Genomic DNA, 52,205 nt, shown 5'->3' on the forward strand with positions numbered 1-52,205 from the left:
GAACTCGTTTTTACTGACATACATAACATATTCTCCGCTCGACAAAACAATGGAACAACAACAAATCAGTTATAGCTTTCCAATCAAGAGCAAAACCTCTTACACTATATATGTAGAAACGTCTGAATATAAACAAATGATCCCACAAATCAGCTAAAATACCTCTCTGTGTGCACTATTCGCTTTTGTATTTAGCTTTTAGCTGTTTGTTGGTAAAAGCAAATTGCGCATGCTGAGTGTAAAAATATAAATAAATTATAAACATGAAAATCAGCTTTTATATCATTTCACAGATTAAATTTCAGATTTGAAGAACATGGCTGGAAAACAAATAATTAGGAATGTCATAAAACGACACAAATGCCAACCATGCGCAGACCAGAAGAAAAAGATAGTTGCGACAGCTTGGTGTACAGAATGCCAGGTGGGTTTGTGTAGTAACTGTCACAAACACCACGATTCACTGAAACTAACGCGGTATCACCACGTCATCAGCATGAGAGCATTTCAAGCAAAGATAACTACTGGACAATTAACACAAAAGATGGAGAAAATGCAAATTAAGGAACATCAGCAGAAACAGGTACTTATTTTTTTTTATATCAAACCGGCAGGATTTTATTGTTCAAGCTCTAAATCCTTGCCTACTATAAATAACGACAAGCCAAATGATATTTCAGCATGTTTAAAGTATTAATCAGATAGAAAGTTCCTAAATTGTTGCTTACTCCTTTAGACTCTTAAAATCGTGCTCTCCCACTTTGCTATGCATATCAAATATTTTTATCATTTACCTTTATTAAATTGTGTGTACAATATTCGATATTTGTGCAATCATATCATAGGAATGCATGGGTTTATTATTAATACCTTAGCTGTGTTTGGAAAAAAAACTTTCGAAATAATAGGACCTTAATTCTCTTCACCTCGCACTTCATTTTGCCATTTAATAATTTGAATCAAGCGTCATTGCCGAGTCTTATGTAGGTAAAATGCGCGTCTGGTGTACACAATTGTGTGAGCCTGGTCTCTTTGATGATTTTTTTACAATAACTTAGTCGATTCCACTGTTGTTGGTAGTTTCATTCCTGAGGATATCACCATCCCTGTAAAAAGCACTTCTGTGCTGCCATAAAATATCATTGGTATATAAAAAAAGAAGATGTGGTATGATTGCCAATGAGACATCTGTCCATAAGAGACCAAAATGACACAGACATTAACAACTATAGGTCACCATACGGCCTTCAACAATGAGCAAAGCCCATACCGCATAGTCAGCTATAAAATGCCCCGATAAGACAATGTAAAACAATTCAAACGAGAAAACTAACGGCCTTATTTATATAAAGAAAATGATCACATGTATGATTTAATAAGGTTCTACCCTAGGAGTAGATTTTCATAGGTGTATTTGGCAAAACTGTTCGGAGTTTTGGCTCATCAATGCTCTCGAACTTCATACTTTATTTGGCCTGTTTTAACTTTTTAAGTCGAGCGTCAGTAATGAGTCTTTTTAAACGAAATGTGCGTTTGGCGCACTCAACCATCTTTGGTGAATATTTTAAAATCTACTATTCTCTAATCTGATGATATTATTATTTAAACTTGAAAAGTTTAATGAAAACCAACCGACCAAAAAAAACAAGCTACATACAAACAAACAACAAACATACCCTCATAATGTCTTACCATATAAATATATAAAATTGCATACTATTTTTAACAAAGCATTATTTTTTTTATAATAGAAAATTAAAAAGAATAACACTCAACCAGAAGATCCAACAACAGAAAAAACTCCTTCTGAATCAGATCCGATTGATTTTAGTTCTAATGATATCGATATGAAAGCCAAGATGGATTCGGTAATATTTAAGTATTTTCGTACAATTGAAATTCTCAAGGGTGACAAAACATCTGTAATCAAAGATCTAAAAGTTCTAAGCAATGAACACGTGGTCATGATAGATGGCAACAATAACCGAATACTGAGTTCTGAAATCGAGGGTATTAAACAAAACGAATTTCGACTTCCAGGCAAACCATATTGCCTGGCAATAGCTCCCGATGACACAGCAGCAATCTCTCTATATGATAATGGAAAAGTGATAATGGTTGATATTTTCAAACGACAAATCTTCCGAGAGATTGTCATCACTTGTTTTGGTTTAGTGTTTACTCCGGAGCACCTTATTCTTAATTGCGGGAAAACTGGAATAAAGGCTATGGATATGAATGGCGACGTGTATGCAGTTATACCAGAAGTTCGAGGTGATGGTTATCTTTTCATTGGTCACGACGGTCATGTATATTGTAATTCATGTGGATCCAATCAGATTATAAGTTGTAACATACGCAGACGTTTAGTAAAAACTTTTACGACATTAAGTATCGAACACCCATTAGGAACAACAGTGGATGACGAAGGATTTGTTTATGAAGTTGGCGTTCAGTCTCCTAGCTCCAGTATTATAAGCCACGAAGGCAGCAAAGCTTCAGAGAGTATCCATATGATCAGTCCGACCGGAAGACATCACCGATTGGTGCTCACAAAACAAGATGGTGTCAATAATCCGTATGCAGTTTTTTACGATAATGAGAGAAAAAACTTACTCGTTGCCAACAATTTTGGAGAATCAGTGGTGATATACAGAAAAGAAGATGTGTTTCAGAAATGAAGTAGTGATATCTATAGATTTTGTTCAGATGACGCTTTTGTTTCTTGATATTTGCAAGTATAACCTATATTCTAAAATTCTACATTTATACTTATATTTTCGTACCGTGATCACACGACATGCCAGTGTATAATATTTCTTATTTAAGGATTACAACAATTAATTAAACAATATATCAATATGTATTTCAAATCGACATGCTCGAACATGCCTTTTCAATTAAATAGAAAATGACAATACAATCTTTAAAACTATTTATTGATTGAAAGCGAAAAAGAAGTAAACAGATTGAAAGATACGCTTTGTGCACCATTTGACAACACCACATTGCCAGATATGCATAGACTGACAAGTAGGACTTATATCGGATGGATATAGAGTAGATATCATGTCAGGGGACAACACTTGTCAGTCTTCAGGGATGTTGCATACACACTAGGTTAAGCTAAGCTATCAATAGTTATCTGTAACTGCCATCGCAGCTATTTTCACCGTAAACATCTTTATAAATTCTATCGCTTTGAATTTCAGAAGCCAACGGACAAGGTTTACTGCGAAATATAAAGTGAACCTAGTTTATGGTTACCGTTTTATCGGTTTTTTTTTAATGCTGTTGAACATGATTTGAAGCAGATTTTAGTAGAATAAAATCTTTTTAAAATACAAGGTTTTAAAAAAAAATACCCATTTAAAATTTCAAAATTGAGGGTTTTGAATTTCAATAAATGAATGATTTATATTTCTGAAAATCTAATGAAAGAATTTGTTGTCGTTTATCTTGAATATCGATAGGAATCATGTGAGGAAAATAAATACATGGTTGCAGTAGCCTACATATTTTCAGTCTTCGTAAATCAATTTTGAACACAGCAAAATGTGTTTGTCACCAATTTAAAGTGCCTAACCTAAAGGGGGTGGTACTATTTAATGATTTTTCTGGTTCCTGACAACTCTTCAGTACAAATTGAAGTTTTTGTTAATATTTTCCAAATTTGGCTTCAATTCCGGAGCACAGCTTAATATGTGTAATTCAAGGTTCTAACAATATCGTAGCTGATGATCAAATTGCAAACGCCCGAACATAGCCGAAAATCGCTTTTTAGTTAGTGTTTTCATGAAGGCCTTTGATAATCATAATCTCCATTACAAATTGAGTTTCTCATGAATTGATTTAACACTAGTGCAATTCTTCTTATTATACCCCCGCTTTAAAAAAGGGGGGGGTATACTGTTTTACCTCTGTCTGTCAGTCCGTCCGTCCGTCAGTCAGTCCGTCAGTCAGTCCGTCAGTCAGTCCGTCCCATGAAACTTTCGTCACATTTTTCTCAGGAACTACACATCCACCCTTTCTGTAATTTGGTATCGACATTTATATATGTCAGCCATACTGTGTGATGCATTTTCAGATTCATCACTTGACAACTTCCTGTTTACCGAACACTTGTCTGATTTTACACATGATAGCCAAGTTGAAAATTTTCGTCACATTTTTCTCAGGAACTACAATACAAGGATTTCTGAAATTTGGTTTCAGGACTTATATAAGTCAGCTATACCGTGTGATGCGTTTTCAGATTCATCACTTGACAACTTCCTGTTTACCGAACACTTGTATGATTTTACACATGATAGCCAAGTTGAAAATTTTCGTCACATTTTTTTCAGAAACTACCATACAAGGATTTCTGAAATTTGGGTTCAGGATTTATATAAGTCAGCTATACCGTGTGATGCGTTTTCAGATTCATCACTCGACTACTTCCTGTTTACCGAACACTTGTATGATTTTACACTATTAATATTATCCACTTGCGGCGGGGGTATCATCAGTGAGCAGTAGCTCGCAGTTTCACTTGTTGTTTTTCATTTTTTGCTTCAATTCAATAGCACGGCTCAATATGTGAAATTGAAGGTTTAAACAATATCAAAGCTAAACATGAAAATTGCAAACGCCAGCGCATTTTTAGTTGGAAAGGATTCTATGGATAGCCTTTTTGGTACCAACTTATTCCTCATATTACGGAATAGGACACAGTTGGATATGTTTACAAATCATACGAATAAACTGGTGTCTAAAAGAGAGGGACAACAGATACCAGATGGACAGTGGACCGTCAAACTCATAGATCAAAAATAGACTGACTACGCCATGGCTAAAAATGAAAAAGACAAACAGACAAATAATAGTACACATGACACAACATAGCGCACGAAAATATTCCTCTCGTGAGTTGAGGCATATACTAGTAGTCTCTGTTTACCTCAATCAATTCACAAGGTTTTAATGTGCAAATGTGGGTTGTTCTTCCTGTTTCAGGATGGTTGCTAAAAAACATTTTTTTTTACTATTATTTCTGTAAAATTGGAACATACGTGCGAGTAATATATCAAATGAAATATGCAAGCACGGTGCGACAGGAGAGAGTGAACGTGAGACTACGAAATGGGAAGTTGACAATAGGAAAACTGAAAACCTCATGTTTGTCACAGATCAATGTTTGAGTAAATTTTAAGTAAAATATTAAGAAAAGAAGCACGGTTCACAGCAGCTAATAAGATGTAAATACTCCGAGCTAAAATGTAGGTTGTATCGTTAGTGATACACAATTAGTAACCATCTTAAAACAATTCATATTTTGGTAGAACTAGAACGGTTTAATAAGATGACACAGTCGATATTTAATATTATAGATTGTGTATAAATTTCTAAATATTTGCAAATTGTGACGGTAGAACTTTTTAAGGGTCCACAAATGAGTGACACAGCTGGAGACCGCACTATTTCGTTCAAAACAAGCTGCTTGTTTCAGTTAATTCCAAGATAAGGAATAAATAAAGGCAACACTAGTATCCCGCTGTTCAAAACTCATAAATCCATGGACAAAAAACAAAATCGGGGTAATCACAGATACAAGGTTTGTAAAAAATTTTCAGTAAACGCTCGTTTTGTCCACAATTGAATCATCAGTGACGCTGAGAAAGACGGAATATTTATGGTCATGGTGTAGAAAAAGGTGAATAGGGACAGTAGAAGACTAATAATAACAGACATCAAAAATAAAAACGAAGAAAGGTACAAACAACAATTCAAACAAACATACAACAACAACAAAAACCACACTCAGGTGTAACATTAGGTTAAATTAAGGCAACAATAGTTTACCAATGTTTAAATCTCATAAATTGATTTAGACCTTTTAAGTCTACATTTGAAATTAATCTATACAGGTTATGAAAATAAGTACCCCATTACTGATTCCTTGAGTAAGTGGATTAGAAAAGCATACACTGCTTTAATGTCTTTTGAAAGAAAACGCTTGTTTAGAATTTTAGTCATGTAAATTCTTTCAGACATGTTGCAAGTAAAAAAGTAGATTCAGACCTACCTTTATTAGCTAAAACAAGTGTATGCAATATCATATTTTAATGAGTTTTATTGAAAAAATAACAAAAACAATGTCAAAGTATATATCATATATTCAAAATGTTGAGTATTATACTGCACCTGTAAAAGAGGAAATTTAAGTTATCTCCCTTTCTTCATAAAAGAAAGAATTCGTAAATAACGGACATAAACAAACACGTACCTAGATCTCGATATACATTTTTATCATAAATCAAATTAAAGACATTTCTAGCAATTGATGCCCTTCTTTTTTTGCTTATTTACATATAATGTACAAGACATGTCCTATACAATGATGTAGAATGATATGTTAAATATTAAAAAGAATAAATTATGATTGATGCCCAGTGTCCAGTTTATATTTTCTGTTCGTGATACATGTTTTCACATACGAACAAACTGTTGTAATCATTGAAGCGACTCATCCTCCTTAGTCACAGTACCATCTGTACCATGGATCATCTTCATGGAGGACAGTTGATGACTGTTTTCTTTGTTGGAACGTTTGGCAACTATATGAATTCATATACAAGTTATACGCATCTGTATGCTGTCCGGTACATCGTTTTAGTCACCAACTCGTATCTCAATCTACAAGGATAAAATGAATACATTTAACAAGTATGAATAGATGAACTGTGGTTGGGAAAGAACTTTTCATTTCACAGATATACATTATTTCTATACAAAAAGAGGGACGAAAGATACCAGAGGGACCCCACTTAAAACTAAGGCTGATCTCAGGTGCTCCGGAAGGGTAAGCATATCCTGCTCCACATGTGACACCCGTCAACTTAGTCGACAACCTCTGCTCTTGCTAGATATTAACGTTTCTTTCTGTCATTGTGTGTTATTGGAATTAAACAGATAAGTATGTTGCGAATGTAAAAAGTTCAAGCGCTGTGTTATAAAGGTGGCAACTAAATACAAGTTGACACCATTTGCGAGTATGGTCTTGAGGAAACGATGATAGTCCATCGAGAGGGGACGATAAATGGCTGACCCGTATTACGAGAGAGCCCTATCTCTTGTACGTTAAAGACACCCTTCTAGATTTTGAAAAAGAGCAGGCGAATGCCGCAGTACTCGCACCCGCAAAGTGGAAAGGGATTTATATAAGTTGCAAAACTTGTTTCCCAGTCAACTATAAATAAATATGTTTAAACTAAATACAAGTATATACATACAGAGACATGTTTCACTGTTTTTGACGTCGTTTTGCTAAATCAATAGAACAAGTATTGATTGATAGGAATTATTCATTGGTGGTTAATGTCTTGAACTAGTTTTCAGTAACCATTAATCATATGAGATTTGTGTATTCAGCCTTTTTGTCAGTTGTTTTTGTGTTATCTGTCAGTCTGATGAGTGAAGCTCCTTTCGACTGATTTTTGTTATTATGCTGTGCTGGTACCCCAAGGTCAGACAAGTTTAACAACGACACATTCTTTAGATTTAATTAAGGAGAAAGAAGTTTACCTGTTTTCAGATGAATTAGAGACACATATCAATGTTATACTAAAAAAATATGGAATTGCATGAATTTCTTATGAAGCGAGACCGTGTCTCAACAGGGTAAGGGTATCCTGCTTTGCATGCAAATTCATATAGTCACAATTTCACAATCAGTAACAAAGGCACAATCGGTTAAATTACAGATCAGGCGACTCTAATGGAATCTCAAAATTTAAGCGAAAACATGTCGCCAATGATTGAAACAACCAAAACAAGCTACCAAAATAATTAAGGTAAAGGAAACGAACAATGCAAAACAAGAAAAAAGATAACTAATAGAAATTGAATAAAAAGTTAATACGTAGTAGCCTCATCTTCTGACGCAGAATATAAATTCAATAAAAACTGTCATGATAACAGTTTCAAATAAACTCATCATAGATACCAGGATTTAAATTTATATTTGCGCCAGACGCGCTTTTCGTCTACAAAAGACTCACCACTGACGCTCGAATAAAAAAAGATCTAGGAATAGACCTGTTTATGTGTTTATGTGTATATTCACTCTCTACCGTTGACGAACTAGTGAATTACCTGGTTTTTACACAAGTTTTCCATCTCCATGTTCCACACTCCGTTGTATATTCTTCACGGACAAGTGTTTTATACGTCTGTTGATATGGCATATTATGTTTCTCATATTTGCAATTTCTAAAAGAAAAAATAAAGAAGACTTGTTTTTAAATTTTAAAGAAACAGCAGTACGAATATTGTGCATTTTTATGATTTGTAAAATGGAGTTAAAAAAACGATTGGAATTTTGTGTAATCATTTAGGAAGAAAAGGGAGTGTAATTTCAAGTGTAATGTAATTTCTAGGATTGCAATGTTAATGTATGCATCTACAAATAAAACATACATTTTTGTAAATTTTGTAAATACTTTGTCTAATCTTAAGATTTTCACAAACCTGACTATCAATACATGCATGTTCCATAAAGAAGAAAAAAATGCACGTAATAAAAAGTCATCAAAGATACCAGGTATAATTTATATGACAGAATGACGTTTATTACTTATGATTATAATGTTTCTTGTTTTTTTTTAATTAAAATAAATACATTTAAGATTCGTATTTAGGAAACTGAACAATTTGAGATATTTAGCACGTTATTTTTTTCTGAATAATAAAGAAATAAACTTTGTGCAGTTATGTAATGCAGGCGTATCAATAAGTAACTAAATCTTATAATCCCAAAGCATATACTGTTGGAATATTGGTATTCACTTTATAATAAGATAAAACCATATTTTATTAAAGTATAACCTCTTCATTTCATAAAACACACTATGATGGACAAATACAAAACGATTTTTAAACATCGAATTTATATAACTGAGCTTAATTGGTATAAACAAATGAAGTTTTTATTTTTCGTTAGCTGAAAACGACCAACTTCATGCCAAAACTTAAAAAGAAATAAGATATTTCAACTGAATCATGATGGGGAATTTATAACTTGTTGTTTTCATTTTTGTTATTATAAGACAGCAATACAAGAACATATTAAACCATTATAACCAGCGGTAACACAGATAGGCTTGAACTAGCCTTTTTTCAAATAGAACAGATATCAATGTAGTGAACATGCAATTCTTGGTGCACGTATCTCAGGTCAACGGTCAATAGTCTACGGCGCGCAGACTTATTTAAATGTAAAGCAAATTAATAAGAACATTGAAGGAATTTATGGACAGGATATTAATGAACGATAATTAATACATAATTGGATATCACTATATGGCCTTCAACATAATCAATACTTTCGCCCACGACTTCTACAGAAACTAAATTTTACCTAATTTCACATCTTCTTCCTCTATAACCCTTCGGACACCGACATTTGTCCTTTCTGCATTTGCCTCCGTTCATGCAAGGTTGTTCACATCGACCTACAATTATAAAACCAAGATTTAATACTATGTTGTAGTTTTATTACATGATATATCTAATGATAAGAGATAAAAATTACATAAAACATTTTGCATATGAACAAAAAACAAATGATACAAATGCATGAAGAAATTAATATATTCCCATAAATCTTTATATTCCTTATTTCAACCGACAGGAAAAGTGATTAATGGTCTTTGAAATATCTACTCATAATACCGTCTAATTTGGAAAAGAGAAAATGGAATTATTGTCAGAATATGAGCAATTTCAGCAACAAAATTGTTCAATACTTGTCTCTATGATGAGTTTATTCAGAATATTACCCCAAACTAAAGAAATATTTTGGCAGTTGTAGCTTAGAATCCATACACATGTAAAGTTAGTTTTTAAGTTTAATTCTACATAACATCTGAATCACATTGCCTGTAGAATAAGTTTTCATTAATAAAATGTTGTACTAAAAACTAACAAGAGCATCTTTCAGTGTCGTCAAGTTCTTATTTTATCTGTGTTGAGCGTCTGGCGTAATAAATAAGAAGCATATCATCTCTGTCATGTCTGTTGGGTGTCAATTTTACATCACATTTCTTTTTTGTCACAAAAAAAAGTAAAATTTACGGTTTCAAAATGTATCATATCAAAAGCTTTTAAGTTTGTATGAATCAGCAAAAATATATTACCACGTAGTTCAATCAGAACGCTTTAAGAAGGAAATGAGACACATTGTATCTGAATGATGAACAAATTACTTACCAATATGACACCATTTTCCTGAGTATCCTTGTTGACATTTGCATTTATTAGGACCATAGCAGGATCCTCCATTTTTACAGGTCCTCTTGCATTTGACTGTAAGCAAGTAATAAGAGTTATAAGGAATGATTATTAAATATCTATATAGAATGATCATACCAAAGGAACATTTGAAAGTAAAGTTGTTGAAAATGTGAACAGATATGATATCATACATAACTTACTGAATTAAATGAACGAAGATGTAATTTAACATACATAACTTACTGAATTAAATGAACGAAGATGTAATTTAACATACATAATTTTCTTATTGAAGTCAGAATATTAAAGTACTATGCTGATTAGAACCGTCATTTAGAACTTCCAAAGTCAAAATATTGGAGAGGAGAAGATTATTAGAATGTCTGGATATCGATTTAATCAAGATAAAACCATCTGTATGTATGATCCAAACCGGTTACGTTCAACTCTGCCTCAAGGAGTTCGAATTATCATTTTTTCAGTAAATGTAACACTATAGTTATCAAAGGTACCAGGATCAGGTAACACATCAAACGAGAATGTGTGCGACAAATCATGACAAGTCCTTGCCATTCCGAAGCACTAACTTGTGAGAAGCAGATTTAAATACAAATAAAATGTTAAGAAATCATTTTCTACATAAGAAAATGTCTGTACCAAGTCAGGAATATGACAGTTGTTACCCATTCGTTCGATATGTTTTAGCTTTAGATTTTTCCATTTGACAAGGGACTTTCCTTTTTGAATTTTCCTCGAAGAATTTTTGCGATTTAACTTTTGAGTTGGTTATTCTGTGAAACCAACACTTTCTGCCTTCCTAATTTTAGGATTTTAGCGCTCCCTATGAAGACAAAAATCAATATTTATAAACAAAACTTATTTCTTTCTTTTGGTAGCTTTCTCTTTTTTTTATACAGTAAAGTGCATAAGTACAAAATAAATTGGGAGCATGATGTGCTGTGTCAAGTTATACGGTATTTGTTCATTATATTTGAGACTCTTGTTGAATAAAATAATTCTGATAGAAAATTACTTACAATCTTCACATTTTTTACCAAAGTATCCTCGATTACATTTACATGTATCAGGCAAAATACAGGAACCATGCTTGCATTTTGGTCTGCATATAGCTATAAATAATAAATAATATATATATTTTTCTAAATTCTCGACTTAAAATGGTAGTTTTTCCAAAATGAAAATAATATTATATATATTTGCTACTCTTTTCTTGAACTTCAGAAACGCTAAAAACGTAATGGGACGATAATTTTGAAATTGAAAGCAAAAGATACATAAATACTTAAAAACCCAATGAGCAATATGATGCAGAGGGACTAATGTATTTGCTTCAAATTTTGTCTTTGTACAATTTGTAGTAAAGTGATAGTGATGAGCAATTGTTTTCCCATTTTGTAATAAGACAAAAATATTGTTTGATTAGGGAAAAGCAAAGCGGTGTTCAAATTCAAACTCTTAAGTTTTGAAACATAGCCGTAAATCATAAAAAAAATCATAAAAAAAATCTTTGGAATATTTGTTTTGGTTTATAGAAATTATGTTTGTAAGTCTTGATTAATTTAATTTATGTATATACTACGTCACTTTTCATCAGCATGTAGAAGTTTTTTGTAATTGCAATCTGTTTTAGTATACATACCTTTATGACATCTTCTTCCACGAAATCCCTGAGGACATGAACATTTGTTCTTAGAAACACATTTCCCTCCATTCTGACATCCTTTTCTACATACAGCTATAAACACAAAATCGTCACTAAATGATCATTTGAAAACGTAAATGTAGCAAAAAAAAAAACAAAAAAAAAACTTTTAAATAATAATCTGATAAGACTCAACAGCATTTAACGTCAGTCATTTTGTCCATGTGTGTCTACTTCGTTATAAGACTTAGGACATAGTTTCCTTTTGCTTGCTTTTCATCTATCTCATATAATTTGAAATAAAGGATACCTAGAAAGCATAGACTGCTTCATATCTTTCGTCTACAAATTGACCAGGATGGTCGTTTGCTAACTAAAGATTACCACTATATTGACGATTTCAGTTTTCCAATTGTAAACTTTGCATTTCTGAGTAGAAACATTTCAGCCGCGGCTGCATATGGAGTATTATCCATTTTGATACCATATTCTTGGAAATTGGTATCATATTATGATTTCTTCCATAAAGAGTTGCTGTAAACAAGGAAGCGATCGATTTTCTTTCTCCTACTCGAGTTCATATGAGTGTTTTGTCTTTTTTTTCTTTTGTCTGCTTTCCACCATGTCTTGTGGGACTTGTACTTAACGTCGATAGACTCCCTTTATATTTAGTTAGCCGACAAAAATATTTTCTCTGGAAGTCTGCCATCCGGTAATAAATTTCTTGTTGAAGATCGACGTACGGGATGTATAAATTCGCAAACACGTGTTTTCGGAATGGAGAGAATTAAATCCTATACCTTTTTTTAGGGATTGTGCCATGTTCTCAAAATAAAGATTTTGGAAATATTGTATACAGTTATTTTACAAATATAAATAATTTGACTTCTTTTCTACAGGTTGGTATGTTTAACTATCAATAGATATTTGAAAATAAGGGGGCGTGACTTCCTTGTGTTAAAATTACCATAGAAGACGAAATAAATTAAAAGCAAAAATGAGTATTTGCCATCAAAACTGTTTCACTTACGTTGAGAACAATCATTTCCAGTATATCCTCGTTTACATTTACACGTGTTGTGACGGATGCACTTTCCTCCATTATGGCATGTGATGTCACACGATGCTGTAATATATATGAAATAGACATTAAAGCAAAATTTTTGTATAAATATTTATTGCAAATGAATCAAGTGTAATTTAAAAGGTATGTAGTGTAACAAAGCTAATGTGTGATTAATATATAACACCATGCTGACGATTACTTTTAAAAATCGCCGAAAAAAGTATATATCCTTTACACATGTTACAGAATTATAAGTGACTTTTATAATTTTCAAAATGTATACACATCTAATGATCTTAATAAAACGTCAACGCTGTAAATAGGGTGATTGCATCATTTAACTGTCCTTGACTGAAGATGTCTGTTGTTCTTCGGCAACAAGTTATTTGTTTGTGCGTTTGTTTGTGACGAGTGTTAGTTCTTCTGTATGTTTGTGATGTATTTCTGTCACGCAGTATTGTCTTTTTAGCGATTTATTTCTTTAACATTTTCATATAAGCATGAGGTTTGAATAGCCACAAAACCAGGTTCAACCAACCATTTTTGTCTTAAAATGTCATATAACAAGTCAGGAAAATGGTAGTTATTATCAAATAGTTCATTTCTATGGATGTTAGTGTTTGTTTGTGTTGCACTTCAGTGTTTCTGTTGTTCCTTTGCTTTCTCTTATAGATGATGTGTTTCCCTCGGTTTTAGTTTGTAATCCGAATTTGTTTTCACTCAATCGATTTTTGACTTTTGAACACCGGTATACTACTGTTGCATTAATTTAACATAGTGCGAACACTTTTTGGTTAGAATGGACTATCAATGAAGATATATTTTTGTTTACTTGTAAATTGTCACGTTTTACTTACGAGTACAAAATGGTTCGGAGAACCCGGAGGGACAACTGCATATTCCAGGTTTTTCGCATTGGCCACCATTTAAACATGGTGGATTACAAATTGCTACAAATATGATATGTTATATATTAGTGTTAATACATGAAAAAAATGCAGTTATTAAGGTCAATTGTTACTAAAAGGCAAAAGGAAAAAGATACCAAAAAGATTTTCAAACTAAACCTGGGTTGATCTCAGGTGCTCTACCTTAATCGGGAATCATGATTAAATGCAAAACAAGTGCATTTTGATTACTATGGAATCAATGCTTTTTTTGTTTAGTCTTTTATTTGTTTTAAGTTTATAGTGGATTTTTTTTCTCTCAGGATAATAGATTATTCTTTTCAACTATCTCATTCTTATGTATTAATGTGTAGAACAAATAAGGAACAAACCAAATAAGAACTGTACTGTATGTCAAGTTGGTCGATCCAGTTGAAAGAGAGATGACGTAAGGATTTCTGAATGTAGAGGGTGTAACACTCATCATACGTGAGGCATGGGATTTAACCTGCACTAATTCAGAAATATGCCATTCGTTTGAAGAGTTTGAGCTTTTGCTTTTATCATTTGATTACGGACTTTCCGTTTTGCATTTTCCTAGGAGTTTGGTATTTTTGTTATTTTATCGTTTTTTCCAACAACAGTAAAATTTTACATAACTAACAGCCCTTGTTTTTATTGCCAGGCGAAATAAGGCAACGTGACAATTCCTCTTTCCCTACTCAGCCTTTCGGATATCCACAAATGAAAGGTCATTTTAATTTTATATTTTTCATAAAGATAAATTATCATAAAAACCACAAATACCAACCATTTTCACAGTATTGTCCATAGTATCCGGATGGACAGAAGCAGACACCTGGTGACAGACACTTTCCTCCATTTCTACAAATCTTCTCACATGCAGCTGCAAAATGAGTCAAACACAATGTTATTCGATACTGACGGTAGACAGGTTTTCAGAAGATAGAACAAATTATAATTCATTTATATAGTGGACACATAAATAATGCTTGTAAGGAAAATGAAATAAAATTATATGGCATTTTCATTGATTCCTTATTCCTTTACCTTACTGTCAAACAGAAAATTAAAAAGATAAGTACATACCTTTTTCACAGTTCTTTCCAATATATCCCGTCACACAATCACATGAACCATTAGTATTACAACTCCCTCCATTTAAACAAGACTGGAAACAATCTTCTGAAATCAAACAAAACAATAAAACTTAAAATAATATGGGGAGATGTAGGAAGTTTTTTCATGAGTTGCATGATTAAAAATATTTTTTAACTAGAAGATTACGACCTACCAATCAATTTGATCTTTGTTTAAAGATGAACATGTTAAGACAGCCGTAGGGTCTTGTAGACTTTAATTTGTAACAGTTTAATGTATAAATCATTGAGTTTAATGAAACAGAAAATTACAACTAAGTATCTTTCTGTAGCCCCGAACATGCTAAATTAATTATTTGCAAGTTCAAACTCTTTACATTGCTATTTATTGTTTCTTTTTTATTTCCGTTGCGTTCTTAAATCATTTAAAGACTGTAGGCGACATAATATAAATGAATATTTACCTTTACATTTATCAAGGTAGCAAAGTCTATTCTGAACAACTTGGGAATGATCGGGAAGACATTCTTCTACCTCGATTTCGTTGTTTCTGCAGTAACGTGACCTTGACTGTGTTCCAGTTCCACATGTAACTGTGCACGAAGACCATGACGACCAGTCAGCAGGTAAATCTGTTAACGAAAATAAATTCATATGTCTGAACAACGGATCTTTAAAACTATTTCAATTATATAACTGTTACAAACACTTTACCTCTGTAGAACACTGTACTCTATTAAAATCAGTTTCAACAGAATATAAAAAAATAGAATTTTGTAGCTTGACTAGCATTTATAAAGAAAAATTATTTTTACCTTGATAACAAGATATTCAAAATCACATACAAATTTAAAAAAGAAACAACAGTATAACCTTTAATTTTCGTTTTGTCTTTCAGAGCTTTGTCTTTCCTTTTTCTTTTCCTCCTAGTCTTATTATCATCGTCTCCGTCTTTGTTTGCCTGGTCCTTAATTGCCTTTTCCTGAAAGTATATATGCGAACAAATCAAGAAATATGTAATTTTTTTCTAACACTTTTGGTTATCCTATAACATCGATTCGTCCACCAAAAATGTAAGAAACTGTTCAACATAATTATATATATATATTTGTCGGATCTTTCCTATAAGATATTCCAGTACACCACTTTGATTCAAACCGATCTGAAATTGCATCACTAACGAAAGTTAACATTATATAGCCTATTTGGCAGAGTGGCGAAAAACTCTTTTTGTTGGCACGTTATAATAGAAGCATTTGTTTAAATCCTACTCGGCGAAGGACCAAATTTCCTACAGCAAATTTGCATATCTTTGGAAATGTAACATGGATGTTCGCTCGGAACAGTCGTGCTAAGTCCATTGTTGAAATGTGAATAAAAGAAAGTAGGGCAATTGCCAATGACAGCAACTCTATGATTAAAAAGTACATCTAGAGGGAAACATACAGACTGAATCTTCAACAATAGAGTTTTTTCTTTACTGTATAACAAGCTCTACATAGTCTTGTCCTCAGTCTTTACAAGTCATAAATAAATTAAACAGAAACTATAATCTGCTATCAATACCAAATTATCCAACATAACAAGAAAAGAAATAAAAAAAGAAGACACAATGACATAAGACAAGAGATGACGAGGTTCATTTTACAAAGTATCAAGTTAAAAATAGTTGTCTTGAGTACCCCCTTTTTTTAACAGAATGTGTCTCCTTGTCCTTTTACCAAGTTGCATTTTATAAATATGACCACCAATCTTAGATACATTTGTAGTACATTTTATATAGATTAAACCTGTATTATAAAAGACCATGTGTCTAATCAAATACCACCTTTTTGCTCTCCCTTAAGTTGTCTATTAAAACAGAGATTAACAACCACTTTTTTGCTCTCCCTTAAGGGGTCTATTAAAACAGGGTTAACTGTATATCCCTTTAATCGAATTATACCTGATTAAAGACACCATCTTTTGATTTGTTTTGGTTGTGACATTGCTTCTTTGCTGCCTCTGGATCTGGAATGATAAGTGCTTGCTCCAAATTACCCTAAAACAAAACAAAACATTCATTCCTTTAAACAATTATATCTTGCAACGAACAAATGAATGTACACCAATTGTACATGCAATTTAAGGCAAATTATATATCGCACCATTATACAAATTACGGTAGGCTCGTATATGTTGTCTGTTACTAGGCAAAATTCTGCACCTATCGAACTAAACTCATTTTCCGGTGGCAGTTCAACTTTGCGCCCTTCGATTGATTGTGCTCAATTTGCAGAGCCTATCAATAAGATTAATTTCGTATTTGTTTTCAACCAGTGTTCCCGCGCTAAGGGGGCCTCAGGGAAGATTAGTTTATTATAACAAACTGAGTTTACCCTCTTTAAATAAAGAATTTATTATTATTATTATTATTACTACATATACAATGAATATGATTCTTTGGGCGTTACATAAACAGCTATTATTATGTTTGGGTAGAAGATTATTCATTAGTAGGTAAGAAATGTATATAAATCTAATATTACATAAACATTTAAATTGAATATCATCTTTTCATCGCTGCTCTTCATTGCAGTGACGAAATGCTCCTTTTTTTTTTAAAGTTATTTGTCATGAAATAAAAATAGCTTTCAGAAATGATCGAAAACACGATTCAAACTTATATGAAAATACAATTCACTTTTAAAAACAAATGATTTTAAGTAATATTACCTCAAATGGTGTGCCATGCCTGGCAAAATATGGTCCTATCGCAAACATTAGGTTATTTCCTAATTTTGAATGTTTTGATCTGCTGAGATTTTGTTCAAACACACTATCACAGTCGAAATATAAAGTAATATGTCTCCTTTTTACACTAAAAGCTAATTGGTGCCATTTTCCATCAGCTATTGGAATGTCGAATAATGGCGATTTCTCACCCGGAAGATCATTTTGATCGGAATACTGGAAAAGTGTTTGGTCGCCATATTTTATAGCAAGTTTTTGATTACCCATGATATCACTAAGTGTCAATAAATATCCTGATAATCCTTTATTAATTTTTAAATAAAACAAAATGGAAAAATCTTTAGGAAAATCTAAATGAAATACTGATGAGAGAGGTGAGTATAAATTAGCTATTGTTGTAATGTTGTAAGCGGTATGCCGCTCTGAGTCAATTGTTACTCCTAGAGGTAGTTTATAAACTCCAAATATCTCCAAAAAATCTGTTATCCCTGTAAAATAAATGAATTAGTATTATTAAAACTGTATAAATACTGAATATATGCAATAATACAGAGCGCATTTTTCTGTCTCAAAATATTTTATATCCTTTAAACAAATAAAATTGAAAATGGAAATGGGGTATATGCCAAAGAGACAAACATCCCGAAGACTGATTTTTTTTTTGGTTCGGCTTTGTGCGAATATATCTGTTCAGCATTTTTAATCTTAAAGTAACGCTGCGCTATTATTATACCAATTATCTCTTCATATTTGTTAAATATAAATCAGGGTATTGAATTTATAAACACTTTGTGTAATGTTGAAAATGATTGTATTCAACTTTTAGTTATTTCACAACGAGGTTCTAGGTTTTATGGGCCAAACTTTATTTCCTGAAAAAGGAAGCCATTAATGTCAACATATAAATTAGTTCATTACTCACGAAATAAAATTTAATTGTGTATGCGATAAGCATGCGATAACCAAGGTTTATTTAATCAGTCGACAGGTTTTTTTTTCAGATTTCAGTTTGATTATAGATTTATGTATTTCATTGTTACATTGAGCATGAAGGTTATAGTCTGTCTTTAGATAATTTAATACCTGAACATGGAAAAGTATTGCACTGCCTTTTATCCACATTTGTACCATCACAAGAGCTCTCTTTCTTTGAACATGCTCGTTTTCGCTCTTGTTGTCCATTGTTACAGGATTTACTGCAGGATGACCACTCTGACCATTCATTCCATCCTAGAAGATTATAAATTTAGTCAATATAAAATAAGGCGATGTGATAGCATTAAGGATGAGACAACTATCCACTAAAGTTCAAATGATATGGATGTAACCAAAACCTAAAGGTAATTTTATGTCCTTCAACAATGAGCAAAACTCGTATCGTATATATATATATGTGACAGACAGTAACCAACGAAAAAAAAAACAGAATTGCAGACTCCTTATTTAGGACAGGCACATAAAAAATGTGGCGGAGTTTTAACATGTGTGTAGGCGCTGAAGTCCACTTAACATGGGACGGTGGTATAACATACACAACATAAGACTAAACTGTAAAATTCAATTGAAATGGCTAAACAGACTGGCATGAAGCATAACAACTCTTTAGTCAATTTAATGTTTTTAATGTTAACAAAAGGACAACATATGTGTAATGTGCACTAAGTATTTTGACGATTTCATTAGTTTTATTTCTATTTTTATATATTTTGAAGCGAAAAGCTTTACTTTAACTTTATCTATCTAGGTCTACCGAACTAAACACAATTTTATGAACTTTTTTAAGATGTACATAACATTGGTTCACAATCTATTGTATCACTAAGTTTAATGAACTAAAAATGTCAAAATAGAATGCACTTTAATCATGTAGTTCATATAAATAATAGTACATCATTTAAAAGAATTAACTTTGCATTGGTCTGAGTGTCATGCTAGGTTCATGCAAGGGTAGTTACATACGTATCGAATAAATGCGATGCCAGCTGAGCAGATATTTTCTTTTAAATCAACTGATGCATATTTTGATATTTAAAAGAAGTAACAGAAGAATTATGCTGACTTAATATTAATAAAATCCTCGTCCTTTGGTCTCAGACGCTGGTGGATATTTGTTTCATTGGTGATCGTATCACAACTCTTATGTGAGCACCTGATATCACCTGAGATCACCCCCAGTTTTTTAGTGGTGTTAATGCTGCTTAGTCTTTGGTTTTCTATGGTGTGTAATCTGTACTATTATTTGTCTGTTTGTCTTTTTATTTTTAGCCATATCGTTGTCAGTTTATTTTCAATCTATGAGTTTGACTGACCCTCTGGTATCTTTCGTCCCTCTTTTATGTTTTTACTTTGTCTTTCAAATAAATATGCAGTTAATATCATCACTTAAAGTTCATGTAAAAGAAAAAAGAAGAAAATGTACACCCTTATTCTTAAAAATGAGAAAAATTTAAATTATGTAAAGTTGTAAAATAATAGTTATTTCACGAAATGCGACTATCATAACTATGTATAAGTATATGTGTTCTTTAATAGCCACCATAACTTCTTATTTACCTAACCACAATCGCCTTCCATACCGAATGTCAATGGGGTGCTTTAATACGGGTGTCAATTCATGTTATTTAGGTACAATCTTAATCTGATAAAAATATATGAGATCTATCATGTCATGATGAATAATCAATTAATACATTACTCAGTGTAAGTTTAAATGTCTACTGTTTCTAATTAATTCATTACTCAGTGTAAGTTCAAATGTCTACTTTTTCTTTAACTTTTATAAGTCATTATGTCAGGACAATCATTGTTTTTAAGAGTTTATTTTGTAATTGTATAAATTATTTGACACGGATTTGGATAGACCATCACATTGTAGGATTATGACTCCGTCAAAAGTCACTGATGTCACTGATTGCAACATACGATTGTATGAATATGCCTTCGTCAATTATCTCATCATAAACATGCATGAAATATTTGTCACTGGACGTTAAGCAACCAACAATCAATCAATCGTCAATTGACACTTATGTGCCAGACATTGATTGATACCGTGACCACATTGTAGGATTAAGCCTTCGTCGATTGACATGGATCGGCACGTCATATTGTAGGATAAGGCCTATAAAGTTACGGACATCTTATGCATTTTTTAGAGTTGACTTTGCGCTTTAGTGAACTCTATATCAACAAATTTATGGTAATTGTTAGTCATTTCTTTATTCAATAATCCTATAAATATTTACATTCTGCATGAAAAACGTCGCAAAAGGTACATTTTGTATGAATTAAATATCAACGAGTTTAGAGTCCGCCATCTTGGGCTGTGGGCAACTTAAGTTACCCACAGCCGTTTAAGCACAGTGATATTGATTGACTTGAACATCTATCAGGATGATGCCTTGGAATTATTTCTTGATTTTCATGACTTGTTTTGCAAAGAAAAATTACAGAGGGATGTATTGTTTTTATGTTTCATTGCAGTAAAATTTAATATAAGAGAAACATGAGGTTTTAACTTATGTACTTTTCCGTCGCTACAATGTACCAAGGGATTAAGTTCATCAGTCAACACCATTTATACGGATTTTGATAGGAATGAGGTATAATTTCATGACATCTACCCACATACAAACATAGTATACATGTATATAATTTTGATGTATGTTTAACGTTCATTTCTCATTTATCTTTTGGTGTATCATATAACTTAGAAAACCCATATCATAACAACGTGCAGTTTTAAATACTTGAATTTTACCTAGAAATATGAATATGTTTTGTCTTTTGCATATGAAGTTTTATCCTATCTTTGTCATTCAACTATTTTCAATTTAAAGGTTGTTATCTTTTAACACAAAACAATCCCGAATTTAACTGCTGTAATTAAAAAAAAAAAAAAACAGAAAGGAAACGTCATTTGTTTTATTTTCTGACGTGTTTGATAAATTTGCTATCATTGAGAGCGACATATTGAATGCAGTTTTTTGTTAACTAAATAATTCTAAATTAACAAGTTGTTCTATGAGCTATTGCTTTATTATGATACCCACGCTTTAGATTTCACTATCCACGAAAATTATCAAAATACAACGCATGGTATAGGTTTTTTTTCCCCACATTTTGACACTTTTGATATTTACATTTTCTAAGATTCGTCATAGGTTTGACCCTATTAACGAAGACATACAGAATAAGAATAGAATACCATACCTCTATATAAAAAGTATTTCGTCATTTTCAAGGTACATTCTACATGTTCTATATAAAATATAATTTGTGAAGAAGATTATCTGTTTTAGCTTCGGGTTTTTACTACAATGTAATAGGTAAATTCATTACATGAGAAAAGATCGTACATTAGACTGAACAACTGTTTATCATCGTAAAGTAACAGACATAAAAGTCATATTTCTGTAGAGACTGTTTGCGTTTATGTCCCTTTTTGTGTTTCTTGTAACAAATGACGTGGCTCTGTACGTTACACCCCGTCATTGTGTTAATGTCATTTTTACTATTGTGTTACGTATTTGTTAGTTTTTATAGTGATTAAGATTATACACAATGTTGACTGCTATACCCCAATTTTTTACATTAATTACCTATTACGTCTGTTAGTTTTGTTCACACATAATTGTCAATATAATGGAATTGTATGCGACTGTCGTATAAGTGAGGGGTTTCGCTAACTATAAAACCATGTTTAATCCACCATTTTCTACAGAAGAAAATACCTATACCAAGTCAGGAATATGATAGTATGAAATTCAAAACAGTGTAGCTGTGGCCATTGATTGACACATTAAAATCATTCATTGACTGGGACAATTTAGGTGAACGTTTGTATGTAACGACCAATGCTCACTATGTACTTTTTAAAGAAACTTAAACTATGGGGTCACCAAAGGTTCTCAAAACCTAAATAAAGTAATTCGAAAAATTAATCAGAAATAACACGATATTTTGATTTATATCAATTATATAAATCAAAACACAAAGTTTATTCCTGATTAATTTTTCGAATTATTTTTTAATTAAAGGCGTTAAGAAACCTTTGGTGACCCCACAGTTTAAATGTCTATCGTAGGTACGTCATGAACAGTGGTTGTTACAGACAAACGTTCACGTAAATTGTCCCAGTCAATGGATGATTTTGATGGGTCAATCAATGGCCACAGCTACACTGTTTTGAATTTCATACTAGTTGTTATCCATTCGTTTAATGTGTTTGAGCTTATAATTTTGCCATTTGATTAAGGACTTTCCGTATTGAATTTTCCTCGGCGTTTGGTATGTTTGTGATTTTACTTTTTGAACTATTGAAGACTGGTCTATTTAAGTACAGTACACCTCCTCCCATAACCTTGATTGTGGATTTGATTGTATATTTCACTTTTACAATTAACCAATTACATAAAACATTAACTTAGATATGGCATTTCCTCTATATGTTGTTTATTCTTTACCCTAGACTACATTTGACTAATTTATTTTTTTTCTTATTTTCAATTCGTCACCGCCATCCTGTTTTATTTCATTAAATATTGACAAAACGGCTAAATCATTTAAAACTGAAATTTCTGTTTATCATTTTAATTAAATTTGTGCAAACAACCGTCTCGTCCTGATTTATTTACATGTTAAATTGCAGCAATTATTCCGAAATTTCATCGTTTTCATACATTTTATTTCACATAAAATTCAACGTGCAAGTGAAAATACTCTTCTAATAAATTACAATTATAGAACACTTGCGGAAAAAGTGCAGTGAAAATTAATACCCTTTAAAGAAAATTTCTTTAAAAATATTTTTTACGATGTAAAATATTGCTCGGGTAGAAAGAATTAAGATTCCTCAAGAGATAAAGAACTCTTCTTGACTCCGATAACGATTTATAAATGTTAATAGCGATACAAATTTGAGATGCTTATTTAATTTCTGACAAAGAGCAAAACTGCTATCAAACATCCATGTCTTATTATCATTTATTTCATATAAATTTGAATATTACAAAATGCGACTTTTGTAACGGGAAAATATTATTAATATTAATGTACATTTGCGAAGCATGAGACCTAATTTATACGAGTTCTGAAAGTTCAACAACTTTCGTAGGCTAGCGAAGCTATCATGATTCAGTTGAACTTCGAGAAAAATTTCCAAAACCTTTTCATAACGAATATTATGCATTATTTTGAAAGAAAGGTTTCTCTTAAACTTGTGAATTATGTAAGTAAGCAATTTGTGCAGTAATGTCTCAGCTTTGTAAAGGACTTGAATCAGTCATTCTAAGAGGACAAAGAGGAACGATACAATGTGGTTAGTTTAAAAGTTCGTTGATAGATGTTTTTAATGTTTCCGTATACTACAAATTAAATGCGCAAAGAAAGAAATGCGATGTGGGGAGGGGTACTGTATTTAACGAACAGAAGTTAATAAAAATAACATGCAACCATTAATACGTTCCTTTTTTAGGCTATCAGGCTAATACAACACAAAATGGCGGCTTTCCTATGTCACCAAAGTCACGTGATGTCTTACTTAATTGGATATGTGGCATGAAAAGTTGGAGAAAAAATAATCCCCTACAACATACCATCCCGACCTTCCACCTGCTCTTGTTCTGTCACCTATATATGATTTGTGGACAGTAGATGTCATGATCATGTTCAGACCAAGACCAAGACTCTCTTTGCCCCTCAAAAGAAAAGTTGAGGTTGATTGATTTAGTACTTACTAAATGATACGGTTATTTATTTTGTATGATAGCTTTGACATAAGAACCCTTAATGACGCCCCTCTCATTAATATGATAGTTTAATAATACTGAATAAAAACCTGAGTCAATAAGTAAACGACATTTAACTCTAAACCTGACAAACTCGTCACTGGAGGTCTGTTGGGTACTGGGTTTTGTTTCAATATGTAGAAATTCTACACTCATCCTATTGTTATTGTGCATTTTTGTCAGTTGAAGAAAACTCATGACATCTTTATCGTGGGAAATCAACATTATAGTACAACAAGATTCAGTTTCTAATAGTTGTTTTCACGCGAGGCAAGTTTGAAAAAAAGATGCTGGAATTTTACTTTTTTTTTAAAAGTAACGAAATTTACCTTAAAAACTAACAGGAAACGAACTTAATCGTGTATATATTGTGGTGTAATTGCCAATAAGACAACCATTTACCAAGAGTCCAGAGTCCAAATCACTATTTTATTTGGGTATCATGTTCGTATGTGTTTCGGGTTCACATCACTTCACGCTTAACCGTACGGCGTGAATTCGAAACGAACTCGTCAAAGGGAAATAAAGACACGGTTGAATATCTGAACTTTTTTTTTAAGAAACAAAGTAAATGAAAACTTAAATTTCTTTTCAGTAAGTGTACATTAATATACTCCGATAATGTCTTTTGGTTAACTTATTATTTAAAAGAAATTAATGCAGTTTAGAGTTATTGTTCGGAGTGCAGTATGACAGTCTTTAAAGTGTGCACTTAATTCTACTTTCTGTTACATAAAGTGTTTTAAAAAGTAATTTCAACAAGGAAAGCTATCGGTAGATAAACAAACTTCTAAAAAGAACAATTTTATCGATAACCTTTGAAATTGTTTGAATACCGTTAAATAGTACTGTATTAATTTTTGTCCTCATTCAAATATTTACCAATTGAGAAAACTGTCGGAAGATCTTCAACATTTTTATTGAATTGATAAGATTGTCATTTAATTCAAAAGAAATCTTTTCAAAAAGCTAATACATTTTCCAATTTAACTCTTATCACCGCATAAAAAATAACACTAAACAATCCATTATATTTAAGTATACTTAAGAGTTTTATTCATGCTGTGTAAGCCTATATAAAAAGAAAATCATATATCCTTATGACTTTTCTCGCCTCCATTCGAAAAGATCGATGATGCGTTCATAACGATACCAACTGACGGGTGGGCCTTTAACGTAATACGTTGGCTTGCAGCGCTTTCATTCTCTCAATCATAATTTTGTCGCCAATTCACACCACCATCTTATTAAATTCGTCTGATAGATTATTAAGAGTAATATTACATGAACTAAACTATTATTAATATTTAGTGATAAGCTAGTCTGGGAAGGGATTAAACGTAGCAAATTAGGCATTACGAAAAACCGAAAATATGTCCGCGTTATGATATTTATATTTTGGGACATTACCTGAAGCAGAGCTTAAAGATCAGTCAAAAGTATCTAAATATGCGGATTTTTAACTATGGTGAAATAAATCAGACCACAGTTGTTTTGTTAAATATATATGCCTTTTGCGACATGACGTAGTTACCAATGAGTATCGTACAGTATCGTACAAGATGACGTTAAGATCCGATAGCTAGATAACTTGTTTTTTTTTTAATTTTCCAGCAGACTTTTCACGAATTAACAATATGAAGAACAACAGTAAAACATTGTTCATCTCATAAATGTGTCTGATGATATCCTGTTGATATTGTTGTTCCAAACGCATTCTACTTTTCCACGGTTTTATAGACAATAACTGTTTAGGGTCTTCAAATATCAGCTGTATTTGTACGAGGCTAGGAAACAAGGTGTATGCGAGCTTTTAGCGAGCTACTACACCTGTTTCGAGTCGAGTGCAAATACAGCTGATATTTAAAGACACTAAGCAGTTATTGTCTTTATCCTGCAATTAATTCTGAATATTATTTGTGTTTTGAAAGACACAAAAACATATGTTTTGCATTTAGAATGAAATTCAAAACAGTGTGGCTGTGTCCATTGATTGACACATTAAATTCATCCATTGACTGGGACAATTTAGGTGAACGTTTGTATGTAACGACCATTGCTCACTGTGAACTTTTTAAAGACACTTAAACTATGGGGTCACCAAAGGTATCAACACCTTAATAAAGTATTTCGAAAAATTAATCAGGAATAACACGATGTTTTGATTTATATCAATTGTATAAATCAAAACATAAAGGTTATTCCTGATTAATTTTTCGAATTATTTTATAATTAAAGGCGTTAAGAAACCTTTGGTGACCCCACAGTTTAAATGTCTATCGTAGGTACGTCGTTAACAGTGGTCGTTACAGACACACGTTCACGTAAATTTTCCCAGTTGGCCACAGCCACACTGTTTTGAATTTCATTCTATTTTCGATTTGAAATCCCTTGAGGCCCGTGTAGTAATACGATGCAGTAATCACACATTCAGCTGAAGACGGGTTCGCAAAAAAAGAATCTCGAATGGTCAACAGTAATACATCGCTCAAAGGTGAATAATTATCTATTTTAACATAACAACTATTTTCAACAGTAAAAATAAATAACAAAATATTGTCCACTTTGAAACAGGAGTGTACGAGTTGTCCTACGCTTCAGACTCGACATTCACTAAACATGCATGTTGAAATTGACTACACATTCAAGTTTTGAAATCGATAGTTGTCATCGTAAAAAATACTGCTCAGCTGTTCATGTGTGTATGTTATCAGGAAATTGGTGTGATTGTTATTGCTCTAAAGAAATGTTTAAAAACAAATAGAACGCGTAAAAGTACTCGTTAATTCGCAATTAATACGTCATTGGAATGCGATTGCAATACACATTCTGAGGTCACGCAGGTTCATACAATACTCAGTCCGGTAGTGGGCGGAGCTTTTAAGCGATATCAGATACAGTTAAATTGGACATTTACCTTTTATGGTCCAATATCCAAAATCTAAGTACATGGTTAGATTCAGCATATCAAAGAACCCAAGAATTCAATTTTAGATGAAATCAAATAAAGTTGAATTTTGGACCCTATAGACCTCAATGTGGACCAATTTGATAACGGGGCCAAACTTTCAAAAATATAATAATTGGTTAGATTCAGCATATCAATGAACCCCATACATTCAATTTTTGTTGAAATCAAACAAAGTTCCTTTAAAGAAAACCGCTACATATCTTCCAGTTTTACAGCTATCCCTTTTTTCTAAATCTTACTGAGAAACGCGAATGACTTTTCGGAGAAGGATGGTTTTAACTTAACTAAATATTTTCAGTTATTGTTCTGAATTGATTTTCTTTTTATCATAAATTCCCCTATTACACTGTCAAGCTGTTTCATTAAAGAAGTTTATATAGTTAAATAGCCTCGATTTAAATCTTATAAAAACGTATGAAATATTTGTATCATTACTGTGCTATGATTGATTTCTAGCAATGACCGTCTCACACCATTCAAAGTTTTTGTCTGCTCTGCCGATTTTATTTATCAATTTTCACTTCAAATTCTCGCTTGTTTAAATTTATGCAAATTAGAAATAAATTGTTAAGCATGTCTTCATTTTTCTGAAGATAACTCGAAGTGTTTTCTTTGATCATTTTTAATTTGATATTAGATTTGAATTATATAAGATTTAGATAAAATTGTTTGGCTATATTTATTTACACATAAATGAAAGCGTGAAAAATGTAAGAAGACTCTTGCAGTTGGCGGATGAATACATCAAAGAAGACCGTAGCAATAGTTTACTTAAGAGTAATTCGACACGCGTCTGTCGTGAATTCTAATTAATACATGAACGTTTATTGATTGTGAATCACTTCGCAAGAGTTAAGTACTTTATAAAATTAAATGAGGTTTTTGATTTTTGATTAATATTTACCATATTTCATCACCTTTTAAACTATGTTACGGTTTAATCCGGAAGAAAGATAAATAAAACTGAAGATGATTAATCATACACTGAAAGAGTCAATAATACGGGAGTTAAACGTTGACGCCGAGTTAAAGCTGGAAAATGAACAATGAATAAATTAAACATATTTTTAAATATAATAAGAGCCCCGGATCTATACAGTGGTTGCAACGAATGCATTGCGGGAAGTGAACTTTAAATGGGTATATATAAACGATTTTACTTCAATGTTGTTGACCATCCCAAATATAATGAAATTAGGTCTAATGAAAAGTCCTAAAACTTACCCCCCCCCCGCATTCATATTTGTTTTAAGATTTTGGTTGACTATGTTTTGAGGTTGCTGTCTTATTGATTTTGGTCAGACGTCCCCTTGGTCTTTCATCAGGTAACTTTATACACAACTCTTTTAAATCAATAGCACTCTCAAAAACTATAATATTATATCTTTATGATAGTTTAGTAGAGGTATGATGGCTATTCATACATGTACATGAATAGTTCTTTCTTCGTACATGTTGCTCAACAGAATATCGGAATAATGATTTTTAATGTGAGCAAACCATATAAAATGTAGCTAAATGGACTCTTCGAGTTAGTATATTGAACCAACTAAAACCGATTATACGGAATGCTTTTTTTCCCCTCATAGTTCGTACAGTTGCCTATAATTGCTTACGTCCACTTCGTTTGAACTTTGATGAATAGGTGTCTCATTGGTAATCATACCATACTGTCTTCTGATTTTAAGAAAGAATGGACTGAAAGTCTGCTTAGCTACATTTTCGATGATAACTAGAGTTTGTTGCGATATTTGAGTGTTCATTTACTATTTAAGATTTAATTTTTGATAATATTTTCAAAAGCGAACACCAAAACGTTGCGTTTGGTTAAAAAAGCACCTACCAATGTTAATTAATTCAACCAATTACTAGATTGTTACCACGGATTCTTGATCAGCGAATTGCGAAATACCTCTGTATCGAGATCTCGGAAGTGATCGAACGTCAAATATTACACTTAGGATTGTTTAATAATCCAATCTTTACATAAATATTTGTTTACAAATGACAACTTGTCTCGAATTATAGTTATGATATTGTTTAAATATTTACAGAACTTAAATCAATAAGGGAGCATTACTCTGCAGACGACAGTGGGATTTACTGCTGTCCTGTCAGGGAGATCAAAGAATATTTTGTGTACTCGGGATGTTCCAGAATCAATCTGTTATGATTCACATATTGGTGTGAATTTCAACAATGTGATCTCGTGAACTTTCAAAGAGTCTTGTATATGTATAAGATTTATTTCATAATTAAATAAGATATTATTTACAAAATTCTACCGTACTTTGGACCAAGATGGCTTTTTGTTCAAACGTTCATATTTTGGTATAGATCAGTATTTTTTAACATCATCAGTCCTCATAAATAGTTGTCTATACTTGTCTTCTGAGCATAAGGGAAAATGTGATTTGGTAGGCGGTATTCCAATTGGTACTACTTGTGCAACTTATAATACATGAACCGTGTAAATATCAATTCATCACTATGAGAAAAATGTTTTTTCTATTTTCAAATAACAAAAAAAAAATTCTCTCTTCTCTTTAATACAATATGTTAGTTCGAAGCAATACTTTTAGCGTCACTATTGGGATTCAAAGTCAACATATGTTATGATGGTATAACACTAAACCCCTCACGGGGAGGATTGTGCCTGATATTCATATGATGAAGACATAATTTTTCTATCAGTTTAATTGAGGTCCGGAGCTGGCATGTCAGTTAACTGCTAGTATTCTGATGTTATTTATGTATTATTGTCATTTTGTTTATTTTCTTTGGTTACATCTTCTGACATCAGACTCGGACTTCTCTTGAACTGAATTTTAATGTGCGTATTGTTATGTGTTTTCTTTTCTGCATTGGCTAGAGGTATAGGGGGAGGGTTGAGATCTCACAAACATGTTTAACCCCGACGCATTTTTGCGCCTGTCCCAAGTCAGGAGCCTCTGGCCTTTGTTAGTCTGTTCATTATCTCTGAACCAGTATATATTTGTTTAGGGGCCAGCTGAAGGACGCCTCCGGGTGCGAGAATTTCTCGTTGCATTGAAGACCTGTTGGTGACCTTCTGCTGTTGTCTGCTCTATGGTCGGGTTGTTGTCTCTTTGGCACATTCCCCATTTCCATTCTCAATTTTATACTACGAAAAGTCATCGGTTTTTGGTCTAATCCAATGTTGACTGGACTATCGTGGAGAAATAGCATGATGATAAATTTGTTGAATTACCCTATCACAGTAAAAGGAATGAACAATAAAGTGGTAAACCGGTCCTGATATGGAACGGCTAATAATGACGTCTGTATATAAGTGTATCAAATTTTAGTTTGCCTTTATGTCAGACACAATTACCATTTACCGAAAAATTTATATCAAAGAATTGCACTCTAATATAATTCCAAAATATAATTGAATCCATCTTCTGAAATAACAGTGAATTGATCAATTATATTTTGTAAACAAAAACAGAAAGGGGGGTTTGCAGTCTTGACACTCATCACTGTGGAATGAAAGGGAGTAAATTAATCTCCTTCGAAATGCATTGTTGGGGATACTTGAGCATTCATTTTGACAAATTGGAAACTTTTATAGTTGATACAGCCTATTAAAGTCAAATGAAGACAAAACACGGCGTGAAACTGTGATGGAATAGACGGGTAAGGATTGTTAAAGTGGAGATGTATAGTCGATTTAACACCGCCCTATAATTACTCCGTAACTCTAGGATAGTTATTAACTGCGGACTATTGGTATTAACCGCAGAACATGGTTATTAACTGCGGTCCTTTGTTGTGCATTATTCAAAATACTAGTTTCCCGAAGAATTTTTTTATAAAAGTTTTCATAGTTATACACTTTATCGAACAAAAAAGGACGTCCAATACCAGCAATTAATTACACCCAGGCGATTTATTTCCAATTTATTTCAAATAAAAATCGTTCAGTAACTACCGCTTTTATAAAATCATATGTTATTATATCAAACATAAACTGTTCTGTGGAATTTTAAATCATGAAGAAATCGTCTTAAATTGTCGCGCGTTGCACCCTTGGGTATCTTATTTTTATGTTTTAGAATTCTTCAGAAATGAAGACAAAAAATAGATGATAAAAGAGTTTTCCAAGGGAGTCCATTTTGGTTGTCTCGTGTTCGTTTCGAGTATCAATATTAGCTTAATATATATATATATTCAACCTTTTGTATAATTTAACAGATTGAAAGAATAACATATAATTCAATTTTAAGCTTTACATATTTGGTAGCCAATTGTTATATTGGATTTGAAAAAGACTTTAAATTATAATGAATACAAATTTTAAAAAATGCAGGGCGCATCTTGATACGACTGCAGAGAATGAACCCTGAACAGTTTGGGCAAGTATGGACACAGCATTTAAGCTTGATTTTTGAAGTTTCCGGAAATATTGTACTGCTACACCACTTTCCTATATTACGGATAGGGTTGTGCGCCGCTTACAAGTTCAACTCCGACACAATATGCATGTACCTTTCCCAGGTCAGGAGCCTGTTATTGAGTGGTTGTTTATTGGTGTTTTTTTTATATATCGGATAAATACAACGTAAAAAGATAGAAGAACTAGACACGATTTGGTCAATATAGATATATATCTATTTCTCACATGATTTATTTAACATGCTTAAACAAATTTTGAAAAGTCATACTATTTACGATAAAAAAAAAATCCAAATGGTCTGCGGTTCTGTTACATTGCGGATGAAGACACTATTTTGAGACATAACTAAAACATTATTTTGCCAAATTTTGCCTCAAAGAACTTTTTTCAAAGACTGTTTTCAGAAAAATGCAATACAAATGTCGTTTTATGAACAAGCTTTTGATACATTACGTGAATAGATGAAACTAAAGTTTACAACTTAGTTAATTCAATTAGTAAATTAAAACAATTGACAAAATCTTGTATCCCCGCACTGTAAGATACTCAAACAGAGAAAAATACAAATTTAAAAAAAAGATTGAGACTTTCATATGTCTGTAACTGAAAAAAAATACAAGTTTTATAATGCAATAATGACTTCTTCTGTCATGTCGCATAACATTTCTTTATATAACCTCCTTGATCAAATGTACATGAACATAGCTCTTTTTGCTAATAAAATGCCATTAATTATTGCATGGAATTTTTTTTATCATATCATTACGCCCAAAAATCTAAGTAAATATTTACATGTACCTAAGTTTCAAATGCTATTATAAAATAACAATAAATAATTGTCCTCCGTTTATGCGTATTTTTATAAAAAATATAATACAATTCATTCATGTTGTTTTCTTCTTTTTCAATACTTCTTTCAGAATTTTTAACAAGTATTACTTGTATCAATAAATAGTCAACCCATGCATCCCCGTTCGCGATTCTAAATTTACATCGTACAGATAGAGCAAAATGTAGCGCCTAACTTTGTTCATATTAAACAGCCTGTATAGTTAATACATTTTAGAAATAAACAATCATAATAAGAAAGAAAGAAAAACAAGAAAGGAAATTCAAAGTACTATTTTTATGCAGTCACATAGCTTTTATTTTTAAATCTAATAAGATACTATAGTACTTAATGCTGTAGTTTTTGAAAATCAATACGATAAAAAAAAAATTCGCGATACATAATAGTGTTGCCTGGACGAAACTACAATATATGAAAACGAAGAGATGTTGTGATTCCCAATGAAATCCACCAGAGTTAAAATGAAGTGGTGGTAAGCAACAATAGGCCACCAGATGGCCCTCATCAATGAGAAAATTCATATTGTAAAGTCGTCTATATATGTATAAAAGGCCCCATCATAAATTATTTAAAACAATTCAAACGATAAAATTAACGGTCTAATTTACAACGATGAAAATGTACAGGTCATTGACGCATACTATTTTGTTCTATCAAGATTGCAAAATTCAGGTCCAAGAACCACAACACAAGCCAAAAAATAACATTTTTATTTATTTTTACAAATAGTCGAAACGCAATTCATGTGCACTCTTAAATGGGACTACAAAAGTATACATTACACCCCAGTGATAAAATCTGACCAGTGTCAACAACTGATTATAGCCTTTAACCTTTATGGCAGGCCTAGTATTTAACCAATTGATTTTTTAAAACGTGTTGAAATGTCCATTCATGTTTTGTTTATGCTCTTCAGTATACTATTTCTCATTCTTATAATTACTGAATGAAATACTTTGGACTTATTTAACTGATTATAGATATGCTTTTTGCTATATGATCAGATCGTTTGTTTACATTTTTTTCCTGTGATTCGGAACTTTGGGCGTAATATCATCTTTACTGTGAAAAAGAAAAATAGATCTACAAAATTTCTTTAGCATATTTTAACATCTCGTAAAAGAAGTCTTTTTCTTGTTAAAATTCATATAATTTATTTATACGTACGAAATTATAAAACATTTCCAAAATGTGCATATTACTATGAAGAGTCTCTCCGGCGATTGTCGTATGTGGTTTATTGTATGTTAAGGAATTGAATAAATAACGTAGATATTTGGCCACCCCTTTTTTGTTTCAATTTGGTCCTAACTTGTTCTTAAATCAAGGAAATATGAAGTTTGATATGGCATGATGAATCGGATGTCGGCGCTTATACGTACATTGTTAAAGACAATTTGGTGCCTTACTTGAAATTATTTCGTAATGAAGTTAATACAATTTTTTTTGGCTATATGTTGCGTTTCGGACCAATTCCAGTCCCTTCGAAACGAATATATACACGTCCGTTTGGAATGGTGTGTACTTCCGATAATTCAGTTTTTAAGTAGGAAAGTTTCACACTGAACTTTAAACAACACTTGCAAGAATTCTTTGAGGGTTTATTGCCTTTCTTATTTCCACATGTTCCTCTAGCTGTTAAAATTCCTGGCCCTGATCTTGACAAACCCATTTTGCAGAGCCTGTTGTATGGAGTTTTTGTTAATATGTTCCTATCCTGAATATTTATGAAATACTTTCAACCAAATAAAAGAGGGGCACGAAGCTTTGTTCTAGCTTCAAATAAAATTTTCATTAAATTTAGATAATTTCACTAAATATGCATGAATTAATACACACTATATAAAAAACTAATTTCAAGTCATAGATTTATTCTATTGTGGCAGTATTTTTTTTTTATTTGCTTCTTACCTCCAATTTTTGTTCTATTAAAAGGTTGATTACCTATATTTAAACTTGGAAAAAGAGCAAAATAGAAATTCAAAACATACAAACAAAAAAAAACTCGCAGTAACAAAAATCTAAACGATGTTTCTTCAATTTAAATGATATAGCTTGCTGTCAGTAGACTCTATTTTTTGGTCATAAAATATTTTTTTTAAACTTGAGGAAATTGCATTCATTTTAAGCACACGAAAACCCTGAAATATAAAATGATAAAAACTTTAAATGATTTTCTTAAAATGATATAGGTGCTTGTCATTCAGCTCAACTTTTTTTGCAATTGATATATCGTATGTTGCTGATTGGGTAGCATAATACAAATGGTGTTGTTTTTTTTGGTTCCAGTGGAATCACGATTAACCAACTCTTCATTCCGATTGATAATAAGAGAGCCTAACTGTATTAACAGTTTTAATATGTATTCACTTCCAAGTATTCTGCACTTAATACTTGCCACTGGACATTAGGCAAACATCAATTAATAAATAAACTTAATCAAAGATTATAGTGAAGGTTTTAATACAAGATATGTGTCTGAATGGGTTACCTATTTAATTTTATATACATTTTTGTTGACTTTTAAATATACAAAATGCATCCATTCATATTTTAAAATGCTTCTTTGGACTAAAACTCATTTTCAATTAGATTGAATAATTGAAAGACCTTGACATTGCCGATAATAGCCGGAATGTTATGGATCTTCATTGATGTGATAAACTTTACGTACAGTTTAAGCGATCGATGCGAACCCAATTATATAAAATATTATTTCAACACCAATCAACGTCCAAATGATTTTTATAGATATTTTATTGAATTAAACTAGCATGTCAGACAGATCTTGATGATAGCAAAAGAAATAAACACAATAAATCTGAAAGTCCTGTTTGAACTGTAAACTGCTTTTTCTAACATTTTTTTTGTAGTTTCTTGAACTTTATAAAAAAAAATTCGTGCACAAATAAATCACAATTTTTACAGTTATTTATGTGTATCTCACATTTTTGAGATATATTATAAAAATAATACCTTATCAGTTTTCTACTCTTATTTCAATTCATTTTTTACTGGTGACTTTAAACATTATTTTTCCCTTTTTTAATGTCTGTAAACCTAGACAGTCAAGGGTAATGTAATATAAGAGTAATAAATGAACTCTTAAATATAGAGATGTGTATTCTGAATCATTGCCGGTTTTTTTTATATGTTTTTGTGTTTATACTTGCAAATAGTAGCTTTCATAGACAATTGGAAGTCTATGTACTACATTCACCCTCCACTTTCCATATCCAGGACAGTCAGAATTCAGAGCTAAGGAGGCAGGGTCAATTTTTATGTGTTTTTGTGTTTATACTTGCAAATAGTAGCTTTCATAGACAATTGGAAGTCTATGTACTACATTCACCCTCCACTTTCCATATCCAGGACAGCCATAATTCAGAGCTTAGGAGGCAGGATCATTTTCCCCTGTATTTGTTTCACACACAGGCTTAGAATCAGAAAGTTGTTAAAATTTACTGTAATTTTTAATCTTAAAGAAACTCAATGAATTGTTTGACTATATTTCATTGGTTTCATAAATACCTAGTTATTATTAATTTATCATTGCGAAACATTGTTGTTGTGGATAATTTTGATATTATATTACAGATTTACTTGTTTTAGGATAATATGCCTTGAAAAGTCAACGTAGACCAAAATGAAGTTTTTCTTCCAATTTATTTTTTATCATCATATATAATATCAAATGTTTTTTTAATGACTACTGTGTCAAGTGTTTATACATGCATACGCGATAATTTTGTTAGAAATAAAATACACACACAAATAAAACTGTGAAACTTAGTATTTTAGTAAACATTTATCTAAAAAAAAATGACCCATATTTGAAAAAAATATATATATTGAGGGGATATTGGTCGTAAACCTATTACCATTCTTATGAATCTTACCTATTTGCTTATAAACTTCATCTTCAGTGTACCAAGTATCTTCCACAACGGCACCAAAGAAATCATCATACTTTGCAGAAAGACGATTTTTATATACGGTCAGGAAAAAAATGTAGCTTTCACCTGTTGAGACATCAGAATAGCACATTTTCTTGTCCCCAAAATTCCCTATCATAAATGTACTTAAATCATCTATACTAGTTGCTGTTTCTAACATGTGTTTACCTTTGTATATTTGCTTTATTTTTATTTTTGATTCATATGTTTCTGATTTTGTTCTAATTTCTTTGAATGTTTGTAAAACGGTTCCGGAAACCACAATTTCTGCAAGTGCAGTTCTATCATATACGGAAACTGGTGTCCACCCGTTCAGCAGATATATGCATCCTGATATTACACACGGCAACACAGATACTATCAAACATTTTAAAAATGCTTCAATTCCCACCATATCAGAAAAATTGATCAAATCTGACTTAAACTTTAAATAATTCTATTCAAAACTACACCATTTAAAACTGATATGAAATAAATTAGACGGTCATATTTCAAAATATAAATCTCTATATGTATATAAAATAATGCTGTAGAGCTTCACATTTACTCCATGATAACATCTTTACTTTTGTAATATTTGTCAGAAATTGATTATGAGGTCAAACATAACTTTTAAGTGATAATAGTGCATTTCTTGTCCTCCCTTCTTCTCAGTTGACAGGATTTCAAATAAATGTAACTATTTTAAACACAATGCGGTTTGTTTTCTTTTACTAGTAGTAGTTAGTAAGTAATTTGTTACATATTCCATCGTCTCACATAGTAAAAAAAAACCACTGAATTCTATATGTATGTAATATAAAGCTAAATTTCCTATTCTACATGGTGATACTAAACTAACGAATTCACCGTATTTTGTTACTTGTTCCACTTTAAAACTATTTCATATCGCCTTAAATTAATAATAATAATTCCAACAGTTCACAATTTTTCGTAACATCAACGTTATTGGTCTCCATTATAATTACACTTAATTTCAATTTTAGAATCTATTGATTCTTAATCCCTATGAATGATAAGAACACTCAATTAATGATCTCATCTTCAATAGAAAAGAGGGTGGATCTTAACGCAGCCAATAGATAGCTTATTAGTCAAATACTTTTCTCTTTACGTTTAAACATCCTATTCCAAACACTCGAACCATTGTCAATTGCAGATAAAACGCAGATTCATTTATATTAAAATTATCCAAGCGAGTAAGCTTTTAGTTAAAGTTTGGCCTACACCCACTGCGGTAAAGGAATGCCCCTTCATGGAAGTTGACTGACAAATAGCTTGACCTATAGACACTAGAATAGAAGACAGAGTGCGTATGAAGTCAGATTTAACAAAGAATCGTTTATACAATCTGATAATATTTGATACGTCCATGAAATATAACATTTTACATTTAAAGTACAACGTTATGAATACGTTCAAGATATGTAATACAGGCTCCTTTATCTTTATTATTATTTTTTCATTCAGTGTTCTTTTCCGAAGAAAAAAACTTTATATGTAGTTAAAAGATACGAGTCAATTAAGAAATGTTTCTGCATTGTATTAAAGTTAATCGAATTATGCCATTCATAAAATAATGTACCAAGTAAGTCATTCATAAAAATGAAGACATTCTTTGTGTAAATCAAAGTAAGCTATAGATATTCGAACTTCACGGAAACTAAGGCAAACCCATATTTGCTTCGGATGTATATTAAGTATATTAGTCAGCTTCACTCAAGTTCGTCTTTTTTTCAATTAAGAAAAACTGTTGAAAACAAAAATAGAGCTGAAAATTCCTGTAAAAGAAGAAACATACTTAATCACACATCGTTTGAATACAGATAAACAATTTTTACAAATTCTTATTTCATTTCAAATATTCTATTTTGGATGGAAGACTTGCTGCGATAAATAGATTCTACTATTAAAAGATTGTTAACATTGATCTTTCCACTTATCTCTGTAAGATTTTTGTAAAATTTATGATTGTTGAATTATAAGTAAAGTTATCTTTTACGTAATCTGAAGATAAATAGAACCTGGCGGTCGAAAGTTTATCTAGAAATTATTAAAAAGGCATTGACTCAATCAAACAGAATCAAACAGGTATTAGAAATGTCAAAAGCAATTCAGCATACATTTTTCAGCTCAAGGTGTCAAGCACTTCAAATAGATAAGCTTGTGTCATTGGGTGGTAAAATGATATGTCGTTTTTTTTGTCAACGAAAGAACTTTAATGTGCATGCTCTCAAACGCCAAGACAAAAACACTAACACGAAGGTTGAACCCTTGAATGCTGCCTATTTCCAATTGGTCCGATAAAAGAAAGCACATTCATAGGTTTGGATAGAATATTTAAATAATTGATTTTGTCTTACAAATCAACAAGAAACGATGTTGCAATTCAAGTGATAAAAAGTAATGACAAACATACTAGTGTCTGAAACTTTGCACGAGCGTGAATAAGGAAGTTCAACACTTATAATTTTGCATTTGAATTATATTTTTATATTTCTATTAAGGTTTGCAATGAGTGGTGATAATACGATCAAGGATTTCAAATCTTTGATAAGATGAAATAAATTTGCACAGACTACAGTCATATAATAATGATGGCCCCTAAACACAAATGTGTACTAGTTAGGTAAAAATGGACATTACACTTACCTTCGAAACATATGTGAACTTAAACGAGAGAGAAAAAAAAACATACAAGACTAACGAAGGCCACAGGCTTCTGACTGGGTACAGGCGCAAAAGAAAAATAAATATGTTTTGTGAGATCTCAACTCTACCTAGTACATGAAACCGGTCTAGAATAAACAAAAACACAGCAATACGCACAGTAAAACTCAATTTAACAGAAGTTCGAATCATATTTAAGAATAGATAACAGAAGAAACTAAGCAAATTGACAATGATACTTAGATTAATAAAGGACTACTAGCAGTTGCTGACATGCCATCTCCTGACATCATTTAAACTGATTGAAAGTTAATGTATTATTCCTCGTATGAAAACCAAGCACTAATTTATGCTCTTTGGTCGGGATGTTGTCTCTTTTACACATTCCCAATTTCCATTCTTAATTTTACAATCCCTTCCATTAGGGGTTTAGTATCATATCATCATAAAATATACGAGAACCCCGTATCATGCCAACAACAGGTTTTAGAATAAATGGGTAGTATATAAAAAGAATCTAAAGATAATAAACATACAACGTCTTTCACGTTATTTTTTTTTTATCATGTAAAGGTTTATTTTACGACTGCAGTTTATAGCAAATAAAAGGAGAATGGAATTCACTAGGAAAGCAGCATTCGAAAAACACTCGGTAACTAAAAATAACCAATATGAAATCAAAGTCTCATATAAACCTTCACGAACTCGCAAAAGTCTCACATCAACCTTCACGAACTCGCAAAAGTCTCACATTAACCTTCACGAACTCGCAAAAGTCTCACATTAACCTTCACGAACAATTATGATATGGCATTTCAGTACAAATATGATGGTAATGTTAAAAGTACATAGATTTGTATTTATGTTTAAATTCTGATACTGTATTTTGGCATTATGAAAATCTCGTATTATATTTTTGGTTTGCAGAAGCTGATACAATAAGACTGGACATATATTCTGGAGCTAAGCCATGTTTTGCCTTACACATAAGTAATGATTTGTGATAAAGTATTAACCTTCACGAATTCGCAAAAGTCTCACATCAACCTTCACGAACTCGCAAAAGTCTCACATCAACCTTCACGAACTCGCAAAAGTCTCACATCAACCTACACGAACTCGCAAAAGTCTCACATCAACCTTCACGAACTCACAAAAGTCTCACATCAACCTTCACGAACTCGCAAAAGTCTCACATCAACCTTCACGAACTCTAACGCCACTCAAAAATAAAATCTTCCCAACGCAGACGCATCATTTTTTAAGCTTGTTAGTGAAATACCATAAATCTGATAGTGTAAATTTCACAAAATCTTGCTGAAATATGCAATCTAAAATATTTGTATTAAGTGCTTTTTCAACACGTATAAGCATCTTGTAGGGTGCATGCAGTGCATCCTTCATTACTCTTCATATATCTGCAATGCCAATACATTAATCGAAAAGTTTGATAAGATAACGCTTCATTCATATTTTTTTTTTTTTTATCTATAATCAGATCTGGGCGGTACAGATATGAGACAAGTTATAATTATCTTTGGTATCGTGTGTTTTGTTTTGGTCTGCCCCACTAAGTATGAAGTGCAGGATTTAAAGGTATTCTTGTGACCATTATTTATTTTATATATATTGGTGTTATTGTTTTTCTATTACAGCTGTAAAATTTGATTTAGCACACAGCTTTTCGACCAAAGTGTCTTGTCAAAAATGTAACTCGTTTACAATTGGTCAATAAAATTATGGAGTTCAAGCCTTATTATGACCCTCTGAAAAAAATCATTGGCATATAGTAATTGCTTTGTCCACCTATCTGTGTTTCCGAAACAAACGATTTCTTGATGATAACTTTAGTACCCCTTGATTGAAATAAAACTTGTACACATGAAAGATACAGGGAAGGAGAAAGAGCTTATTCATTTTGGAGTCAATTGGTCGTAGGTTAAGATATCCGTTACTTATAAAAAAAAATGAAACATGCAAGTTACTCGAGTATCCTGAATTTGATTGCAATGAAACTTATATATATTTTTGGGTTGATGATTAATGTCGCAGTCACTGGTATTAAATAATTATTTTTTGGAAGAAATTTCGTCCCTCCAACCATATTCATATGTTAACCCTTTAATAAAAGGATATAAAGTTAAGCACACTAAAAGTTAAGCGCTGCAAACATATACAGTCCAGCACTGGAAATGTAAAAGCAAAGCTGAAGATATAAAGTACTGCGCTGGAATTTCGCTGCAGATATGAGGTCCATCGGATATTTTCAGCAGTTGACTTTATATCACTATAGTGTTTGATATTTAAAAGTATATTAAGCGCTAGACTTTACATTTGTAGCAATAGAGTGTTCATCTTCATTGCTGGACTTATTCGCTAAATTCAAAATCTTCAACGCTGATTGTTTTATATTTTAATAATTACATGACATGTATGTTTCTTAAATACCCGTCCTTTTAATCAGCTGGAAGTAATCACGAGGCATTCTAATCAAATTGAATATCTCAATAAAATTATGATCAATTATGCTGCCATCGTTTAATCCCTACGCTGATCTTTTTACTTGCCTTTTTTTCTCTATGTAATTTTTCATTCTACCATATCATATGCTCTTTGTGATAACTTTTATACATACATGCACAGAAGAACTTCGGACTCATTACATTCACAAAGGGTTATTTTTATTGTCTATAGCACTGGCTCGATACCATTGCTGGTATTTGTTAGGTATGCAAAGTTGAACTAGATGAAATTTGGTTATTCTTTTCGGGTCTTATTTTGGTCATATACAGGAAAGCATTTCAAACGCATGAAATTTATAAAACACGTAGTTTTCATTTAATATCAAATAAGGGTGTGCGATCAGTTTATATTCAGTAATGAAATGATTACAACGCTATCTTGATGCAGATGTGCTCATCGGATGCAATGTTCACAAATCATCGTCAAAACTAATTTTTCAAATTGCTGAAATGATAATCACTGTATAATTATAGATAAGATTAGAATGATAAATTCATCCACTATCATTTCTCTTACAATATATAAAACCATGCATCCTGTTGGCACGAGGTATTTTTTCTTTGCCAACACTGCTGCCAAAGGTCGTGTTCACTTAAAAGTACGTAAAATAATATAATATAGTAGCATTGTAGGATTACAGAAAGCTCTAAGTTGAGATTTTCAAATGGAAATTAAGATTATTATTTTTTGATTAATGCGTTTTATTTTCAAATTTTCGAACTTTAGTTAGCATGTTTCGTTCTTAAGTGAATTACTACATTTACTACAAGAGGGGCGAAATTTAAAAAAAAACTAGAGAAAGGAAATGCTTAGTGTTAACAGGTTATCTGAACTATGCGTATACAAGAGGGGCGAAAGATACAAGAATGATAGTCAAACTCATAGATCGAAAATTAACTGACAACGCCATGGCTATAAAGACAAATAACAGTACACAAGACACAACATAGAAAACTTAAGATTAAGCAACACGAACCCCACCAAAAACTATGGGTGATCGCAGGTGCTCCGAAAGGGTAAGCAGACCCAGCACCACATGCTGCACCCGTCGTAACCATCATTATCATATATAGAAATCTATTTGAAAGTGAATAAATAAGTAGTCTTACCTGTTGTCTGGACCTTATTAATAAGTAAAATATCAACACTTTAGTTGCTATGTGGAATTTTGAAATGAATATTTTTGCTAGTAGTATTCATATGAATGAAAATCGAACTGTTAAGACTTTCCTTAATTGATATGTTTTTAAATTTGTTCTGTATACGGGTGTCATATATGGAGCAGGATGTGCTTACCCTTCCGGAGCACCTTAGTTCACCACCAATTTTTGGTGGGGTTCGTGTTGCTAAGTCTTTAGTTTTATATGTTGTGTCTTGTGTACTATTATTTGTCTTTTTTTTAGCCATGGCGTTGTCATTTGTTTTTTTCGATCTATGAGTTTGACTGACCCTCTGGAATCTTTCTCCCTTCTTTGTTCAGATAACCTGTTAACACTAAACATTTCCTTTCTCAAGATAATTTGTTTAATTTCGGAACAATTGAAAGATGACAGAAAAAAACACACAGAGATAATTGAATAAATACACCATTGGGTAGCTTCATTGTTACTATCAATCTTTTTACACTTCAAAAAATGTATGATATGATAAGTTTTGTTATTGTCGAGTAAAACACCCACCTTCTAATAACTGTTTTACATCAAACCAGCGCCCTGCTGCCATTTTGTGTGTTTCGTGTCAACATTACTGAACTGTTAATTTTCATAAAGATAAAAGCTGTCGGTTTCTTTTCGCAGATCAATTTGCATTTATGAATTAATAGTCATGCATACATTTTATGTTAAGCTATTAAAATGAAATAGCATTTCTAAACTATGATATTATTTTTTTTATAAAACTATGTAACTATATAGATTTATCTCGGGTATGGGCGTGGCTCATACGTGTTCCTCATTATTAATGACAAGATCTAAAATTGAGGCTGTAGCTTCTCATCCAGTTTTTGCAGTATTGCATCAAATTTAATGAGTTTTTACAAACCCATTATGATCTCATGGAGGTGCATAAGTACATCTTGTGAAAAAAGATTCTGTTGAGCAAGATAGTAGCAGTAAAAGACAAAAAAGATCGACATTGAGACAAACTTATCTCAGTGCACTACCTTCAAAGCGGATGGATATGTGTAGGACTCTGAACCATGATGGTACTTCGAATCACGATGGTCACGCTCTGTTAAAAAGATAGATCATGATGGTATCGATTAATTTTACTGCAACTGGAGAAAATATTGAACTTATGATATTCATATACGTTATCAATTTATAAAAAAATCAATCTCTTATAAAACTAGTAGTTGGATGTCTGTAAACTTTAAACCTGGTATCACGCATCTTATAAACATCGCACATCAGCCGAAAGGACCATCGCACTTCGGCGCACACCATCTCCAGGGCCGTAAATTATATAGAGTCATGTAGGCAGTTGCCTCCTATTGTAAACCGAGAAAAAAAGACAAAAAATGAAGAAAAAAACACTGAAAAAAAACCCCAAACAAATGGTTAAAATCATGCTTTATTTTAATAGTACTGGTTGTTACTCTTACACCTATTAAGGAGGTTGGGTAAAAATATTCGATAGAGCAAGCATTCAAACGCATTGTCATGCAATTAAAACATGGAACAGGTGAACAATGACGGAAAGCAGATTGTGTAGTCTCTCTATGCAACACATACATCTACATATAGAAGTCACAATGTTGCAATATTGAATGCATATAAGTGCTAAAGAGATGGGATTCGACCAGGCACAGAAAAATCCCTTTAGCATTTGACAAAGCCTAATCGAATAAAACTTTCAGGGTAACAACAGGGGGCATTTCATTTCAAGTACGCAAATTGGTTCCCTAAAACTAAGTAATAATAGCTTTTGAAGAGTCATAAAGCAGGACAAAGGATAAAAAATCTTACTATAACCGCACACTTTATCTAATGAATGTGACCTACCGAATTAGACTATTTACCGGATTTGTTATCACATAAGCAACACGACGGGTGCCGCATGCGGAGCAGGATCTGCTTACCCTTCCGGAGCACCTGAGCTCACCCCTAGTTTTTTGATGGGGTTCGTGTTGTTTATTCTTTAGTTTTCTATGTTGTGTCGTGTGTGCTGTTGTTTGTTTGTCTTTTTCATTTTTAGCCATGGCGTTGTCAGTTTGTTTTAGATTTATGAGTTTGGCTGTCCCTTTGGTATCTTTCGTCCCTCTTTTATCTAACCTTGGATAATAAATATTTTCAATATATTCCAGGCGCTTATTTATTGAAATATTATATAAATTTAACAAGAGGTGAATTTTGGGGAAGTATATTGCATTTTCTGCATAAAAAGGTCCACAAATCAAGCTTTCGAGGCTCGTTCCGCTCGACGAACCTCAACTGCCTCTCCTTATAGGGAAGGCAATTTACGGCCCTGATCTCACCCCATCGTGACCATCACACTTCAGCGTCATCATCGCATCTCCGACTCCTACACATTTAAACTAGTATATCAATTAAACAATAGTTGAATCTTTTATCAATAGAATGTTGATGTTTTAATAATAGAACAATTAAAACTATGTAGTAGAAGAGATGAGTCATGAAAGAAATCAGCATTTAATTATAAGATTAAAATATTAATAAAACTGACAGTTAACATGTAGCAATCAAGATGATCTTTATCCAAACAGGTGGCCATAAAACACGAGAAACATTATGAGGAAAGTACAACTGGTTGATAATCTATAACTATCACATACATTTTATTTACCACTACTTATGTAGTATGATGTACAACGCCAAGCAAACGCTGGGACTATATTCATATAGTTTGCTGTCAGCTCGTTTGACACTTTTTGTAAAATACGAGACCGGTCATTGTCATACAAAAATTCAGGCAGCTGTTTTAATGGCAAATGCAAGAATTTTCAGTAAACCAATCATCATGTCCTTTTAACTATTCTGCTAAACATATCATTGCAAAATATAGCAGTTTCTACGCATGTCTCAATATTAAAGTAGCAGATTTCAATTTGACCCGATGATTAGAAATCTGAATACCGGGGTATTATGAATTCATTTCGTCAACCGACTCGAAGTACCAATTCGATAAAAGAACCTCTACCATACTAAATGGTCCTCAATTTTGCCATATAGGAACCGTTGGTAAAGTACTTGTGACTTTTTAAGTCGTTGGTTTGATGTTCCATGACAAATACTCAACATTTATTTTATTCATGGTGTACATTTTTAGAGTAATCAGTTTATTTCAAGTGTGCATTCATGTAGCTTCAGTTCTGTAACTAGCATTCATGTTACATGTACAAAAAACAAATTAAAACATGAGTACAGTCCTGGTCTATAACCAACTATCAACCAAAACATGAGTACAGTCCTGGTCTATAACCAACTATCAACCAAAACATGAGTACAGTCCTGGTCTATAACCAACTATCAACCAAAATATGAGTACAGTCCTGGTCTATAACCAACTATCAACCAAAATATGAGTACAGTCCTGGTCTATAACCAACTATCAACCAAAACATGAGTACAGTCCTGGTCTATAACCAACTATCAACCAAAATATGAGTACAGTCCTGGTCTATAACCAACTATCAACCAAAACATGAGTACAGTCCTGGTCTATAACCAACTATCAACCAAAACATGAGTACAGTCCTGGTCTATAACCAACTATCAACCAAAACATGAGTACAGTCCTGGTCTATAACCAACTATCAACCAAAATATGAGTACAGTCCTGGTCTATAACCAACTATCAACCAAAATATGAGTACAGTCCTGGTCTATAACCAACTATCAACCAAAACATGAGTACAGTCCTGGTCTATAACCAACTATCAACCAAAATATGAGTACAGTCCTGGTCTATAACCAACTATCAACCAAAACATGAGTACAGTCCTGGTCTATAACCAACTATCAACCAAAATATCACATATTTTCATGTAAAACATAAAAAAAGGAAATATGAAACTTGACTTTCGGACCGAAATTGTCCCTCTGTACTGTCCATCGGTATGCTGTTTATCCCAATATTACCTGTGTATTCAGAATTAGACATTTTTCTTATACAAGATATATTTTTGTTCCCAATATGATAACAGAAGGAAATACGTCATCAAGTTTTGACCGATATAATTGTTCAATATGATTGATTTCTATTTTCCAATATAAGAGATAAAAGATATCAGCATTGTATTATTTTGACAGCTAATAAGAAACTTACAATATCACACATTGCTGTATTCGCTAAGGCGTTTGACGCAATATGCGCCGTATGGGTTAAACTGTCAGATATACTTATCTTAGATAAGCAGGAGATATTGAGATGCATTTTCGTGATAAATGATAGTTCATATTTCTTAAAGAGAATAATTTATTAAGTTATTTTGTGATTAAAAAGAATTTAAGTTTAATATTGATTGCCAGTACATCTATTAAATAAAACGTAATAGCGAAATAAAGCAGACGGTCAAGGATAAGTATACTGCAATAAGAAAAACCCGCATCAACAGTATGTCATTCTTCCCATACTTTGTCAATCAAGAACCAACCTCTCATGCAAGAGCCCGTGTCGCTCACCCGTATCAATCAATGACCAACCTCTCAGAGGCCGTATCGCTCACCCGTATCAATCAAGAACCAACCTCTCAAGAGCCCTTGTCGCTCACCTGAATCAATCAACAATCAACCTCTCAAAAGCCCGTGTCGCTCATCCGTATCAATCAATGACCAACCTCTCAAGAGCCCGTGTCGCTCATCTGAATCAACCAACAACCAACCTCTCAAGAACCCGTGTCGCTCACCTGAATCAATCAACAAACAACCTCTCAAGAGCCCGTATCGCTCACCCGTATCAATCAATGACCAACCTCTCCAGAGCCCGTGTCGCTCACCTGAATCAATCAACAACCAACCTCTCAAGACCCCGTGTTGCTCACCCGTATCAATCAAGATCTATTGAAAATTGTTGCAAAGTTTTTAATTATATCTTGCCCAGTAGATCAAGTAGAGAAAATTTTTGTAAAAGATTACAAAAATTTAAGAAAAATTGCAAAAAAATCCGACTAAAAAGGGCAATAACTCAATTCAATTCAATTTAAAGATTTTATTGTGTGAATATTCAAACAAAGGGGTCGGATAAAGAATCAACCTATCTAAATCCTTTCCCAAAAGAGCAATTACTCCTTAATTGGTCTATTGACAATTTTGGTCTGTAGGTCGTACTTTGCTGAACATTATTGCGGTTTACAGAAACTGTTTATCTCTATCTATAATTATATTTGAAATAATAACCAAAAAATGCACATTTCCTTAAAATAACCAACACAGGGGCAACAACCCAACAATGGGTTGTCTGATTTGTCTGAACATTTCAGAGCAGATAGAGGATCTTAACCTGATGAACATTTTACCTTGTCAGATTTGCCCAAAATGCTTCAGTTTAGTTTAAGATATATACTGCATTTTACCGCTATGTTCTATTTTAGCCATGTCAGTCATGTTTGTTGGCAGATGAGGTCATCGGCCTTATTTTTAAACAAGATACCATAATATTGAGTGTGGCAAAGTTTTGTTAAATTTGTCTGAGTGGTTTTAGAGAATATTTTTTGTAGAAGTTTTCGACGACGGACGACGGACGACGGACGATGAACTCCAAGTGATGAGAAAGCTCACCTGGCCAAAATGAGGAGTTATTTAAAGATTATTTTAAAGGATTCCTTCATTCTGAATTAAAGTTATCAAATGAACAAACAAGACGTCGAATTTAAGAAACTTGTATGACCAAAACCTGTTTCTGATGGTCACAAACTTTTCACATTTGGATTTCGTCCATGACTTTTGATCTGTTGCGTATCTGTTTAATGTTATTCAAAAAACCTTTCGAGTTAGAAGATTGGAAGAACAATAATTCTATGATTACACTTAATAACTACAAAGCATACGCGATATTAGTGTGTTGTAGAGTTTCTATTCAATAGGATTTGAAACACTCATGTTTTATCTATAGAATTGTATTTCCCATTCCTTGTAATAAGTGACGTGTTGGTCAAAGTAAATTGTAATATTGTAAAGAAAATTAAGCGTTTTTACAATTAGAATGAAATTCAAAACAGTGTGGCTGTGGCCATTGATTGACACATTAAATTCATCCATTGACTGGGACAATTTAGGTGAACGTTTGTATGTAACGACCACTGCTCACTATGTACTTTTTAAAGACACTTAAACTATGGGGTCACCAAAGGTTCTCAACACCTTAATAAAGTAATTCGAAAAATTAATCAGAAATAACACGATGTTTTGATTTATATCAATTATATAAATCAAAACATAAAGGTTATTCCTGATTATTTTTTCGAATTATTTTATAATTAAAGTTGTTAAAAAACCTTTGGTGACCCCATAGTTTAAATGTCTATCGTAGGTACGCCGTGAACAGTGGTCGTTACAGACAAACATTCACGTAAATTGTCCCAGTCAATGGATGAATTTAATGTGTCAATCAATAGCCACAGCCACACTGTTTTGAATTTCATTCTATATGGTAATTTTTATAAATTTCCTGTTTACAAAACTTTGAATTTTTCGAAAAACTAAGAATTTTCTTATCCCAGGAAAAGATTACCTTAGCCGTATTTGGCACAACTTTTTGGTATTTTGGGTCCTCAATGCTCTTCAACTTCGTGCATGTTTGGCTTTATAACAATTTTGATCTGAGCGTCACTGATGAGTCTTATGTAGACGAAACGCGCGTCTGGCGTATTAAATAATTATCCTAGTACCTTTGACAATTGTTTTTTTTAACAGGAGCAGTTGTCCCTTTCTTTTTTCCTAAACAATATAAAATTGTGCAAATTAATAGAACATGAGTGTTTTTAACATGAGCAGTTGTCCTTTTCTTTTTTCCTAAACAATGCAAAAGTGTGCTTTGTCTCCTTTGACTAATTAAAAGAATGATTTACACAAGTTCTACAGATCAACTGGATCCAACACATGTCCAGGTTGTGCCTGATTTTTCCGGATCACAACCTTAAAGTTTAGATATTTGACATTTTACTTTACAATAGTGCGAAACCATGTTACAAATACGGGTTGATCATTTAACCTGATATCTTTCAATGAATTGAATTTTTACTTTGAACAAAACTGTAATTATTTATAATCCATCGTTTTAAATTAATTAAACCAAGCGTATGATTTTTTAACGTATTAAATTTGATAAGGTTTAAGGTGAAGTGGTAAAATCACCTGCGCGCGAAACGGAAGTCATCTGCACGCGATTTATGGCTTATTTGAAATTGTCAGTTGTATGATTTGATAGTTTATTGATATTGCGGAACAAAGGTATATTTGTTTATCAGATAGCTTAATATATTTATATAATAAATGTATTTAAAATTTGTTTAAATGATTAATTTATTAGTAGTAGTTACACTTAATATAAATTTAATTGACAATTTAAACTTCAGTCAATAGACTTTCGCAACAGGACGTTGGACAACAAAGACGGAATGTGACAAGGAGACAGTGCTATCCTGAATTGATTTGAATATTAGTATTGATCGATACACAAAATAGTTTTCAAACTATGATTGCAACTACCTATTACCGGCTATCGATACTACAGATGCAATGGGTAACGTACAGTATACTGTAAAATAGTTATCAAAGTAACTAGGATTATAATTTAATAAAACATTCGGTATACGGTAGCAAAATCATTTGAATTGCAATAAACAAGGAACAGTACTGTTTTTTTTAAATAATGGCAACAGGGAAAACAGATCCTTTTGTGTCTGCCGTAGTGAGTCATTGTAATTTGCCGTTTGAAAAATGGCTCCCGTCACCGACTATTGACACCCAGAGTTTACAGGTGAACAATACTGACTCCCGACACTGACTTTTGTAACCTAGAGTTCACGGGTAAACAATACTAATTCTCGACACCGACTATTAGTACCATGAGTTCACAAGTGATAAAAACTGACTTTCGACACCGATTTTTGTCATTTAGAGTTAGTTGAAACATATTTTATTGTTCAAAACAAATGGATTAGACACAAGTTTTTCAACTTACCTCTGTCTTCTCCATACATGAATATACATTATATTTATATAGCATATTACATAAATTTGTAATTTTCTAATAAGCATGAAGGCATGAAAAATAACAAAATAAATCACAACTATTGTTATTATAATATTTATACACAAAAAAATAATAGAAACGGCTCAATGGATACCAAACGTTCTAATTTTGAATAATCCAACACACCCAAACGATCGGTCCGAAGGGCAAACATCTACTGTTACTAGTGTGTTTTTTAATGACTTTCTATTTACCTGTATAAGTTGTAAAAAGTAACGTGCAATATTGTGAATATAGATTATTGTGATACGGATATTAAATTCTGACGTTAAAAATACGGATAAAGGGATGACAAGAACATAGATTTAGTGTAAGTATCTTTTTTTTTTTTTTTATCTTACCTCCTATACATTTCCAGGAATATGATCGGTTAAAAGCGTCTGCGTGCAAACCGTTAGGTTCGTAGGGAGGTGGGGCTTATCTCATACACGGTTAGTAGTGGAGTTACGTCCCTTTATATTCCATATTAGGTAAGAAGGGGCGGGGCTTATTTCATACACGATTAGTAATGGTGTTATGTCCCTTAATAAAAACAAAACGGTACTGAGAAAACGTCTTAAAAGTTGCAACCGACAAAGAAATTGATGATTAAGGTTTATGTACCCTTCTGTAGCCATTTTTGTACGAATTTTTCAAACCTCAATTGTATCAAAACTAAAGATATAATAAATAATAGAGATAGGCCATTTAGTACATGTTCCAAGTATACTGTTTCATTGCATTTGATAGAAAAGGAGGACTTTGTGGCAAATTAATCAAGATTTTTATAGAAAATCCACAGCCTTTAATACAGAGATTTTTGTTATAAAATTTGAAACATAAATTACTCACTTGATTTTCTATGATGTGCTAGTGTTTATTTTTTACAAAAAGTTCTAAGTAACCTGTAAATTCCAAAACACCTCGTGTTGAGTCACTAAAGTCGAGCGCACTCTAAAAGGTGTACTTGATTTTGGCCATATTTATACTTGTCTTAACCAATAACTACATTTATAAACCTATTTTAAGGAAATCAATGCTAGCACTGCATGCAATAATCCTATATCTATCAGTTATCAAATTGCCAAATATG

The 52,205-nt window shown here is 32.2% G+C and overlaps 2 protein-coding genes across 2 annotated transcripts; one reads left to right on the forward strand and one right to left on the reverse strand.

The window, feature by feature from the left end:
• Nucleotides 1-285: 285 nt before the first annotated feature.
• LOC139511990 (uncharacterized) lies at nt 286-2,801 on the forward strand. Its single transcript, XM_071299274.1, has 2 exons — nt 286-583; nt 1,752-2,801. The coding sequence occupies exons 1-2, from the start codon at nt 317-319 to the stop codon at nt 2,679-2,681; spliced, it is 1,197 nt and encodes a 398-aa protein (XP_071155375.1). The 5' UTR covers nt 286-316; the 3' UTR covers nt 2,682-2,801.
• Nucleotides 2,802-6,097: 3,296 nt separating this feature from the next.
• Nucleotides 6,098-38,040, reverse strand: LOC139511973 (uncharacterized). Its single transcript, XM_071299214.1, has 16 exons — nt 36,671-38,040; nt 18,829-18,975; nt 17,728-18,233; nt 16,958-17,053; nt 15,886-15,994; nt 15,477-15,644; nt 15,002-15,097; nt 14,703-14,798; nt 13,862-13,954; nt 12,969-13,064; nt 11,936-12,031; nt 11,313-11,405; nt 10,252-10,347; nt 9,401-9,494; nt 8,137-8,253; nt 6,098-6,678 (listed from the first exon to the last, which is right to left on the reverse strand). The coding sequence occupies exons 1-16, from the start codon at nt 37,119-37,121 to the stop codon at nt 6,621-6,623; spliced, it is 2,412 nt and encodes an 803-aa protein (XP_071155315.1). The 5' UTR covers nt 37,122-38,040; the 3' UTR covers nt 6,098-6,620.
• Nucleotides 38,041-52,205: the final 14,165 nt, after the last annotated feature.

The sequence above is a fragment of the Mytilus edulis genome, chromosome 2 (genome assembly GCF_963676685.1).
Source record: "Mytilus edulis chromosome 2, xbMytEdul2.2, whole genome shotgun sequence".
In the NCBI taxonomy this organism is placed as follows: Eukaryota; Metazoa; Mollusca; class Bivalvia; order Mytilida; family Mytilidae; genus Mytilus; species Mytilus edulis.

Coding starts and splice junctions, on each gene's coding strand:
- LOC139511990 (XM_071299274.1), top strand. CDS start 317: ATGGCTGGAAAACAAATAATTAGGAATGTCATAAAACGACACAAATGC. Junction 584..1,751: donor AGGAACATCAGCAGAAACAG/GTACTTATTTTT, acceptor TTTTTATAATAG/AAAATTAAAAAGAATAACAC.
- LOC139511973 (XM_071299214.1), bottom strand. CDS start 37,121: ATGGTGGGAATTGAAGCATTTTTAAAATGTTTGATAGTATCTGTGTTG. Junction 18,234..18,828: donor CAATACTTTTCCATGTTCAG/GTATTAAATTAT, acceptor TTTATTTTACAG/GGATAACAGATTTTTTGGAG. Junction 14,799..15,001: donor TGGAAAGAACTGTGAAAAAG/GTATGTACTTAT, acceptor CTCATTTTGCAG/CTGCATGTGAGAAGATTTGT.